We start from the raw sequence: 72,089 nt of genomic DNA on the forward strand, positions 1-72,089 counted from the left end.
GAGGAGTATAAGACAGAGACCGCGACCCCAGCTCTCTCTCTCTGCCAGCCTCTTCTTGACCAGCCAGCCCTCTCAGCAGAACACTGTTGCAGCAAATGAACCTTGTGGAGGAGAGGTCTGGACAGCAGCCGCCAACAAGTAAGTGTCACAACGCACACTGCGGGAATAGATACTCCTGACCCCTTTAGACCATAACTACTGGAAGCCTGCGGACCCAGGACAAAGCTAGAAGCCGTTGTTCCCTGATCCGGCAGTCCCCTTGTCCAGATAAGTATTTGGCCTATTAGTGGTAGGATTAGCCTAGTCTTATAGTTTTATATCCATGATTAGTAGATTACTGTAATATAATAAACGTGTCTTTTTTGAACTTACTAATTGGTGTATGGTTTTATTGCTTTGAACTTGACCTTGAAACTTGTGGCGGTATCTTAACGATACCTGGCGACTCCAAAGCTAAGTAACGAAACAGAGCCAAATTGAGTGTTAAGCACACTCACCCAGAACGAGCAACACCATCGAGTCTGCACCGGCTCTTGGAAAGAGCGCCCTACCCAAGGTCAACACCTCCACCCTATCCCAATAACCCAGTAACCCCACCCAACACTAAGGGCAATTTTGGACACTAAGGGCAATTTATCTATGAGATCATTAACTATGAGATCATTAATCAATACTGTCTCATTACACGGGACCAGTTCTAGGATCGCTTGTTCCCTCGTAGGTTCCGTTACATTCTGTTCTAGGAAACTATCGCAGATACATTCTAGAAACTCCTCAAGGCTGCCTTGACCAACCTGATTAAACCAATCGACATGTAGATTAAAATCTCCCATGATAACTGCTCTACCATTTCTACATGCATCAGTTATTTCTTTGTTTATTGCCACCCCACCATAATGTTACTATTTGGTGGCCTATAGACTACTCCTATCAGTGACTTTTTCGGCTTACTATTCCTGATTTCCACCCAAATGGATTCAACCTTATCCTCCATAGCACCGATGTCATCCCTCACTACTGCCCAGATGTCATCCTTAAATAACAGAGCCACACCACCTCCCTTACCATCCACTCTGTCCTTCCGAATAGTTTGATACTCTTGGATATTTAACTCCTAGCTGTGACCATCCTTTAACCATGTTTCAGTAATGGCCACTAAATCATAGTCATTTACGATGATTTACGCCATCAACTAATTTTAACTTATTCAGAATACTACGAGCATTCAGGTAAAGTACCCTTATGTTGGCTTTTATACCTGTTTTTCATCTTAACACCTCAATCAATAACCTCTCCCAAGTTATTTTTCCTTTCAACTTTTCTAATTTTCCTTCTCGTAATAACCTGCTGCTTCGCTTTCCATTTATGTTTTTGCTACCCGTTTTATTCCTTTTAGTATTACTGGGCCTATTCACTGAGCTCTCCTCAGTCACTGTACCTTGTACTGTCGCCCTTTTTGCTTTTTGACTATGGCCTTTCTGCCTTACACGTTCCCCCTTACTGCATTTTGTTTCTGTCCCCGTTATTCTTCCTTCTAACTTCCTGCATCGGTTCCCATCCCCCTGCCACATTAGTTTAAACCCTGCCCAACTAGCACCAGCAAACACCTCCCACTAGGACATTGATTCAGAAGATCATAAGACATAGAAGCAGAATTAGGCCACTCGGTCCATTGGGTCTGCTCCGCCATTCAATCACGGCTGATATTTCCCCATTCTCCTGCCTTCTCCCCATAACCCCTGATCCCCTTATTAATCAAGAACCTATCTATCTCTGTCTTAAAGACACTCAGTGATTTGGCCCTCACAGCCTTTTGCGGCAAATGTTGCACAGATTTGCTCCACCCTCTGGCTGAAGAAATTCCTCCTCATCTCTGTTTTAAAGGATCGTCCCATTAGTCTGAGATGGTGTCGTCTGGTTCTAGTTTTTCCAACAAGTGCAAAAATTCTCTCTATGTCCACTCTGTCCAGGCCTCGCAGTATCCTGTAGTTTCAATAAGATTCCACCCTCATCCTTCTAAACTCCAACGAGTACAGACTCGGAGTCCTCAACCGTTCCTCATACGACAAGCTCTTCAATCCAGGGATCATTCTTGTGAACCTCCTCTGACCCTTTCCAAGGCCAGCACATCCTTCCTTAGATATGGGGCATAAAACTGCTCACAATACTCCAAATGAGGTCTGACCAGAGCCTTATACAACCTCAGAAGTACATCCCTGGTCTTGTATTCTAGCTCTCTTGACATGAATGCTAACATTGCATTTGCCTTCTTAACTGCCGACTGAACCTGCACGTTAACCTTAAGAGAAGTGTGAACAAGGACTCTCTAAAGTAAAATGGGAAAACTGTCATTTGAAACTGAAGATCTGATAATCAACCCGAAAGAATATGAGAAAATGCAATCAGAAGACCCTTACAGGGTTAACAGCTACAAAACGTTTTTAGAATGCAGACAGACGCTATCACACTGGCTTTAAGATAACAGCTTGAAACAGCTCATGCTGTAACCTGATATCTTTCTTTCAAGTCAGATAAATGCTAGCAAATGAAGTTTTAAGTTACATAAAGAGAACAGTTTTCCACCCTTTGATAGAAGTTAATTATTTTAGCAAACAATTGATTAGAATTGCCTGAGTCTTAAGTTTGAATTACTTGAAATAATGTTTATTTGTGAATGATAGAAACTTAATGACACTAGTAAAAAGTGGAAATCTGGAGATAACGGTTTAGTTTACTGTGGTACAATTCACCACAGCTAACTGTTTCTCCTCAAGAAGCAGCCACCAGATGTATTAAAGTCTGACATACTGCGGTCATATTGAACACCAAAGCACCCTCATGTTAACACCACAGCAACCAGATGTAATCAGTAAGGTGGCTAGAAGGGTAATAAATATCCTGAATTGCTAGCAACCAGACAGTTAGCTCTCAGAGCTACTTCGGTGTATGGGGACTGCCGTACGGTGGAGCCGAACAGGGAATCAAAGCTACTGAGAACACCCACAGATAAAGAAGAGAGATTGTCAAGGGGGCCACGTAGGTCCGATCAACTGGAACGGAACTCCAGGAGCAAGACCTGTTACTTGTTGTAAAAACAGTGATTTTATCTTTTAAAGCAAAATAAAGTAAGTTTAAAAATGTATTCTAACCTGAAATAGTGGTTATTGCAAAATAGTCAAAGTCTACTGTACCTCAGCAAGGCGGGACCCAGGATCGAAGCTACTGAGGGATAAGTAGATAAAACCTTCTTTCTAGATAAAGGTTATACCGGGAATAACTTTAAATATTAGGTTGACCTGAATAGCACCTACTTAAGTCTGCAAAGGAGTCAAGGAGTGAAAATCCTTGTACACCATTTAGAGAATCCTTTTGACCTTTTTGGTTTAGGGGGAGATTTCTAAGAAAAGTGCTGATTAAAATTCAACTCCGAAGTCCCTTTGTGCTTCTGATTTCCAAAGTATTTCCCCACTTCAAAAATAATCTATGCCTAAATTCCTCCTTCCAAAGTGCATAACCTCACACTTTTCCACATTGTATTTCATTTGCCACTTCATTGCCCACTCTCCCTACTTGTCCAAATCATTCAGCAGCCCCCATGCTTCTTTAATACTACCTGTCCCTCTACAGATCTTTGTATTATCTGCAAACTTAGCAACAGTGCCTTCAGTTCCTTCTTCCAGATCATTGATGTAAAAAGTTATGGTCCCAGCACAGACCCCTGAGGCACACCACTAGTCACCGGCTGCCATCCTGAAAAAGACCCCTTTATCCCCACTCTCTGCCTTCTGCCAGTCAGCCAATCCTCTATCCATGTCGGGATCTTACCCTTCACACCATGGGCTCTTAACTTACTTAACAGTTTCCTATGCGGCACCTTGTCAAAGGCCTTCTGGAATCTAAATAAATCACATCCACTGGTTCTCTTTTGTCTTGTTACCTCCTCAAAGAACTCTAATAGATTTGTCAGACATTACCTCCCTTTGACAAAGCCATGCTGACTCAGTCCTATTTTACCATGTACTTCCAAGTACTTCCCAATCTAACACTCTAAAATCTTACCAATGACAGAAGTCAGTCTAACCAACCTATTATTTCCCGTCTTCTGCCTCCCTCCCTTCTTAAACAGTGATGTTACATTAGCCACTTTCCAGTCCTCTGGGACTCTTCCTGCCTCCAGTGATTCCTGAAAGATCGTCACCAATGCCTCCCACAATTTCCTCAGCTATCTCTTTTAGGACCCTGTGGGTATAGACCATCTGGTCCAGGTGACTTATCCTCCTTCAGACCTTTCAGTTTCCCCAGAACCTTCTCCTTAGTGATGACCACTGCACTCACCTCTGCTCCCTGATTCTCCTGGAGCTCTGGCATCCTACTGGTATCTTCCACCGTGAAGACTGATGCAAACTAACTATTCAGTTTGTCTGCTATTTCTTTGTGTTCTATTATTACTTCTCCAGCCATGTTTTCCAGTGGTCCAATGTCTATTTTTGCCTCTCTTACTTTTTATATATTGAAAGAAACTCTTCCTATCTTCTTTTATATTACTAGCTAACTTGCACTCATATTTTATCTTCTCTCCCCTTATTGCATTTTCAGTTGTCCACTGCTCACTTTTAAATGATTCCTTTTAAATCCTCTGGCTTCCAACTAATCCTTCCCACTTTGTATGCTTTTTCTTTTGCTTTCATGCTGTTCTTGACTTCCCTCGTCAACCATGGATGCCTTGTCCTGCCCTTAGCATGTTTCCTCCTCCTTGGGATGAATTTCTGCTGTGCCTCCCGAATAACCCCCCAAAAACACCTGCCGTTTCTGTTCCACTGTCTTCCCTGATAGTCTCCTTTTCCAATCAACTCTGGCCAGCTCCTCCCTCATTTCTTTGTAGTTACCCTTATTTAATTGTAATACCATTACATCCGACTCCAGCTTCTCCCTCTCAAACTGCAGGGTAAATTCCATCATATTGTGGTCACTGCTCCCTAAGGGTTCCTTCACATTAAGATCCCTAATCAAGTCTGCCTCATTGCACATCACTAAATCCAGAATTGCCTGTTCCCTAGTGGGCTTTACCACAAGCTGCTCCAAAACAAAATCTCTTAAACATTCCATAAATTGCTTTTCTTGGGATCCACTACCAACCTGGTTCCAGTCCTGCCCAGGTGCAGACCATCCGGTTTGTACTGGTCCCAGACCCGGTTCCAATGCCCCAGGAAATTTAATCCCTCTCTCTTGCACCATCTCTCGAGCCACACATTCATCTTATATATCCTGACATTCCTACTCTGACTAGCTCGGGGCACTGGTAGCAAACCTGAGATTACTATCATTGAGATCCTACTTTTTAGTTTAACTCCTAACTCCCTGAATTCAGTTTATTGGAACTCATCCCATTTTGTACCTATGTTGTTGGTGCCTATATGCACCACAACAGCTGGTTGTATGTCACCCCCCCCCCCCCCCCCCCCCCCCGCCGGCCCCACACCCCGCCATGTTAGTTTAGCTGAATTTGATTGCAGCTGGGGACAGGACACAGGGGCGTGAACATCTTTCAACTCTGCCAGAAGAGCCAGAGCTGCAAAGAGGCAGGCATCCTAAAGAACCAATTACTGTCCAGATGTGTGTTACTGAAACCATTGTATTTTAAGATATACTTTGTAGTCAGTGTTAATCTTAAAATCTATGTGTATTTGATAAGCTAAGGGGGTAGTAAGGGAGCATTGTAGCATAATCAAAACAACGTTGTTTTTCTTATTGGTAAAACTAATTAGCGTTCCTGTGTCTCTGACTTTAACTCTGACTGGTTTACAGAAAGTAACCAAAAGTCCGCTAACTAAATTGACAGATAAATTGGAGTTGGGGCTATCCACAGGGCAGTAACCAGGGGGCTGTCGGGAGGCTATGTTTCCCGTTTTAAAAACTTACCTTACAGGAGTAGCGGCTGATGCACAATCAATTACACAAAGACGAGAGTTGGATGCAATCGAGGCTTTATTACACTAAGGTGAGTGGCCTCCTACAGTAGCTGGCGAAATGGCTGCTGTACAGGGAGCACACATATTTATACTCCGCTTACTGGGTGGAGCCAGCAGGCAGGGAACTACCCCCATACCTGTAGTACAGGGCCTTACCATAAAGCATCTACATCGACATCCTCTATATACAATATATACAGCAGTGGTGACTACCACATTCATACCCTGTTAAAAAATTTAGTCCGGCAGGGGTGGCGGAGAACTATATACAGAAAGATGTTTTCTAAAAGTACAGATAACATTACAAATTCAGGAGGTCAGGAGCCTTGATCAGTCGTTGAGAGCGCCACAGTGCTGGCGGCGACTCCGGCATCGGTTTGGTCTTCAGGAGCATGTTGAAATCCCCTTCATCCCCGGGTGTGAGCAGGGGGAGGACAGACTGTGCTGGAACGGGGGCTGCGGTGGGGTGTGCCGGGGGAGGGGAGGGTGGCGACGGGTCGGAGAGGGGGTGTTGGGGAACCAGCTGGTGCTAGGTCCATGAGGGAGACTGTGTCGTGGTGGCCGTCGGGGTATGCTACGTAAGCATACTGCGGGTTGGCATGAAGTAGATGTACCTTCTCAACCAACTGGTCCGCCTTGTGGAGTCGAACGTGTCTACGGAGGAGAACGGGTCCTGGAGCTGCCAGCCACGTTGGTAACGATACCCCGGAGGTGGACTTCTGGGGAAGGCAAAGAGACGTTCATGGGGGGTTTCATTCGTCGCGGTGCACAGGAGTGACCGAATGGAGTGAAGTGCATCGGGGAGGACCTCCTGCCAGTGGGAGGCCGGGACATTTCTGGACTGCAGGGCCAGCAGGACGCCCCACCAGACTGTCCCGTTCTTCCTCTCTACCTGCCCGTTTCCCCTGGGGTTGTAACTGGTCATCCTGCTCGAGGCAATGCCCCTGTTGAGCAGGTACTGGCACAGCACATCGCTCATGTATGAGGATCCCCGGTCGCTGTGGAGGTAGGCGGGGAAACCAAACAGAGCGAAGGTCGTGTTGAGGGTTTTGATGACGGTGGCATGTCGGGGCATTGGACGGCAAAGGGGAATCGGGAATATTCATCGATCACACTGAGAAAGTACGTGTCGCGGTTGGTGGAGGGGAGGGGCCCTTTGAAGTCCACGCTGAGGCATTTAAAGGGGCAGGAGGACTTCACCAGGCATGCACGGTCTGGCCCGTAGAAGTGCAGTTTACACTCCGCGCAGACCTGGCAGTCTCTGGGGATAGCCCTGACTTCCTCGATGGAGTAGGGCAGGTTGAGGGCCTTGATGAAATGGTAAAAACGGGTGACTCCTGGTTGTCGTGCTGGGTGCGGAGTCGGTCCACTTGTGCGCTGGCACATGTACCTCGGGATAGGGCATCAGGAGGGTCGTTGAGCTTACCGGGGCAATACAAAATCTGATAGTTGTAGGTGGAGAGCTCGATCCTCCACCTCAAGATTTTATCGCTTTTGATCTTGCCCAGCTGTGCATTATTGAACATGAAGGCAACCGACCGTTGGTCAGTGAGGAGAGTGAATCTCCTGCCAGCCAGGTAATGCCACCAATGCCACACAGCTTCAACGATGGCTTGGGCCTCTTTTTCGATGGAGGAATGCCGAATTCGGAGGCATGTAGGGTGCGGGAAAAGAATGCCACGTGCCTACCTGCCTGGTTGATGGTGGCAGCCAGAGCGACGTCTGATGCATCACTCTCAACTTGGAATGGTCACGTCTCGTCGACCGCGTGCATCATGGCCTCGGCGATGTCGGCCTTGATACGGTCGAAGGCCTGCTGAGCCTCGGCTGTCAGGGGACAAACAGTGGATTGAATTAGTGGGCGGGCCTTGTCCGCATAGTTTGGGACCCACTGGGCGTAATAAGAAAAGAACCCCAGGCATCGTTTGAGGGCCTTGGAACAGTGGGGAAGGGGGAGTTCCATGAGGGGGCGCATGCGATCGGGGTCGGGCCCCAGAACTCCGTTCTGGACCACATAGCCGAGGATGGCTGAGCGGTTCATGCTGACCATGCACTTCTCCTTGTTGTAGGTCAGGTTGAGGAGAGTGGCGGTGTGGAGCAATTTGGCAAGATTGGCGTCATGGTCCTGCTGATCGTGGCCGCAGATGGTGACATTGTCCATGTACAGGAAAGTGGCCTGCAGTCCGTACCGGTCAAACATTCGGTCCATTTCCTGTTGGAAGACCGAGACCCCGTTGGTGACGCCAAAGGGAACCCGAAGAAAGTGGTAAAGGCGGCCATCTGCCTCGAAGGCAGTGTATGGGCAGTCCGCCTTGCCAATGGGGAGCTCGTGGTAGGCAGATTTCAGGTCCACAGTTGAGAAGACCCGGTACTGTGCAATCTGATTGACCATATCAGATATGCGCGGGAGGGGGTACGCGTCGAGCTGCGTGTACCGATTGATGGTCTGACTGTAGTCAACGACCATCCTGTGTTTCTCCTCAGTTTTCACAACTACCACTTTGGCTCTCCAGGGGCTGTTGCTGGCCTCGATGATGCCTTCCCGAAGCATCAGGACTTTGGACCTGATGAAGGTCCTGGCCTGGACGCTGTATCGTCTGCTCCTGGTGGCGACGGGTTTGCAATCCGGGGTTAGGTTTGCAAATAGGGAAGGTGGGTCGACCTTTAGGGTCACGAGGCCACACAGAGTAAGGGGTGGTAGGGGCCCGCCGAATTTCAGTGTTAGGCTCTGGAGGTTGCACTGGAAGTCCAGGCCGAGTAGCAGGGCAGCGCAGAGGTTGGGAAGGACGTAGAGGCGGAACCACTGACCTCCATGCCTTGGACAGCGAGAGTGGCGATGCAATACCCCCGGATCGCCACGGAGTGGGACCCGGAGGCCAGGGAGATTCTCTGGTTAGCAGGGTGTACCGCGAGAGAGCAGCGCCTTACCGTATTGGGGTGAATGAAGCTCTTGGTGCTCCCGGAGTCTAGCAGGCAGGAGATCTCGTGCCTATCGACCTTCACCTTGGTTGAAGCAGTTGCAAGGTTGTGTGGACGACACTGGTCAATCGTGACCGAGGCGAGACGCGGCTGGTCATCAACGGTTGCAGGCGACGAGCGGCCGGGTGAGGGGGGCATGGGTCCTGGGTTGGATAAGATGGCGGCGCCCACTGGCCGCACGTGTCGTGGGGAAAACAAGATGGCGGCTCCCGTTGGTCCTGGGGCGGAACAACATGGCGGCGCCCCGGGCCGCACGCGTTGCGAGTCGAGTAAGATGGCGGCACCCACAGGCCGCACGTGGTCTGAGGAGGGGAAGGTGGCAGCGCCCACGGGCCGCACGTGGTCCGAGGAGGGGAAGATGGCGGCGCCCACTGGCCGCACATGGGAGGTGCCGGAACAATAGCGATGACTGAGCGGGCCTGGCACACCGCAGCAAAGTGTCCCTTCTTGCCACAGGCCTTGCAGAGGGCACTCCGGGCCAGGCAGCACTGTCGGGGGTGTTTGGACTGCCCACAGAAGTAACATTTGGGTCCCCCGAGGTTGGTTGGCTGCCACGCGGCACAGGCGTGGGATTGGCTGAGGGCGGTCGCTGATGGGGTCCACGATGGAGCGGCCGTCTGTGAAGTCCACGATGCACAGGGGGGGTGGGCCGCGCGGTCGGGGGCGTAGGCCTGGATGTTGCGTGAAGCAACAGTGAAAGCGCTAACTTTTTGGTTTCCGCGAGGTCGAGCTTGGCCCCTTCCAGGAGGCGCTGGTGCATGTAATCGGACCCTATGCCCATAACAAATGCGTCTCTCATGAGCAGATTCAAGTGTTCCGTGGCCGAAATGGCCTGACAGTCACAGTCTCTAACTGCGGGAACCAGGGCATGCCAGAAATCTTCCACTGACTCACCAGGAAGTTAACGACGAGTGGAGAGGAGGTGCCTGACGTAGAGTCTGTTCGGCCGCTGAGTGTCGTTTTCTTTCAGTAGCGCCATGGCTTCTGCGTAGGTCGGCGCGTCCTGGATAAGTGGAAAGACGTTGGAGCTCGGCCGCGTGTAAAGGATCTGGATCTTCTATTCTTCTGGAATTGAGTCTGGCGCAGACCCGATGTATGCTTCGAAACAGGCTAGCCAATGTTCAAAGTCCTTTTTGGCGTTGTCTGCTTGCAGATGCAGCTGCAGGCGATCTAGCTTGATGCGGAGGTCCATCTTCTTAAAACGTAGTGTAATAAATTGATGCACGATCAATTACACAAAGACGAGAGTTGGATGCAATCAAGGCTTTATTACACTAAGATGAAATGAAAATGAAAATCGCTTATTGCCACAAGTAGGCTTCAAATGAAGTTACTGTGAAAAGCCCCTAGTCGCCACATTCCGGCGTCTGTTCGGGGAGGCTGATACGGGAATTGAACCGTGCTGCTGGCCTGCCTTGGTCTGCTTTAAAAGCCAGCGATTTAGCCCAGATGTGTGGCCTCCTACAGCAGCTGGCGAAATGGCTGCTGTATACGGAGCACACATATTTTTACGCCGTCTACTGGGCGGAGCCAGCAGGCAGGGAACTACCCCGTACCTGTAGTACAGGGCCTTACCATAAAGCACCTACATCGATATCCTCTATATACAATATATACAGCAGTGGTGACTACCACAGCGGCCTTCAGTTTTTCAGCGGTAGCAGCGAGAGCAGTAACCAGGGCCTGTCGGGAAGGTAAGTTTCCCATTTTAAAAACTTACCTTACAGGAGAAGCGGCCTTCAGTTCTTCAGCGGTAGCAGCGAGAGCAGTAACCAGGGGGCTGTCGGAAGGTAAGTTTCCCTTTTTAAAAACGTACCTTACAGGAGCGGTGAGAGTGAGGAGCTGAGTGGGAGTGGTCGAATTGCACTCTGGGATGATGAGTGAACTGATATATTTGGGCAGCGGCTGAACCCGAGACACTACATGTGTAGTGTCACCCACCCTCCCTCTTCCTCTAACCAAAAAAAAACTGTGGTGTGTTGATAAGGTAAGATTTTTCCATTTCTATTTCTTTTTATCGTGTGATTGGCCACAATTTTTTTTTTTTTCCTTTTTCATTTATCTATTATTTGATATTATAGTTGGACTAAGTTAAGCTTAAGACTAAAAATGGCAGGAAATCCCAGACCAGTGTTATGTTCCTCTTGCTCAATGTGGGAGCTCAGGGACGTGGCTGATGTCCTTGACTCCTTCACATGCGGGAAGTGTGTCCAGCTGCAGCTCTTGTTAGACCACATGATGGCTCTGGAGCTGCGGATAGACTCACTTTGGAGCAATAGCGATGCTGAGGAGGTTGTGAATAGCACATTTAGCGAATTGGTCACACCGCAGATTAGGATTGCTGAGGGAGAAAGGGAACGGGTGACCAAAAGGCAGAGAAAAAGCAGGAAGGCATTGCAGGTGTCCCCTGCAGTCATCTCCCTCCAAAACAGGTATACCGTTTTGGATACTGTTGGGTGATATGGCTCACCAGGGGAAGGCAGCAGTAGCCAGGTTCATGGCACCGTGGCTGGCTCTGCTGTGCAGAAGGGCAGGAAAAAGAGTGGAAGGGCTATAGTCATAGGGGATTCAATTGTAAGGGGAGTAGAGAGGCGGTTCAGTTGTCGAAAATGAGACTCCCGAATGGTATGTTGCCTCCCAGGTGCACGGGTCAGGGATGTCTCAGATAAGCTGCAGAACATTCTGAAGGGGGAAGGTAAACAACCAGTTGTCGTGGTGCATATAGGCGCCAATTATATAAGTAAAAAACGGGATGAGGTCCTACAAGCAAAATTTAGGGAGTTAGGAGTCAAGTTAAAAAGTCAGACCTCAGAGGTAGTAATCTCAGGATTACTACCTCTGACTACCAGTGCCACGTGGTAGTCAGAGTAGAAATGAAAGAATAGACAGGATGAATGCGTGGCTTGAGAGATGGTGCAGGAGGAAGGGGTTCAGATTTTTGGGACATTGGGACCGGTTCTGGGGGAGGTGGGACTACTACAAATTGGACGGTCTACACCTGGGCTGGACTGGAACCAATGTCCTTGAGGGTGGTTTTGCTAACGCTGTTGGGGAGGGTTTAAACAAATGTGGCAGGGAGATGGGAACCAAATGAGGAGGTTAGTGGACAGTAAGGAGGTAGTAACTAAAGCCTGTAAGGAACTAGATCATGAAGTCAGCATGACTAAGGGGAAGAGTAGGCAGGGAGCAGACGATAAACGCAAAGGGACTGGTGGTCTGAGGTGCATTTGTTTCAATGCAAGAAGTGTAGTAGGTAAGGCAGATGAACTTTGGTTTTGGATTAGTACCTGGGAGTATGATGTTATTGCTATTACTGAGACTTAGTTGAGGGAAGGGCATGATTGGCAACAAAATATCCCAGGATATCGATGCTTCAGGCGGGATGGAGAGGGAGGTAAAAGGGGCAGAGGAGTTGCATTACTGGTCAGAGAGGATATCACAGCTGTGCTGAAGGAGGGCTCGAGCAGTGAGGCGATATGGGCAGAGCTCAGAAATAGGAAGGGTGCAGTAACAATGTTGGGATTGTACTACAGACCTCCCAACAGCGAGCGTGAGATAGAGATACAAATATGTAAACAGATTATGGAAAGATGTAGGAGCAACAGGGTGGCGATGATAGCAGATTTTGGGCAAAATTCTCCCAAAGGGAGACAAAGTGCCGACTCCGGAGTGAAAACCGGAGTATTTCACTCCGGCGTCGGAGGCCGCTCCTCACCCCCTATTTCCACCCCCCCCCCCCCCCCCCCCCCCGGGAGGCTAGGAGCGGCGGCGCATCAATCTCGCGTGCCGTGCCTTGACGCTTGCGTCAAAGCAGCGCCGCCTGAATGACGCGGCCGGCGGCGCCTGAATGACGTCACTTTAAAGTTCATGGATACTCTGCAACCGTGCACAGATTGGCACGTGGATGCAGAGAGATCCCATATTGGCTATGCTTTGCTGCATTATACATACATACAAGTTACGGTGCAGAAGGAGGCCATTCGGCCCATTGAGTCTACACCAGCTCCTGGAAAGAGCACCCTACCAAAGCCAACACCTCCACCCTATCCCCATAACCCAGTAACCCCACCCAACACTAAGGGCAATTTTGGACACTAAGGGCAATTTATCATGACCAATCCACCTAACCTGCACATCTTTGGACTGTGGGAGGAAACCGGAGCACCCAGAGGAAACTCACGCACACACAGGGAGAACGTGCAGACTCCGCAGACAGTAACCCAAGCCGGGAATCGAACCTGGGACCTTGGAGCTGTGAAGCAATTGTGCTAACCACTATGCTACCGTGCTGCCCCTTGGTTTAAGGGTGTAGCTCCATCCCCTCATCTAGGGAGATCATACTCAGGTGATCATACTCCAATGTTGCAGACCCTGTGGCCTTCGGTTGGATTATGACATTGATCTGTGTAGACAACTTAAATACCGTTGCACCATTTGGGCTGCAGGGTAGCATGGTGGTTATCATAAATGCTTCACAGCTCCAGGGTCCCAGGTTCGATTCCCGGCTGGGTCACTGTCTGTGTGGAGTCTGCACGTCCTCCCCCTGTGTGCGTGGGTTTCCTCCGGGTGCTCCGGTTTCCTCCCACAGTCCAAAGATGTGCGGGTTAGGTGGATTGGCCATGCTAAATTGCCCGTAGTGTCCTAATAAAAGTAAGGTTAAGGGGGGGGGTTGTTGGGTTACGGGTATAGGGTGGATATGTGGGTTTGAGTAGGGTGACTAAGGCTCGGCACAACATTGAGGGCCGAAGGGCCTGTTCTGTGCTGTACTGTTCTATTCTATCTATCTATTTCTAATGACATTTATACTGCATGACGGATGGCAGGGGAACACCCTCTCCCCCGGCAGTCCTTCAGCCCTGTTATGAAACCGCAGGAGCTAAGCATTGAAGGCAGCATCCTACTATGGACAGCTCCTGTGGTCATCCGACAGCCAGGCCAGGCCAGAAATTGATCCTGCAGGTCTTGCATAGTTGTCACCCAGAGGCTTCAAAGATGAAGATGTTGATGAGGAGCTATGTCTGGTGGCAGGATATCAATGGTGACATTGAACGAGTAGTGAAAAGATGCCTGGCGTGTCAAGAGCATCAAAAACACCTTCCTTCCGTCTCTCTTCACCCCAGGGAATGGCCAGAGTTCCACTGGATGAGGTTGCATGCGGACTTCAGCAGACCTTTCATGGGGTCCATGTTGTTGGTCCTAGTGGATGCCCATTCTAAGTGGCTAGATGTATAGAATGACCTCCACCACCTCGGGAGCCACTGTGAAAAATTAAGATGCTCGTGTAGCACCCCGGGATTCCAGAGGTGCTGGTCACCAATAACTGGACCTCGTTTATGAGCAAGGTGTTCTCTACATTTGTCTGCACAAATGGGATAAGACACATCTGGAATGCCACATACATCTTGTCCTCAAATAGCTTGGCAGAGCAGGCAGTGCAGATGATCAAGCAGGGCATGTGGAAGCAGACCATGGGTTCCCTGGACACGTGACTGGTGAGGTTCCTTTTTCATTACAGGACCATGCCGCATGTCATAACAGGGGTAGCACTGGTGAAGTTGCTGATGGGCTGGTGCCACCAAACTCGTTTAAAGTCTGACTTTCCCAAGTCTGGGCAGAAACGTCAAGCTACAATAACATATACAAAGAAGTATCAAGGCCTCAGGATGTTGAGATGATGTTTTCAACCAGTGGATGCTATTTATGTCTTGAATTTCGGAGATTGTGCCCTTTTGGCCTCCGGGATTGTGTTAGAGAAAACAAACCTTACAAGGCCAAGACCCAAGTGAAGACCTTGTGTAAACACATCGACCATCTTATAGGACAAGAGCCCTCCTCAGAAATCGCCCAGCCAGGGACGTCCGTACCTCCACCACCTCATGAACCACTCCTGAGCTAAGGAGTGCAACGCGCCTTGGTCTAAAGCCCGGACCGTCAAGATGATGGCCACTGGGGCTGGTTTAGGGGCTGGTTAGGGGCTGGTTTAGCACAGTGGGCTAAACAGCTGGCTTGTAATGCGAAACAATGCCAGCAGCGCAGGTTCAATTCCCGTACTGGTCTCCCCGAACAGGCGCCGAAATGTGGCGACTAGGGGCTTTTCACATTAACTACATTGAAGCCTACTTGTGACCATAAACGATTATTAGTATTGTTATTACTCTGGCTTGGGGATGGATATCGAAGCGTTCACGCTCACAGACTATGTTATGTCCAGAGCCAAAGCCCCAACAGCATCCCTCCAGAGACATCTAAAAAAAAAAGATAGTCTACAAACCGCTCTATGCTACCTGACCCAGACCCGCTGCTAGCAGAAGCACAACTGCGTGCAAATCTGTGCAGAAAGGGGGAGAGTGAGGGGTATAATGACCCCCACACCCAGGGCTATACCCTGATTGATCTCCCCATGGGCCTCTTGGAATATGAGCTTTCCCGCTAATGGGCAGAGGCTCGTCCTGCTGGACTCATAGGAGATTAGTATAAAAGTCAGCCGAGACAGGGGCTGACATGTTGGTTGGCCAATGAGACTTCAGTTTGTATATTTATTTATTGACTGCCACAGGGGAGGTACCGGAACACCGCAACACCACGGACTCCCCTCCCTGCCCCCCTCGTGTCACTGGTGCATCTAGTGGGCAGTCGGCAGAACGGAGCGGCACCACGTCACCTGGAACGCAGGCCCATCCGGACCCGGTCGCCCCAGAAGATGACCCAAGTGGTAGGGCAGGAGTAAGAAGTCTTACAACACCAGGTTAAAGTCCAACAGGTTTGATTCAAACACGAGCTTTCGGAGCGCAGCTCCTTCCTCAGGTGAATGGCGAGGTATGTTCCAGAAACATTTATATAGACAAAGTCAGAGATGCTGGACAATGCTTGGAATGCAGGCATTTGCAGGTAATCAAATCATTACAGATCCAGGGAGAGGGATAATCATAGGTTAAAGAGGTGTGAATTGTCTCAAGCCAGATCAGTTGGTAGGATTTTGCAAGTCCAGGCCAGATGGTGGGGGGTGGATGTAATGCGACATGAATCCAAGGTCCCTGTTGAGGCCGCACTCATGCATGCGGAACTTAGCTATAAGTTTTTGCTCGGCAATTCTGCGTTGTCGCGTGTCCTGAAGACCGCCTTGGAGAACGCTTACCCGGAGATCAGAGGCTGAATGCCCTTGACTGCTGAAGTGTTCCCCAACTGGAAGGGAACATTCCTGCCTGGTGATTGTCGCACGATGCCCGTTCATTCGTTGTCGCAGTGTCTGCATGGTCTCGCCAATGTACCACGCTTCGGGACATTCTTTCCTGCAGCATAAGAGGTAGACTACATTGGTCGAGTCGCACGAGTATGTGCCGCGTACCTGGTGGGTGGTATTACCACGTGTAATGGTGGTATCCAAGTTGATGATCTGGCATGTCTTGCAGAGATTGCCCTGGCAGGGTTGTGTGGTATCGTGGTCGCTGTTCTGAAGGCTGGGTAAATTGCTGCAAACAATGGTTTGTTTGAGGTTGCGCGGTTGTTTGAAGGCCAGTAGTGGTGGTGTGGGGATGACCTTGGCAAGATGTTCATCTTCATTGATGATGTGTTGAAGGCTGCGAAGAAGATGTCGTAGTTTCTCCGCCCCAGGAAAGTACTGGACGACGAAGGGTACTCTGTCAGTGGTGTCCCGTGTTTGTCTTCTGAGGAGGTCGGTGCGGTTTTTTGCTGTGGCGCGTTGGAACTGTCGATCGATGAGACGAGCGCCATATCCCGTTCGTACGAGAGCATCTTTCAGCATCTGTAGGTGTCTGTTACGCTCCTCCTCGTCTGAGCAGATCCTGTGTATACGGAGGGCTTGTCCATAGGGGATGGCTTCTTTAATGTGTTTCAGGTGAAAGCTGGAGAAGTGGAGCATCGTGAGGTTGTCTGTGGGCTTGCGGTAAAGCGAAGTTCTAGGAGCAAAGTGCTAGCAAAGCGTAGGGCAGAAATCGCACCAGGCCGCCTCCACTTCTGCCGTATCATCTGGGGATTCTTCTAGATGTTGCATTGGGGCCCGTAAGGCCAGAAAGTTAGACACTTGCCAAGTTGGCAAGGGTGCAAGACACAGTTTAGTTGTAGGGACTAGGCCACAAATCTGTATATACATTCTCACATTAAAGACCTTATCCCACTGTTACAACGTACTTTTGTGCTCTGTCAGATTGGTGTGAGGGGTGACTGGCCTGGGCTGGCGGGGGGGGGGGGGGGGGGGGGGGGGGGAATGGGCGGACTATGGGGGCGGGGAATGGGTAGACATTGTGGGTGGCCTGGACGTTCTCCCTGTGTCTGCGTGGGTTTTCTCCGGGTGCTCTGGTTTCCTCCCACAAGACCCGGCATGCTGTTAGGTGAATTGGACATTCTGAATTCTCCCTCTTGTGTACCCGAGCAGGCGCCGGAATGTGGCGACTAGGGGCTTTTCACAGTAACTTCATTGCAGTTTTAATGTAAGCCTACTTGTGACAATAAAGATTATTAACATTAATGTTAGGATGAGTAATGTACGTTAAGTTGTGAGCAGCATAACTTGAGGTTCTGAGAAGTTCATGGCCTATCCACATCCTGACAGTTTAAAACTTGGTTTCATAGATAGGTGCAGGTACAAGTTGAAAATTTCAATTGTCTCACTTCTTTTCCCCTCTGCAATCCATCATTTAATACTGACACTAAGGCAACTAAAAGGATGAATGGCAGCATAATGGTAATATCACTGAACTATTAATCCAGAAATCCAAGTTAATGCTCTGGGGACAATCCCACCATAGCAGCTGGTGGAATTTAAATTCAATTAATTAATAATTCTGGAATGGAAAGTTAATCCCCGTAATGGTGACCAAGAAACTATCATCAATTGACATAAGAACCCATTGGTCCTCAAACGCTCTTCAGGGAAGGAACTCTCCCATCCTTACCTGGCCTGTCCTACTTGTGACTCCAGACCTACAGCAAGGTGATTAACTTTTAACTGCCTTCAAGGGCAATTTGGGATGGACACAAATGCTGGTCTTGCCAGTGGTGTCCACATCACAAGCCAGAATTTAAGAAAATCTTTTACCTTTACTTATATTTTAATGCCTGGCTGAACCCTGATTTCCGAATTAGCTTCTGTTTCCTCAGCAAATGAAGGCACAAGTTCATTTCTCAGACGTCTGATGTCACAGACAGGAAAATCAATTAAGAAACTCCTCCCCCAGAAACCCAACATTGAGCTCTTGTTTCATGTAGAACAGACTTAAAATCAAGAACCTGATGTACTATCATTACCACAAAGGCGAGAATAGTGGAACAATCGAGGCTTTACTGAGCAAGATGTTGTGCCTCCTGTAGCTGGAACCAGAATGGCTGCAGCACAGGAGAGCACACACATTTATATGCCGCCTACTGGGCCGATCCAGCAGGCAGGGATTTACCCTTGTACCTCTAATGTACGGGTAGTGCTGTAATACATGTAATATACTACTAGTGGTGACTACCACATTCACCCCCTGTTAAAAACAAAGAGTCCGGCGGGGTGGTGGGAAATATTACAAGTTAAGTCTGTCGGGGGCTTTGACCTCCTCTGCGATTGCCTTAGTCCTGGTGGTGATGTGGGCGCCGACTTGGTCACCTGCGACTCCGGGAGCTTGGTGTCCTCGTCTTCGTCACCCGAGTGGAATCAGAGGGAGGATGGATCCTGCTGGGGTGGGGACTGCGGTGAGGTTCGCTGGAGGGAGGGTGAGTGGCACAGGGGTGAAAGAGGCAACCGGGGGAGGGGGGGTGCCGTGTCAGGTCGGGGGTCGTGGATGGGGATCCAGCGGGTGCCAGTTCCCGGAGGGAGACTGTGTCCTGGCGCCTGTCAGGGTGTGCCACGTAGGCATACTGCAGGTTAGCATGTAAGAGGTGGACTTTTTCGACCAAGGGGTTCGACTTATGGGTCCGCACATGCTTCCCAAGGACAGGCCCAGGAACTGTCAGCCATGTTGGGAGCGAGACCCCAGAGGTGGACTTCCTGGGGAAGGCAAACACACGTGTGGTGAATGTGATTCACACTATATATAGTTGCCAATATCACTCCATGTATATAGGTTCGTTATCTACCCATTGTAAGTGCAGTTGCACTATCCGACCACCAGGGGGAGTCACTCTGGGAGTACGCGAGAGTTTGTACTGGGCTCCTCCCTTGGCTCCGCCCAGGACTCCTCCCCCTGGGACCGATGTATAAAGATCAGTTCCTTAGAGCCAGCCTGCCAGTTCACCGAAGTTCAACGACGAATAGGCTGGCTCTATTGTAAGTGTATTAAAGCCTCTGTTCAGATCCAACTACACGTGTTCGCTGAATTGATGGTTCCATCAACACGTTCGTGAGGGGTCTCGTTAGTCGCAGTGCAGTGGAGCGATCGGATGGAGTGGAGCGCATCGGGGAGGACCTCCTTCCAGCGGGAGACGGGGAGGTTTTTAGATCGCAGGGCCAGCTGGCCGGCCTTCCAGACTGTCCAATTCTCCCGCTCCACCTGCCCGTTTCCCCGGGGGTTGTAGCTGGTCATCCTGCTCGAGGCGATGCACTTGCTGAGCAGGAACTGACGCAGCCCATCGCTCATAAAAGAGGATCCCGGATCTCTGTGGGAAACCGAACAGTGTGAAGATGCTGTGCAGGGCTTTAATTACCGTGGCAGAAGTCATATCGGGGCATTGGATGGCAAAAGGGAACCGGGAGTACTCACCAATCACGTTCAGAAAGTATGTGTTGCGGTCGGTGGAGGGGAGGGGCCCTTTGAAGCCCACACTGAGGTGTTCAAAAGGGGGGGGGGAGGCCTTCACCAGGTGCGCTCGATCCGGCCGGTAGAAGTGCGGCTTGCACTCTGTGCAGACTTGGCAGTCTCTGGTGACGGTCCTGACCTCCTCAATGGAGTAGGGCAGGTTGCGGGCCTTGATGAAATGGAAGAACCGGGTGACCCCCGAGTGGCAGAGGTCATTGTGGAGAGCCCAGAGTCGGTCCACGTGTGCACTGGCATATGTACCGCGGGATAGGGCACTAGAGTGCTTGTTGAGCTTCCTCGGGCGATGCAAAATCTCGTAATTATAGGTGGAGAGCTCGATCCTCCTCCTCAAGATCTTGTCATTTTTTATCTTGCACTGCTGTGTATTATTGAAAATGAAGCAACTGACTGTTGGTTAGTGAGGAGAGTGAATCTTCTGCCGGCCAGGTAATGCCTCCAATGTCGCACAGCTTCCACAATGGCTTGGGCCTCCTTTTCGACAGAGGAGTGCCAAATTTTGGAGGCATGGAGGGAGCAGGGAAAAAAGGTGACGGGCCTGTCCACCTGGTTGAGGGTGGCGGCCAGAGCTACGTCCGATGCATCGCTCTCCACCTGGAAGGGGAGGGACTTGTCGACCGCGTGCATCGTGGCCTTAGCAATGTCTGCCATGATGCGGTTGAAGGCCTGGCGGATCTCAGCCGCCAGGGGGAAAACTGTGGACTGAATGGATGGGCGAGCCTTGTCCGCATAATTAGGGACCCACTGAGCGTAACAGGAGAAAAACCCCAGGCATCGTTTCAGGGCCTTGGGGCAGTGGGGGAGAGTTCCAGGAGGGGGCACATGCAGTTGGCCCCTAGGGTCCTAGGGCTCCATTTTCCACGACATAGCCAAGGATGGCGAAGCGGTTGGATCGGAACACGCATTTCTCCTTATTATGAAAATGAAATGAAAATCGCTTATTGTCACGAGTAGGCTTCAATGAAGTTACTGTGAAAAGCCCCTAGTCGCCACATTCCGGCACCTGTCCGGGGAGGCTGGTACGGGAATTGAACCGTGCTGCTGGCCTGCTTTAAAAGCCAGCGATTTAGCCTGGTGAGCTAAACCAGCCCCTGGTATTATAGGTGAGATTAAGAATTTTGGCGGTCTGGAGGAATTTTTGGAGGTTCGCGTCATGGTCCTGCTAATCGTGGCCGCAGATGGTGACGTTATCTAGGTACGGGAAAGTGGCCCGCAGTCCGTACCGGTCAACCATTCGGTCCATCTCTCGCTGGAAGACCGAGACCCCATTAGTGACGCCAAAGGGAACCCTAAGGAAGTGATAGAGGCGGCCATCTGCTTCGAACACAGTATATTGGCGGTTCCGGGAGGGATTTACCCTTGTACCTCTAATATACGGGCAGTGCCATAATACATCTAATATACTACTAGTGGTGACTACCACAGAACCTTTCTTAGAAGCAACAATGCTCAAGTGCAAAGCTACAGATGAAGGGATCAAAGTTGTGAAGTCACTGGTACATGAAGCCCGGTAGTACAGAATTTGAGCTGAAAAAATGTTGTTGAAGCTTTACATTCTGCAGCAATCAGGAAAAATTCACGAGTACTAATTGTAAATGAAACAACAATTTATATTGCATGAAAAAAGAATGCTGATTCATTGGCAAGTGAACTTTGATTGGTTAGAGACGTCTCGTTGCCATGGAGGATGCACGAGAGAACTACCAAACATTTGTTTAAATTCAAACCAGACAGGTCAACTTTGGTCAAGGCACTGGCATGGGGAAAACATAGAACATACAGTGCAGAAGGAAGCCATTCGGCCCATCGAGTCTGCACCAACCCACTTAAGCCCTCACTTCCACCCTATCCCAGTAACCCAATGACCCCTCCTAACCTTTTTGGATACTAAGGGTAATTTAGCATGGCCAATTCACCAAACCTGCACGTCTTTGGACTGGGGGAGGAAACCGGAGCACCCGGAGGAAAGCCACGTAGACACGGGGAGAACGTGCAGACTCCGCATAGTGACCCAGCGGGGAATTGAACCTGGGAATCTGGTGCTGTGAAGCCACAGTGCTAGCCACTTGTGCTACCGTGCTGCTGAAAACGGGCAAAACTGCCCAAAAATTATCCAGAGAATGGCAGTACCCCAAGCTTTTGTGTAGAGAATGTCCAGTTGCTTCACCAAAGCATTGGGCAAGAAAAGCATGAAAGTATGTAATGAGTGAGTTAAGAATCACACCACGTGCCATGATTACCATATGCTGTGGTAAATGTGAGAGCTTAAGGATCTTACTGTCATGCCATGGGAATACGTCCGTCAAAATTAAATCATTATGCAAGTTTGCAAAGTTCTATTTCTACCATTCCATGCAGCAATCTGCTATTCCAGCAATCAGAATAATTTTCCACATCTTACCTGCTATGAAAAAAGGTCTATGAACTTTGGGGAAGAAAATCCCTGTGACAAATTACCAGCCAATAGACTTAACTATGATGCCTTGATGTAATTTTGATGTTAGAAACTTACCAGTCTATAAAGGCTTGATCGAAATTACAGTCTATAAAGGCTTCATCGAAATTATAATTTTAATGTCAAGATTTATACTTTTGAAACTTCCGTCATGTTCTAATTTCCTATAAGAAGCAGATGGATGTTAACATTTATTGGCAAGAGATATAATTTGAAAAGAAAACTCAATGAAATAAAATTAAACAACTTCAGTTATATAATTTGTGAAATGATATTTGTTATAATGCATTACGAGCAGTGTTGACAAGATGCATGAAGGGCCTAACATTGCTATGCTTTCACTGAAGTAAGCAGAAATAATGAAATTAGACTCTAATTCCTGTTTAAATGAAAAAAATCATATCACTAGCTCTACAATAAAACTAAGATTGTCACTGAGTTATGCAAATTATATTAATGTCAAATATCAAAACGGCAGTCAGTGTGGTTACTTTTGCATTTAACAATAGTTAATGTGTGAAGTGTCATTTTAAAAATAATCCACACAGCTGAAGGGAGATCTTGTGGTGCAGTGGGTAGCAGCTCAGTCTCTGAGCCAGACGTTCCAGTTTTGAGTCTCACCCCAGCACCAAATGGCCCTGAAAGGTGCATTCATGACACAGCCAACAACAGGCTGAATATCAACCTGCAAAATCCTTTCAAAACATGCCAGTGGCAGGTGACAAGGGCTGGGTGGGAGACTCCTTGTCAGCTATGATTTGATGTGGAGTGATGCCCCTCAAGCTATAAGCCGCCAGCTGTCTCAAAGGGGGTGGGGTGGGGGGAGAACCACACTATGGGACCTGATGAAAGTCTGCCTCGTGAAGCAAGAGAAACAAAAAAGACTGCGGGATTCTCTGTCGACGGGATGCTCCACTTCGTCGGCAGCACACCCACGCGTGCAGGTTTCCCGACAGCGTGGGATGGCCACAATGGGAAACCCTATTGGCTGACTGTGGGAATGGAGAATCCCGCTGCCGGCAGGGGCGCTGGAAAACATGGCTGAGGGGATGGAGATTCCCGCTGCCGGCGTGGACGCTGGAAAACATGGCTGAGGGGATGGAGAATCCCGCTGCCAGCAGGGGCGCTGGAAAACATGGCTGAGGAGATGGAAAATCCCGCTGCCGGCGGGGGCGCTGGAAAACATGGCCGAGGGGACGGAGAATCCCGCTGCTGGCGGGGGCGCTGGAAAACATGGCTGAGGAGATGGAAAATCCCGCTGCCGGCGGGGGCGCTGGAAAACATGGCTGAGGGGACGGAGAATCCCGCTGCTGGCGGGGGTGCTGGAAAACATGACTGAGGAGATGGAGAATCCCGCTGCCAGCGCTGGAAAACATGGCTGAGGGGGTGGAGAATCCCGCTGCCGGAGGGGGCGCTGGAAAACATGGCCGAGGGGACGGAGAATCCCGCTGCCGGCGCTGGAAAACATGGCTGAGGAGACGGAGAATCCCGCTGCCGGCGGGGGTGCTGGAAAACATGGCAGAGGGGACGGAGAATCCCGCTGCCGGCGTGGACGCTGGAAAACATGGCCGAGGGAGTGGAGAATCCCGCTGCCGGCAGGGGCGCTGGAAAACATGGCCGAGGGGGTGGAGAATCCCGCTGCCGGCGCTGGAAAACATGGCCGAGGGGATGGAGAATCCCGCTGCCGGCATTGGAAAACATGGCCGAGGGGGTGGAGAATCCCGCTGCCGGCGGGGGCGCTGGAAAACATGGCCGAGAGGGTGGAGAATCCCTCTGCTCCTCTCTGTCACGCCCTCCTCCCCTCCCACAATCAGCGCGGCCCCGCCCTCCTCGGGAACGCACCAATCGCGGGACGGGGAGACAAAGGCAGTTTCGCGACAGCAATCTGGTGTACGGCAAAGTCCGGAGTCGACGTTGTAACGTGCAGTCCTCACCGAGAATACCGAGAGGGAGGCGGAAAGGATGTCAATGCTGGAATGTAATTACATATATATATGTTAAAGGTAACCTGCCTTTCGGTTTAAGAGAAATGGTAAGTGGTTGAATTCCTTTGACCTTGCTTTTTACTCTGGTAATTTGTCTCTGATTAAAGATTGCACAAGGTCCTCACGCTCCAACTGCAGAGAACTGAGTGATGTCTGCATTAAAACAGTTTCCAGATTTGTACTGTTATTGAAGCCCTTGCTTTCACGGCTTTTGGACGAGAACAGTTGATGTGTTTTGTTTCATTCACTGCTCTTGATTATGTGTGTGATCAAGCTCTTGGACAGAGCAATATTTTGAAAACCTGATGTTAGAACAGAGGTAATGTCAGCAGTCAGCAATCGAGATTAATTTTTGAAATGCTTGTTTGTGATTTCCAAAAGTAGGTGTTTTTTTTTGTTAGTGAGTTAGTGACCAAACTTCTATTTGGAAAGCAAATTGACATTAATGGTTCCCAACCTGTGATACTGCAGGTGGTCTGTGTGTCTTTTGTGAATGGTGATATTGATCCCAATCAATGCAGTCGAAACAGTAGTTAACAAGAACTGTGGTTTTAATCAGCCAGAATGTGCCCACCAATAGCTTCTCCCGCACTGAGGCTGTCCCGGATCGATGGGTTATATACTTTCTCAGAGAGGCAGAGCCACAGGCGGAGCCAACAACATCAACACAACAACAGTAACAGAGAGTAAATACAATAATATATACAACAGTCATACATGGCTCACCACATTCACCCCCTTTTTTAAAAAAAAAGTCTGGCGGGGGTGAAGTGGGCTCACAGGTTCAGTCTCACATGATGGTGTATTGTCCGCTATGAACGTTGCAGCATAGGTGGTGGCGTCGAGACCTTCGACTCCGGCATCACGTTGTCCTCACAACAGGGTCCTGGACAAGGTGATGGCGCAGGGGAGGTGCTAATGGACTCTGGATGAGTTGATGGGGTAGATGGGGAGATAGAAGGAAGCGGTGAGGTGATGGTGGGCTCACGGGTACCAGTTGATTGGGTAGATGAAAATGAAAATCGCTTATTGTCACGAGTAGGCTTCAATGAAGTTACTGTGAAAAGCCCCTAGTCGCCACATTCCGGCACCTGTTTGGGGAGGCTGGTACGGGAATTGAACCGTGCTGCTGGCCTGCCTTGGTCTGCTTTAAAAACCAGCGATTTAGCCCAGTGTGCTGGGGAGGTAAAAGGAAGGGGTGAGGTGATGATGGGCGTAGGGGTACCTGCGGGGGCCAGATCCCTGAGGGACATTGTGTCTTGCTGCCCGTCGCGGTATGTCACGTATGCGTACTGAGGGTTAGAATGGAGGAGGTGAACCCTCTCAACCAAGTGGTCGGCCTTATGGCTCCTCACATGCTTCCGGAGGAGTACCGGCCCAGGAGTCGTGAGCCAGGTAGGAAGCGAGACCCCGGAGATTGACGTCCTGGGAAAGACAAAGAGACGGTCGTGAGGGGGCTTGTTAGTGGCAGTACACAACAGTGACCGGATAGAGTGGAGCGCGCCAGGAAAGACCTCCTGCCAGCGGGCGACTGGGAGACTTCTAGAGCGTAGGGCCAGAAGGATCGCCTTCCAGACCGTAGCGTTCTCCATCTCCACCTGCCCGTTCCTCCGGAGTTGTAGCTGGTAGTCCTGCTCGAGGCAATGCCCTTACTGAGCAGGTACTGACGCAGCTCATCGCTCATGAATGAGGATCCCCAATCGCTGTGAATATAAGCTACGTAGGGTCTTGATGACTGTGGCAGAGGACATGTCAGGGCATGGGATGGCGAAAGGAAAATGTGAGTACTCATCAACAACGCTGAGAAAGTACGCGTTACGATCAATGGAGGGGAGTGGCCCTTTGAAATCCATACTGCGGCGTTCAAAAGGGCGGTAGGCCTTCACCAGGTGGGCCTTGTCTGGCCGATAGAAGTGCGGCTTGCACTCCGCACAGAATTGGCAGTCCCTCGTCATGGCCTTGACCTCCTCTGTGGAGTAGGGCAGGTTGCGGGCCTTGGGGCAGGTTGCGGCCCTTGACAAAGTGGAGAAACCGGGTGACCCCCGGGTGGCATAGGTCATTGTGGATAGCCTGTAACCAGTCTACCTGCGCGTTGCCACAGGTGCCACGGGACAAGCATCTGGGGGCTCATTGAGCTTCCCAGGACGATACAAGATGTCGTAGTTATAGATGGAGAGCGCGATCCTCCAACGCAAAATCTTGTCGTTCTTAATTTTACCCTGCTGCGTGTTGTTGAACATGAAGGCAACTGAACTGTTGGTCTGTGAGGAGAGTGAATCTCCTGCTGGCCAGGTAATGCCTTCAGTGCCGCACAGCATCCACAATGGCTTGCGCCTCCTTTTCAACAGAGGAGTGTCGAATTTCGGAGGCATGGAGGATACGGGAAATAAAGGCCACAGGCCTCCCTGCCTGGTTAAGAGTGGCTGCCAGGGCAAAGTCAGACTCATCGCTTTCCACCTGAAACGGGATGGATTCATCCGCAGCGTGCATCGTGGCCTTGGCAATTTTGGATCTGATGCTGTTGAAAGCCAGGTGGGCCTCAGCTGTCAGAGGAAAAGTGGTGGACTTATTGAGTGGGCGGGACCCACTGGGGATAGTAGGAGAAGAACCCCAAGCACCATTTCAGGGCCTTGGGGGAGGGGGAGTTGAAGGAGGGGGCGCATGTGTTCGGGGTCAGGCCCTAGGACTCCGTTTTTCACAACATAGCCGAGGATAGCTAGCCGGGTTGTGCGGAAAACGCATTTCTCCTTATGTGTCAAATTAAGGAGACGGGTGGTGCGGAGGAATTTTTGAAAGTTGGCGTCGTGATCCTGCAGGTCATGGCCGCAGATGGTAACATTATCCAAATACGGGAGCGTGGCCCGCAGCCCGTACTGGTCGACCATTCGGTCCATGGTTCATTGAAAGACCGAAACCCGTTGGTGACGCCGAAGGGGACCCTGAGGAAATGGAAGAGACGGCCATCTGCCTCAAAGGCAGTATATTCACGGTCCTCCCGCCGGATAGGGAGCTGGTGGTACATGGACTTCAAGTCCTCCGTAGAGAAGACTCGATACTGCGCAATCTGATTGACCATGTCAGATATGCGCGGAAGGGGGTACGCATCGAGCTGCATGTACCGGTTGATTGTCTGACTGTAGTCGATGACCATCCAGTGTTTTTCCCCGGTCCTGACGACCACCACTTGTGCTCTCCAGGGGCTATTACTGGCCTCAATGATCCCTTTCCTCAGGAGTCGCTGGACCTCTGACCTGATGAAGGCCTTGTCATGAGCACTGTACCATCTCCTCTGAGTGGCGATCGCCTTACAGTCTGGGGCGAGGTTCACGAAGAGCGAGGGAGGGGCGACCTTCAGGGCGAGGCTACAGACGGTGAGAGGGGGCAGGGTCCCCCGAATTTCAGGGTTAGACTACGGAGATTGCACTGAAAGTCTAAACCCAGTAGGAGAGGGGCGCAGAGATGAGGGAGGACATAGAGTTTGAAATTGGCGTATTGCCAGGTTGGCGGTGCAGCACCCCCGGATCTGCACAGAGTGTAATCCGGAAGCTAGGGATATGACTTGTGAGACGGGGAAGACCCTGAGGGAACAGCGCCTTACCATGTCTGGGTGGACAAAGCTATCCGTGCTCCCAGAGTTGAAGAAGCAGGACGTCTCCTGCCCGTTGAGGCTGAAAAGCCATCATCGAGCTTTGAAGATGGCATGGCCGGGTCTGGTCAAGTTGAATGGAGCTAAGTTAATGGCGATGAGTGTTGTGCTGGTCGCAAAATGGTGGCATCGACGAAGTCGGACAAAATGGCGGCCCCCATGGATCGCACGCAGCGTTCGGCGTCGATGACATGAGACAAGATGGCGGCCTCCATGGATTGCATGCAGTGAGTGACACGTCAGCAGAGGGTGCTCCGGGCAGGCACGATGCCACGCTGCGTGTCTGTGAGTCTCAGACTGGGCTTGACAAGCTTTTGCTTTTTGATTTTTAGGCTTAGATAGGCATACTTTAGCGTAGTGCCCCTTCTTGCCACACTCGTTACACATGGCATTGCGAGCCGGGCAACGCTGCCTGGGGTTGGACCTGACCACAGAAGAAACAGCATGGTCCTCCGGAGCTGGACGGCTGCCGCGCGGCGCAGGACTGAGGCACGCCTGGGTCGGGTGATGGCTGTGCCTCTGACATCCCCGAGGATGCCACGTGGCTGGATAGGAAGGCATTCAGACTCTGGAAGTCCACTTCCAGTGAGGTAGCCAGCTTCACAGTCTCCTCGAGGTCGAGGGCCCCCTTTTTCTAGAAGCCGCTGCCGGATGTAGCTGGACCAGACACCTGCCACATAGGTGTCCCGGACCATCAGGCTCTATATGCTCGACTGCTGTGTCAGCCCTGCAGTTACAACTGCGAACGAGTACTCTCAGCTCACGCAGATATTCAGCCAGTGACTCACCCTGGTGCTGACGCCGCGTGGTCAGGAGGTGACGAGCGAGTACCTCATTCACCGGCCTCATGAACTATCGTTTGAGCAGTTCTACTGTCTCCGTGTATGAGGCCGTGTCGCTGATGAGCTGGAAAATCCTGTGGTTCTCACGGGCGTTGAGGAGACGCTGTTTAATTTCCTGGGAGACCTCGGTGACTAAGGAGCAATTGAGCCAATGCTCAAATATTGCCGTAGCCTCTGGCGCCTGCTGGTCAAGATCGAGGTGTTCTGGTCTTAAAACGGCTTCCATCGTAAAAAGAATCTCTCTGATTAAATTGATACCAATCAATCCAGTCGAAACGGTAGTTAACAAGAACTGTGGTTTTAATCAGCTAGAATGTGCCCACCAGTAGCTCCTCCCGCACTGAGAGACTGTCCCGGATCGATGGGTTATATACCTTCTCAGAGGGGCGGAGCCACAGGCGGAGCCAACAACAACATCAACACAACAACAGCAACAGTGAGTAAATACAATAATATATACAACAGCCATACGTGGCTCACCACAGATACTGTCTGGGATATAGTCATACTCTCAGAATAATACCTTGCAGACAATGACAGGATGTTGCTTAACTAGTTCATGTGGATTGGGAGGAGCTGTTTAAGGGTAAATCCACATTTGAAATGTGGAAGTCTTTTAAGGAAAGGTTGATTAGAATGCAGGACAGACATGTTCCTATGAAAATGAAAGATAGAAATGGCAAGATTAGGGAACCATGGATGACGGGTGAAATTGTGAGACTAACTAAGATGAAAAAGGAAGCATACATAGGATCGAGGCAACTCAAAACTGATGAAGCTTTGGAGGAATATCGGGAAAGTAGGACGAATCTCAAACGCGCAATAAAGAGGGCTAAAAGGGGTCATGAAATATCTTTGGCTAACAGGGTTAAGGAAAATCCCAAAGCATTTTATTTGTATGTAAGGAGCAAGAGGGTAACTAGAGAAAGGATTGTGCCACTTAAAGAAAAAAGAGGGAATTTATGCGTGGACTCAGAGGAAATGGGTGATATTCTTAATGAGTACTTTGCATCGGTATTCACAAAGGAGAGGGACAAGACGGATGTTGAGGCTAGGGATGGATGTTTAAATACTCTCGGTCAAGTTGTCATACGGAAGGGGGAAGTTTTGGGTGGTTCTAAAAGACATTGAGGTGGACAAGTCCCCAGGACCGGATGGGATCTATCCCAGGTTCTTGAGGGAAGCGAGGGTCGAAATAGCTGGGGCCTTAACAGATATCTTTGTAGCATCCTTGAGCACGGGTGAGGTCCCGGAGGACTGGAGAATTGCTAATGTTGTCCCTTTGTTTAAGAAGGGTAGCAGGGATAATCCAGGGAATTATAGACCTGTGAGTTTGACGTCAGTGGTAGGCAAACTGTTGGAGAAGATACTGAGGGATAGGATCTATTCACATCTGGAAGAAAATAGACTTATCAGTGATAGGCAGCATGGTTTTGTGCAGGGAAGGTCATGTCTTACAAACCTAATAGAATTCTTTGAGGAAGTGACAAAGTTAATTGATGAGGGAAGGGCTGTAGATGTCATATACATGGACTTTAGTAAGGCGTTTGATAAGGTTTCCCATGGCAGGTTGATGGAAAAAGTGAAGTCGTATGGGGTTCAGGGTGTACTAGCTAGATGGATAAGAACTGGCTGGGCAACAGGAGACAGAGAGTAGTGGTGGAAGGGAGTGTCTCAAAATGGAGAAGGGTGACTAGTGGTGTTCCGCAGGGATCCGTGCTCGGACCACTGTTGTTTGTGATCTACATAAATGACCTGGAGGAAGGTATAGGTGGTCTGATTAGCAAGTTTGCAGATGATACTAAGATTGGTGGAGTTGCAGATAGCGAGGAGGACTGTCAGAGAATACAACAAAATATAGATAGATTGGAGAGTTGGGCAGAGAAATGGCAGATGGAGTTCAATCCAGGCAAATGCGAGGTGATGCATTTTGGAAGATCAAATTCAAGAGCGGACTATATGGTCAATGGAAGGGTCTTGGGGAAAATTGATGTGCAGAGAGATCTGGGAGTTCAGGTCCATTGTACCCTGAAGGTGGCAACGCAGGTCGATAGAGTGGTCAAGAAGGCATACAGCATGCTTGCCTTCATCGGACGGGGTATTGAGTACAAGAGTTGGCAGGTCATGTTACAGTTGTATAGGACTTTGGTTCGGCCACATTTGGAATACTGCGTGCAGTTCTGGTCGCCACATTACCAGAAGGATGTGGATGCTTTAGAGAGGGTGCAGAGGAGGTTCACCAGGATGTTGCCTGGTATGGAGGTGCTAGGTATGAAGAAAGGTTGAGTAGATTAGGATTGTTTTCGTTGGAAAGACGGAGGTTGAGGGGGGACCTGATTGAGGTCTACAAAATTATGAGAGGTATGGACAGGGTGGACAGCAACAAGCTTTTCCCAAGAGTGGGGATGTCAGTTACAAGGGGTCACGATTTCAAGGTGAGAGGGGGAAAGTTTAAGGGAGATGTGCGTGGAAAGTTTTTTACGCAGAGGGTGGTGGGTGCCTGGAACGCTTTGCCAGCGGAGGTGATAGAGGCGGGCACGATAGCATCATTTAAGAAGCATCTAGACAGGTATATGAATGGGCGGGAACAGAGGGAAGTAGACCTTGGAAAATAGGAGACCGGTTTAGATAAAGGATCTGGATCGGCAGGCTGGGAGGGCCGAAGGGCCTGTTCCTGTGCTGTAATTTTCTTTGTTCTAGTCTGTGCAATAGCTTCCCCAGATGTCAGTAAGGAGGACTTTGCAGGATCGACAGGGCAGGATTTGCCATTGTCGCTTCTGGTGCCTGGTTCGATGCCGGGTGGTCTGTCTGGTTTCATTCCTTTTTTCATAAAGGTTAAATACAACTGAATGGCTTACTAGGGCATTTAAGAGTCAACCACATTGCTGTGGTTTGGAGCCATATGTAGGCCAGACCAGATAAGATTGGCAGATTTCCTTCTCTAAAGGACATTAGTGAACCAGATGGGTTTTTACGGCGATCAACAATGGTTTCATGATCATCATCAGACTTTTAATTCCAGATATGTTATTGAGTTTAAATTCCATTACCTGCCATGGTGGGATTCAAACCTGGGCCCCCAGATCATTATCCTGAGTCTCTGGGTTATTAGTCCAGCGACAGTACCACTATGCCACTGCCTCCCCTGTTTGGTTAGGGGCACAGGTTTCCATGTCAATGATGCCTGATGCCTTGAGACTTCATAACATGGAATCAAATGAGGACTCCCTGGCCTACTACTGTGTCACCATCTCTGGTATATCTGAGCGGCCAATGGGAGAGGACATATCCAGGGAGTTGATGGAGCAGTCTGGGAAATTAGCTGAAGGTTGTGAATCCCAACTATGACTATGTCACACTGTTATTTCCTGTTAGTGAGAAAGACTTTGCAAGGCGTGTCTGAGTACAAGAGTGTGTCTAAGTTAATACCCAAGTCTGCAAAGCCATGTCAGAGGGAATAAGGGTCAACCACATTGCTGTGGATCTGGAGTTGCATATAGGTCAGGCCAATAGTGAACCAGATGGACGTTTTAAATGACAAATGGCCACTGTTACTGATACCAGCCTTTTTATCTGTGATTTATTTAATCAACTGAATTTAAATTCCTCAGCTGGTGTGGTGGGCTAATTTACAAAAGTGGCGATCCATTTACAGAGTTCATAAAAATATGAATAGGTACAGCAAATAATCTAAAAGGCAAACAGAATTGTGTCCTTTTAGAGGAGTAAAGGAATTAGAAGCCATACCTCAGTTATTCAAAGCCCTAGTTAGACCACACCTGGTTGGTTTAGGGGCTGGTTTAGCATGAGAGTGCTAAACAGCTGGCTTATAATGCAGAACAAGGCCAGCAGCACGGGTTCAATTCCTGTACCAGCCTCCCCGAACAGGAGCCGGAATGTGGCGACTAGAGGCTTTTCACAGTAACTTCATTGAAGCTTACTTGTGACACTAAGCGATTATTATTATTATTACCTAGATAGTATCAACAAATCTGGCCACCGCACACAAGGAAGGGTATATTGGATTTTGAAGGGGTGCAATGTAAATTTACCAGAATGATACCTGTAATCCCAACTATTAAGTTACATGGAGCAAGGGCACTGCTGCCTCACGACGCTGAGGACCCGTTCGTTCCCGGCCCCGGGTCAGCATCCTTGTGGAGTTTTAAATATAAAATGTGTCATAGAATCACAGAATCCCTACAATGCAGAAGGAGGCCATTCAGCCCATCGAGCCTGCACTGACCCTCTTGAAAAGTGTTCTCTCACCCAAACTCCCAATCCTGCCCTATCCCAATTAACCCCTTAACCTAAACTACGCATTTTGTTTGGACACCAAGGGCAATTTATCATGGCCAATCCACCTAACCTGGTCATCTTTGGACTGTGGGAGGAAACCAGAGCACCCGGAGGAAACCCCTGCAGGCATGGGGAGAAAGTACAACTCCATGCAGAGTCACCCAAGGCCGGAATTGAACCTAGGTCCTTGGTGCTGTGAGGCAGCAGTGCTAACTACTCTGCCACCCAATGTGTAATAATATATGCTCTCTTTCCATTTCAAGGCGAGCACGATGATAGCAGTCGGTCTGACAGTTGCTGCTGCAGCATTTGCAGGTTTGTACTGAAAGACAACTAGACATAATATTGAGGTACCTGAACATCTGCTTTCTCAGTTCTATACGTGTAACTGACTTTTGCAAATATGCACATTTTATCCCAAGGCTATGTTGTCAGCTTATTATGAGTAGAAATAGTTATTTATGGATATGGATTTTGCACACTTCACTCCTTTATTAATAGAGTTCATACCAAGTCCGGCTGCTTATACGTACCACATAGTTCACTTCATCTTCTATACTCTGAAATGCAACATACTCCAATCTGGTACCGTTTTCTGAGTCAAACAAAGGCACAGTCGTTTACATTTTAATGCTTCCTGCACCAGCCTTCTTATGATATTTAAAATTAAAATTGCTTAGTTTTATGCATCCAGTGAATTGACACAGCCCGATTTGTAGAATCTTACACAGGATGTTTTTCAGCCAAGAACAGTCTGGGTCAGAATAAAACCCACAATCCAATAACAGATTTTTATTACAAGTAACAAACGGTAATGATGATTCCCAGCATTCAAAAACCTTTCATTTTTAGGTTCAGTTATAAAGATCACTTGAATGAGGTACCAGTAGGCAATTGCCATTGGTAAAATTAGACAGTAATACAAGTCAATATTTTCATGGGGTGGTATTAGAAAAATTTTAATAATTTAATTAATTTAAATGGTTTACTTTGGATAAAATATAAGAACTTGGAACAGGAGTAGGCAATTGAGCCCCTCGGAGCCTGCTCAGCTGATCTGGATCTCAACTCCACTTTCCTGCCCGTTCTTCATAACCCTTCAACCCATTGCCAATTTTAAAATGTATCTATCTCCTCAAATTTACTCACTGTTCCAGTATTCACTGTTCCAGTGCCTCTTTATTTTTCTGACCAAAATGGATAACTTCACGTTTATCCATGTTAAGGGCTGGTTTAGCACAGTGGGCTAAACAATGGCTTGTAATGCAGAACAATGCCAGCAGCGGGGGTTCAATTCCTGTACCGGCCTCCCCGAACAGGCGCCAGAATGTGGCGACTAAGGGCTTTTCACAGTAACGTCATTGAAGCCTACTTGTGACAATAAGTGATTTTAAAAAAATTATTATTATTACTAAACTTCATCTGCCAAATTTTGGCCCTGTAACCTAACCTAACCATATTCATTTGTAAGTGTCTTATTTCTTTATTGCAACTTACTATTCCACCTATTTTAGGTTAATATGCAACTTTGGCTGCAGTACCTTCTATCCCTACATCCAAGTCATTAATATAGATTGTAATAGTTGGGGCCCAAGGGCTGAACCCTGTGGCATCTCACTAATTACATCTTGCCAACCAGAAAAAGACCCATTTAACCTGACTATGCTGCCTGTCTGTTAGACAGTCTTCTGTCCAAAGTAATAAAATACCCCGAACCCCATGTGATCCTACCTTGTGTATATTAACCTTTTGTGTGGCACCTTATTAAATGCCTTCTGAAAGTCCAAATACACTGTAGCTAATGGATCCCCATTATCCACTTTGCTTGTTATACATCTTCGAAGAATTCTAGCAAATTAGTAAAACATGATTTACCCTTCATAAAACTATGCTGACTCTGATGGATTGCATTTAGACTTTCCAAATTTCCTGATTTTTTTCCTTAATAATGGATTCTAACAATTTCCCAATGACAGATGTTAAACTAACTGGTCTTCAGTTTCCTACTTTCTGTCTCCTTTTTTGAATAAGGGCATTTATAGTAGCATTTTTCCAATCCACTGGAACCTTTCCCGCATCCAAGGAATTTTTGAATATAACGAATGGATCCACCATTTCTGCTGCTATTTCCTTTAAGACCCTAGAATGTAGGCCATCAGGCCCTGGAGACCTGTCGTCTTTCAATCCCAATAGTTTGCTCAGTACTTTTTCCATTTTCCTCCGTCTATTGTCACTGCATTACCTGTTACTATTGAGGTGGAACTAGTATCCTCCACAGTGCAAACTGAGGCAAAATAAGACCATAAGATATAGGAGCAGAATTAGGCCATTCTGCCCATCGTGTCTGCTCTGCCATTCGATTATGCCAAATCTGTTCCTCATCCCCATTTTCCTGCCTTGTCCGCATGACCCCTGATCCCCCTTATTAATCAAGAACACCAGATTTGTGCTTGTGGTGCTTTTACCTACAGGGCTATAGCCCAAGAGCTGGAAGTTGGAAATAGATAGAACATAAGAACTAGGAGCAGGAGTAGGTAGTTTAGCCTCTTGTGCCTGCTCCACCGTTCAGTACAATCATGGCTGATCTCATCGTGGCCCCATTTCCACTGTCTTCCCCATTCTCCGTAACCGTTCAGCCCATTACTAAATACAAATCTTGTCTAACTTCTCAAACGTACTCCACTGTCCTAGCATCCACTGCACTCTGGGGATAGCGAATACTGATTTAGTGTCACCGCCATATCTGTGTTCTCCACAATTAGCTCCCCAGTCTCATCCTCCAAGGGATCAACATAGCTATCCTCTTCCCTTTTATATACTGAGAGAAGCTTTTGCTCTTCCGTTTTGTATACTTAGAGAAGCTTTTGCTATCTATCCCTTTTTATATTTTGTGCTAATTTTCTTTTCTTTCATAAGTTACCTTTGCTCTTTTTATTACTAAATTAGTACCCTAAGTCTCTAGCCTGCCATTGCCCATTGCAATACAGTATGCCTTAGTGTTTGTCTTTGTTATCTTTAACTTTCTTGCTTCGCCCTGGATATTTTTCCCCCTCTTACTTATCTTTTTTTTGTTTAGAACATACAGTGCAGAAGGAGGACATTCGGCCCATCGAGTCTGCATTGCCCCACATTAAGCCCTCACTTCCACCCTATCCCCATAACCCAATACCCCTCCTAACCTTTTTGGACACCAAGGGCAATTTAGCATGGCCAATCCACCTAACCTGCACGTCTTTGAACTGTGGGAGGAAACCGGAGCACCCGGAGGAAACCCATGCATACACGGGGGAAACGTGCAGACTCCTTACAGACAGTGACCCAGCGGGAAATCGAACCTGGGACCCTGGCGCTGTGAAGCCACAGTGCTATCCACTTGTGCTACCATGCTGTCCAAATTCTTCTATGGAGTATATTTTAGTTGGGAGGAATTGAATATCCCCTTAAACATCTGCCATTGCTCATCAACTGTCTGACCTTTTAGTCTTCCTGCCCTGTCCACTAGGGCCAAATCTGTTCTCATGCCTGTGTAATTATCTTTGTTTAACTCCAGAACATGAGTGTTGGACTCCAGTTTCTCGCACTCAAACTCAATTTCAATTTCTAGCATGCTATGATCACTCTTCCCTAGAGGATCCTTAACTATGAGATCATTAATTAATCCCTCCTCTTGTACAATACCAAATCCAGAATAGCCAGCTTCCTGGTTGGTTCCACAACATATTGCTTCAAGAAGAAATCTCTAAATACCTTCAACAAGCTCTCCTCGAGGCTACCCTCGCCAATTTGATTAATCCAGTCTATATGCATATTAAAATCATCCATGATTATTGCCATATCTCTCTTACAAGCCTACAGTATAAACTGTGCCCCACTGCGGAACTATTGTTTGGGGACCTATAGATTACTCCCAACAGGGACTTCTTTCTCTTGTTGTTTCTTATTTCTACCAAGACTGTTTCCACGTCTTGATCTCCAGTGCTGATATAATTTCTCACTACAGCACTGATCTCTTCCTTGACTAACAAAACTCACCACATCCTTTTCCTTCCTCTCTATCCTTCTGAAATACTGAGTACCCTTGGATATTAAACCCCCTGATTGGTCTACTTGTAACCATTTCTCTTATTGCCAACAAATCATCCCCCTTTGTCTCTATTTGCACTGTTAACTTGTTAATTTTATTCCAAATGCCTCATGCATTCAGATACAAAGCCTTTAAGTTTGTTCTATTATCTAATTTTACGACTTGTATAATTCACTGGTGCAATATGACGTTCGGTCCTTCCTTTATTTTCTGGTAACAATCGGCTTCATCATTAACTTGCACCCCTACGTTTTCCTTTCAACTTTAATTTTCGAAAATGTTTTACATTTCCGTGCAAATAACCCACTCCCTCTCCCCACTATTTAGTTTAAAGCCCCATCTACTTCCCTAGTTATGCGGTTCGCCAGGACTCTGGTCCCAGCATGATTCAGTTGGAGCCCGTTCCATTGGAACAACTCCCTCCTTCCCCAGTACTGGTTCCAATGTCCACGAATTCAAACAATTTCTCCCACACCAATCTATGAGTCACACATTGACCTCTTTAATCTTAATTAACTCATGACTCGGGTAGTAATCCAGAGATTATTACCTTTTTTGGTTCTGCTTTTTAATTTAGCCCCTTGCTGTTCATTTTCCCTCAGCAGAACTTCTATCCTCGTTCTACCTCTATTGGTGGTACCTAAGTGGACCATAACAACTGGATCTTCCCCTCCCACTCACAAATTCCTCTGCAGCCCAGATGAGGTATGTAAATTCCTGGCAACAGTCTTTGGGACTCTTGATCCTTGCCACAGAGAACAGTGTCTATGCCCCTAACCATACCAGCACCAATTTAAACCATAAGCCACAGGAGCAGAATTCGGCCTTTCAGCCCATCGAGTCTGCTCCGCCATTCAATCATGTCTGATATTTTCTCATCTCCATTCTCCCCATAACCCCTGATTCCCTTATTAATCTAGAACCTATCTATCTGTATCCTAAAGACACTCAGTGACTTGAACCCACAGCCTTCTGCGGCAAAGAGTTCCACAGATTCACCATCCTCTGGCTGAAGAAATTCCTTTTCATCACCGTTTAAAGGATCGTCCCTTCAGGCTGAGGCTGTGTCCTCGAGTTCTAGTTTTTCCTATTAGTAGAAACATCCTCTCCACTCTATCTACGCCTCTTAGCATCTTGTAAGTTTAAATAAGATCTCCCCTCATCCTTCTAAACTCCTCAACAAGTACAGACCCAGAGTCTTCAGCTGTTCCTCGTATGACAAGCTTTTTATTCCAGGGATCATTCTTGTGAACCTCTTCTGGACCCTTTCAAAGCCTGCACATCCTCCCTTAGATACGGGGCCCAAAACTGCTCACAATACTCCAAATGGGGTCTGACCAGAGCCGTATACAGCCTCAGAAGTACATACCCTGTCGACACGAATGCTAACATTGCCTTCCTAACTGCCGACTAAACCTGCACGTTAACCTTAGAGAATCTTGAATTAGGACTCCTAAGTCCTTTCGTGCTTCTGATTTCCTAAGCCTTTCCCATTTAGAAAATAGTCTCTGCCTTCATTTCTCCTTCCAAAGTGCATAGCCTCACACTTGTCCACATTGTATCCCATCTGCCTCTTCTTCGCCCACTCTCCTAGCCTGTCCAAGTCCTTCTGCGGCCTCCTTGCTTCCTCAATACTACTTGTCTCTCTGCCTGTTTAGTGGTTAGCATGGTTGCTTCACAGCGCCTGGGTCCCAGGTTCGATTCTCTACTTGGGCGTTTTTTGTGGGGAGTCTGCATGTTCTTCCTGTTTGACATCTATTTTTAAACTCCTGGACTGTTATCAGTGCATCTGTGGTAATACAGTAGACATGTAGTGCCCTTGATCGCCTAATAATACCTCCTGAGAGGCTACCTCTTTATTTCTAGCATATTTCAGTTGAGGTGACTAGTCTATATTCTCATCGGAACATTGATGCCTCTGATATCCTGTTCTATGCTTATTCCTGTTCTTTTAATTTAATTAGCTGTATTACTCCATTATTCTCTTTTAATTGCCCTGTTTTCCAACAATTATCTCGATCTCCAAGTCTTAATTTCTTGTGTATTTTATTTCACATTTGGTGTTACCTATGTACATAGATATTCTAGGATTACAGGGTAGCCATATTCTAACAGGTAATATTTCCAATTAAACATTTTTCCTAATAAGCAACTAGTGATTATACTGGCAGGCTATTTGTTCATTGTTTTTGTTCTTCCCTTTTAGGCCGCTATGTTGTTCAAGCTATGAAGCATATGGAGCCAGCTTTGAAACAAACCATTCAAAACCTGCCCAAGTCGGTTAGTTTCTGCCTTGCTGTTCAATTTATAACTTACTTAAAAACTATTTTTATTCATCTAGATATCTCCCTTGGCTTTGTATCTTCCATACTTGCCAAATTCTTGAAGGTCATACAATTTCCAAATTAATCTTTGGACTTAATAGGCTCAATTCAGCGGACTTAAAACCAAGTCCGCTATAGGACACATTCAGCACTCACGGACACATTCAGCGCTCACGGACACATTCAGCAAGGTGTTTCGCGATGGCTGCGGTGCCGAGAAACACCCCGCTCTTCACTTGCCTTTTTTTTGGCCTCTTGGAAACCAAGGCCGCACTTAGTGAGTTAGCCGGCACGAACGGTGTCTGCACCTCGGGGCGTTATTTTGATCAGCAGCCCCAATCTTTCCTCCTCCCCACTTCAGTAACCCCCCTTTCAACCCCACCAACCTTCTCCAGGACTTAGAATCCCCCCCTTTCCCTCTTTTCCTACACCCCTAACCCAACCCCCGGCAGTGCCAACCTGGCACCCGGGGGCCACCAGCCTGCTACCCTGGCAGTACCACTTCGGTACCCTGGTGGAGGACAAGGCTGGCAGTGCTTAGCTGCAGGGCACTCCAGGATATCACCCTTCCCTGTCTCCAATATCTGGGGGTCTCCAATAGCCTAGGATTCCCCCCTCCCGGTGTTTGTGTGGACCAGTACTAAACGACAGCCTGGCGCGGTCTCCCAGGCATGACTGTTGATCACCAAGCGCCGGGTGAATTCAGCGTCCGGGTATTTAAATGAGCCATGAGGCTCTCGCTCAGCGAGATTGAAATCCTGATTGCGCAGACGGAGAGAGTCAGGTGACTTGGAATTAGCCTGGCACAGGTCTCGATTTGGAGCTCTCACGCGATTCACCGTTACGCCCGGCTCTGCGCTGTGCACAAGAGGTCGCTGAATCGCACCCTATGGGCGCGATTCTCCGCAAATGCGGAGATTCGTAAAGGCTGCCATGAAACCGGCCGTGTTTCACGACAGCCTCCGCGCCCCCTCCCGGGACCCGATTCACCCCCCCCCGGTCGGGGCTAGCATCATGGCCCCGTGAAGAACGGCATCGCGGACTTAGCAAACGTTCGCTAAGCCCGGCCGCCAAGACTCACAGCGGCTGACGCGCACGATGACGTCAGCCGCGCATGCGCGGATTGGACGGGTCCAACCCGCGCATGCGCGGATGACGTCATCGCGCATATGCGTCAAACCCGCGCATGCGCGGTCCGTCATGCCCCTCAGCCGCCCCACGGACTGATCCTGCGGGGGGGCGGAGGGACAAAGAGTGCGCGGGTATCGGACCCGCTGCCCGCGATCGGTGCCCACCGATTGCGGGCCCGTGCCAATCGATGCCATGGTTGTGCAGAACGGCACTTTGCGGCCGTTTTCACAAATGGTGAGAGCAGGTGTGTTTAAATTCGTGAAAATGGCCGGAAAGGCCGGGGAACTTGGCCCATCGGATAGGGGAGAATCGCTGTTCGCCGTAAAAAAACGGCGAACAGTGATTCGTGTCGGGGGGCGGCTGAGGGGGGAGAATAGCGGGAGGTCGGGAAAAATGTCGGGAAGGCCCTCCCGCTATTCTCCGACCCGTCGTGGGGGGCGGAGAATCGCGCACTATGGGCGCGATTCTCCCATATGGGGAGAAATCGTAAGGCTGGCGTCAAATCCGGGCGGGTTTGACGCCAGCCCCCCCCCCTTCCCGACCGGGAACCAATTCTGGTCCCCGGTCGGGGCTAGCATCCCGACGCCGTAAACTCCGGCATCGCGGGCTTAACGAATTTCCCGCTTGCCAGAGTTAGCGCCGGCTGACGCGTCATACGACGCGGATGACGTCATCGCACATTTGCGCGAAACCCACGCATGCGCGAATGGATACTACGGGGCGGCGGAAGGACAAAGAGTGCGCGGGCATCTGGCCCGCTGCCCGTGATCGGTGCCCACCGATCGCGGGCCCATGGCACCCTTGGCACGGCCGTGGTACTGCCGTGCCAATCGGTGCCATGGTTTTAAAAATCGACAGTTTACGGCTGTTTTTACGAACGGCCAGACCAGGTGTGTTTGCCGTTCGTAAAAACAGCCGTAAAGGGCTGGGAACTCGGCCCATCCATCAGCTGAGAATCGCTGCCGGCCGTAAAAAAACGGCGGCAGCGATTCGTATCGGGAGTCGGGCGTGGGGGAGGGGGAGAATAGCGGGAGGGCGTCGGAACAGCGTGGCCGTAAAATTTTACGAGCCACGCTATTCTCCGCACCGTCGGGAGTGCGGAGAATCTCGCCCTATATGTCTCAAAATGATCTCTCTGCCCGTACGTGGAAAAGAACAGATTTTTGGGAAGATACCATGATTTAGACCAATTAAAATCAATGGATTCTCATTTCCTCATGGGGCAGCGCGGTAGCACAGTGGTTAGCACAGTTGCTTCACAGCTCCAGGATCCCAGATTCGAATCCCGGCTTGGGTCACTGTCTGCGGAGTCTGCACGTTCTCCTCTTGTCTGCGTGGGTTTTCTCCGGGTGCTTCAGTCTCCTCCCAAAGTCCAAAGATGTGCAGGTTAGGTGGATTGGCCATGATAAATTGCCCTTGGTGTCCAAAAAGGTTGCGTGGGGTTGATTGGTTATGGGGATAGGGTGCAGGCGTGGGCTTAAGTGGGTGCTCTTTCCAAGGGCCGGTGCAGAATCGATGGGCCGAATGGCCTCCTGCACTGTAAATTCTATGATTCACCATCTGAATTAAAATCGTTTGGCCGTTTTAAAGTTTTCTTTAAAAATGCAACCAAGTTTAATTGTACCCTTTACGCAGTCTTTTCTGGTGACTACAACAAGTAGTGTGTAGGTCAGCATCTTGAGCAAGGTAATTAGAGTTCAAACATTCACAAAAGCACAAGTGCAGATTCAGAATTTTCAGTGACAAAACGTCTACACTCAAACTTGAAGTTCACAAATTTTTACATAAATGTAAATACTGTACATGAATTGAAGTTCACTATGATTGCAGATCTGTAGGTATACTGAAAAGCATGGCTCAAAAGGGAACAAGAAAATGTATTAGGATTGTATATATTCATGAACAGGAACAACTGAACAAAATCTGCATTTATAAATTTATACTAAATTATGGTCTTGTTCAGAGAAAATGAGCCAACAAAATCAAAACCTTGAATTCAAGAGCAGGGCAGAGAGTAGATACTCTGCAACAAGTGGCTCATCCCCTGAAACCCTTAAAGCTTTTCTATCACCTATTCAGCTCAAGCTGGAAGAATGATGGAACACTCACCACTACTCTGCTATGCCATCGGGTCAGTACCGTTTAGAAAGTGAATTTGCTTGATGACATCTGACACTGGACTTAATATTCACCTTCCTGCCAGCTTTAGATACACTGCAGCAACTCACTAAGATTATTTCATCTCCCCGCAACTTCTTCAAATGCAGCAGTATATGAGAAATATTATCACCTCTAATTCTCATGCACCGTCCAAATGTTTTCATTATTATTGGTTTAAGTTCCTCCTACTTCACACAATCAGAAAGAAGATAATAAATGGTATCTTGACGGGCATAAGTTTAGACTTGCCAGTTTTGCCAACATTCAAAGAACAAATCTAATTATTTAAAAGATTAGATTTGAAGCATTTCCTTATAGAAGCTAATCCATGTCTTCTGCTGAAAAGGTGATTTATTATATTTGGAGTCTATTCCGCATTGCAAATTGAGATTAAGATATTTTTAGTATGTTGAAACTGATTTGCAGGAGCATAAAATCTAATGCCTACTATTGATCATTCCACAAGTGCATTGTTGAACTACTTCAGATGCTATTAGTTATTATAGATTTTGGATAATTGTACTTTTTGGCTTCCTGCATTCACTTGCATATAACAGTGACAATATTGCAGAACATTGATTGTCATTTCAGGCTTTCAGTGGATACTACAGGGGTGGATTTGAGGCTAAAATGACCAAGAGAGAGGCAGCTCTTGTTTTGGGAGTGAGGTAAAACATATTAATTTACAATAAAATAACCTTAATGACACAGCTACTAATGTAATGAATATCTTTTTAGTTTATTACATCCTTAAATAATCTGCAAGATATTTAAATGAGCTTATGCTGCTCTTGGAACTATTTCACGTATCCCTGAGTTGTTATTATGTAATTCATGCTGCACACTGTAATTCTATTCCTGAAAATAATACTACTGCTGTAGCAATTCTTGGTTATTCTCAGAGGTCCCAAACTAACTTGGAACCTTCATACGTGTAATGAACTTCAATTGGCTTTATTGGTTGGCCAATTGGAGTATGAGCTCCCTCAATGATAGCTCATTGAGGGGGGCCCATATAATCACCTGTGTAGGCTTTGTGAGCAGTCTTATGTTGACTGGACTGCTCGCAGCACTGTTTGTAGCTGCTCCTGTAATATCGTTATTGTAAATAAATATTGGGGTGGTGACGGAACTCCTGCCTCCCGTGGATTACTACAATATGGTGTGCACAGATCCAAGTATGCCCAAATGAAGTAATGCAAAAGAAGTGTGGCGTGTGTGCACACTTTTCCAAACCAGCCGGGCCCACCTTGGAAGATATCCTAACACATGCATTGTTCACTTGAACCATTTTTATAGTAGCAAGTAGACTGTTCTAACTGTCTGATTAATAAGTCACAGGGTAACTATCAGATACTCAGATGTGTATGTTATCAAATTTCACAATTTAACAATACTTTTATTTCAACATTCTGTCAATAGTCCCACAGCTAATAAGATTAAGGTCCGAGAAGCGCACAGGAGGATCATGGTGCTTAACCACCCAGACAAAGGTGAGATCATCTGGTCAAAATTGGGTTTGCCTAATAAATGTGTTGGATTGTAGTTTTCGCTTTTAACATATTGAAGAAAATTGGTTGTTTGGCAGGTGGATCGCCGTACCTTGCATCTAAAATCAATGAAGCTAAAGATTTCCTGGATTCTCAGAACAAAAAGTGATCTTGCAGGAAGACAAGTTGAACCACCATTTCTTCTATGAGGATGTATTATCTTTTTATGGCATTCTATTATGCTCATTTAATCATGTAACCCAGATCTATTTTAAATAAATCACCAGATGTTCAAAGATTTTTTTTTGTCCATTAAAAAATTGTTTTTAGAATTGTGGTTCGTGAAAATGAGCAGATCATAAGCAACATTCCCTCTAAGCTGCACAAGTGGCTTTCTCTTCGAGGCTACGCAATGCAACAAATTGGCCAGTCACAGCAATGAAAAATTAGTGGGTACATGGACATAGGGCAGAAAAGACTCTCAACTGGATGTGCTCTTTCAAAATAATTTCCTGTTTAAAATAGCAAATCTACCAAATATGATGTAAAATACGATGCAAATCCTCGGTACATATAACCTCGAAGAACAATTGACTTGATAAAATGAAAAGATAAAAATGAATCACATTGGTGTAGTCCATCATGAGAGGAAAGGCAGCATATTGAAATTGCAATAAGCAGCTCTTGCAGATCCTTTTAGCCACCATCTTCACCACCAGTTTTCCCCATTAGGCTGAGGGCCTTCACTACATGCAAAGTTTGTAACAATTGCACTGAATAAGAGGATTGTAACATTTTTTAAAAAAGTTATCTTAAATTCACCTGTACTATTTCCTGCATTTAGAATGTCTCCTTTAAATTTTTACCAGAGATCTTTGTCTTGAGATGACAGGAAGGTTGTGGGGTGTGATGGTGGGGGGGGGGGGGGGGTCTACTTTCGAGTTTTGCCACTCAATTCAATATACTCAATTGGTGGTTGACTTTATTGAGAGAGAGAGAAAGAGAGTTAGCGTTTCGGGTTCATTACAGAACCCACGTTTGGTCGATGGCCTGTATTGAGTTAATTGATCTCAGTTGGGACACTACAATTGACCTCCGCACCTCTGAGTTGGGAAGGGATGATCAACCAGGGTTCCCTCACTTGATTACCTTTCAATTATGGCACAATGGCCCAGTGATTAGCACTGCTGCCTACGGTGCTGAGGACCCGGGTTTGATCCCGGACCCGGGTCACTGTCCGTGTAGAGTTTGCCCATTCTCCTGTGTCTGCGTGGGTTTTACCTACACAACCCAAAGACGTGCAGGTTAGGTGGCTTGGCTGCATTAAATTGTCCCTTAATTGGAAAAAAGATAATTGGGTACACTAATTTTTTTTTAAATTACACATGCTGGAAGTGTCCGATGAAGTGAGGATGGGGTTTTCTTGGGCTGTGTTATTTCCCATGGACAAATAGTCTGTTGGCACTCACTGTTGAGGTGAACGTGTGAACAATGACGGCTTGGCCAAGGTGCTGAAACTTAAACAAAAAAATCCAAACAGCTGAGTAGCAAAATGGCAGAATAATCTTTGAAGCAGGTACATTTAAGCAATGGCTTTACCATGGGAGCTGTAAGGAAGAAAAACCTTTTCTGTAGCAAAGTCATAAACTTTGATTATTTAGGATTGAATTGCCAGTTCAGAAAAACTGAAACCTTTTCTCTTTGTTTGTACTCCAGTGTATGAAATTCAGTAATGCTCTGAAATGAGAAATGGCTGTGTTTGCTTCTGTTGAAAGGCAGAAATTATGCAAGTTGGATTTTTCAAGGACAAACTAGAAGGGGCAGGAATGTATTGAGAAATCTTATGAAAATATCCCATGTTTGAAACAGCACAAGTCTGGCAACTATTTGTATCAAACTAGTTTTCATGAGGAAATTTTAAAAAAGCAAGTTGTCATTTTTTTGACGCGGGTTTCCAGTTGTCTGAAATTTCTTGAAGTTTCAGAAGCTGCATATAAAGTGAGATTTGGAGTTGACTGAAAAGGTTTCCTTTGGAAAAAGAGCAAGTTTGGCCTAGATTATTTGCAGTATCTTTACCAATGGTGTCCACCGGGATGATGGTGGTTTCGCGCTGAATCGGAATTCTCCGGAAACCGCCCCCCACCCAACTCGACCAAATCGCAACGCCCGCCGCGCGGCCTGGAAGTACAGTACACATCTCATCATCCGCCCTGACGACCGATTTTCCGGGGCCTCAGCAATTCTGCGCACCCGATGGGCCGATTTCCCGATGGTGTGCCTCTAACCACCTTTTAAAAATAGTGAAGCTGGCATGCTGGTTCAGACGGCTGTGAGAGGAGGTGATGTGGGGAGACTGCGGGCTCCCGTATGTGACACCGGCCATGCTTTCTGCGGGGGGGAGTGGGGAAGGAGGAGGACAGGCCGGGGAGCCATGACAGGGCCATGCCCACGCACCGAGCCCCATTACGGCAGCCATCTTGCTGGCCACCCACCCAGGCCCCTGGGTGGACGCCGAAAAATAGCCGTATGGGGGATGTTCCCCCCCCCACGGCCACCCCACTCAACCAGCGACACCCACCGAGGGATCACCCAGGGCCACACCGACAACAGTCCCAGTGAGTGCAGTGCCATCAAATGGTGGCCCTGGCAGCAACGGGGCCCAATGGTCTGAACTTCTATGTGGCGGGGTCTTTCCAGTCGCCGAGTGGGGACTTGTCTGGAATTTCACAGGCATCGACGCACAGGTGTATCCGCGCCGTTACAGACGCCCTTTATGTCCTTGCAGACCGGTAATTACAGTACCCTATGGACCGCATCCACGAGGTTGCAGGGGGCTTCACCACCATCGCTGGGATGCCCGGGGTTCAGGGGGTAATCAATGGGGTGCACGTCTCCCTGTGACCACTCCATGAATGTTCAGCTCGGCCGCCCCCACCATCTGCGCGGCTGGTGACAGGTTACCTGCTGCATTCATGGCTGATGACGCCGATTCGGAGGCCCCGGAGAATTGCTACAATGATGCCCAGGGGTGTGGTGGAGAGGTGCTTCGGGTGCCTGGACCGCTCTGGAGTGGCCCTCCAGTAGGAGGCCTGGAGGGTCGGTCACATTGTTGTGAACTGCTGTGTCCTCCACAATATAGTCCAGCAGAGAGGTGGTGTGCTGAAGGAGGAGGAGTAGGAAGGGCAAGCCTCGTCGGACGAGGAGAATGAGGGGGACAATGAGCGGGACTTGTTGGCTGGCCAGGCATGGGAGGCCGCACTACGCTATCAGCAGGGCCAGCGAGCACGGGACACATTAGTTGACACACATTTCACCAACTCGGGAGGGGGGGCACAGACCCACAAAACACACCCCTTCACCACCGACCACCCTCAACCCCCACACCACCAAATCACCCGCATGCACACCCCCTCTGTTATACATATCTGCGGCACTACGAGCTGGGGCATTGGGTTGCCAGTGACAGCAGGTCTGGTCCAGGGGATGGAGGATGATGACAGCCCGCTCTGCGATGAGCTCCATGCTCCACATTATTGGACAATGTCTGACATGCCCACAGCAGCACCCTTCACCTGGGTGATCACTGCATGCGAGCTAGCCAGTCCATCACTCAGCCCTGTCAACTCGCTAGGGACGGTCAGGGGAGGGGGGGCTGCATGGTCCACCCACTAGGCCACATTCATCCACCACCCCTCACTCCCAGTGGCCATCATTGACTGCCCCACCCCCATACCCATCAGACAGAGCATAGAGGCAGGTTCAAACGGGTGTTAACAGGTATATATATTCAGCCAGCGACCACACAGAACTTTTAATCCGGGAACATTCGTTGCAGGTTTGCTGTCCTCCCAAATCCGCCAGCGGTGAAAGAGACACTAGGCCTCAAGGAGGCACGGGCTCTTGCTAGCCCCCTGGATGTGGCCTCCCGAAACAACCACGCGTACGTCCCCAACCGCGCGGCAGCCCCTTGGGCAGCATGGAACCCCCCCCCGCGGCCGACCCCGATGCATCCCCATCCCTCCACAAGCCTGTGCTGCGCGGCTACTGGGGGGCCCCGTTGTTATTTTTGCGGGCAAGCCAAGCACCCCCGCAGCGCTGCCCGGCCCGCTCCTCCAACTGCAAAGGGTGTGGCAAAAAGGGCCATTTCACGGCAGTATGCCAGGCCCGGGCAGTTGCCGCGGTCTCTGGGGGCGAACCGGAACCGCCATCTCAACTCCTTCCATGAGCCACGTGCGGCTAGCGGGTGCCGCCATCTTCCTTTTCCCGAGCCACGTGTGGGCCCCAGGTGCCGCCATCTTGTTCCCCGGAGACCACGTTCGATGGATGGGCGCCGCCATCTTGCACCCCCCAGCCCTGTGCGACCAGGGGGCGCCACCACCTTGGCTGGAGTCTCAGGACCCCGATTCGGATGACCACACACCGCCTGAGGAAAATCTCCAACTTTTACCAGGACTCGCCTCGGTGACCCTGGACCAGTCTCAGCCCCGAACGCTCTCGACTGCGACGACGACCGTGTTCATCAATGGGCGCAAAACATCCTGCCTGATCGACTCCGGTAGCACAGAGAGCTTCATACACCCCAACAGTCCAAAGATGTGCGGGTTAGGTGGATTGGCCAAGCTAAATTGCCCGTAGTGTCCTAATAAAAGTAAGGTTAAGGGGGGGGGATTGTTGGGTTACGGGTATAGGGTGGATGAGTAGGGTGATCATTGTTCGGCACAACATTGAGGGCCGAAGGGCCTGTTCTGTGCTGTACTGTTCTATGTTCTAACACGGTAATGCGATGTTCTCTTGCCATCCACCCAGTTAACCAAAGAATCTCCCTGGCCTCCGGGTCTCACTCTGTAGAGATCAAAGGGTTCTGCGTAGCGAACCTCATGGTCCAGGGAAGGCAATTAAAACATTTCCGGTTCTACGTCCTCCCACACCTCTGCACTGCCACGCTCCTAGGTTTAGACTTCCAATGTAACCTCCAGAGTTTATCTTTTAAATTCGACGGCCCTATACCCCCCCTCACTGTCTGCAGCCTCGCGACCCTCAAGGTCGATCCGCCTTCCCTTTTTGCGAACCTCACCCCAGATTGCAAACCCATCGCCAGCAGGAGCAGACGGTACAGTGCCCAGGACCGGACCTTCATTAGGTCGGAAGTCCAGCAACAGTCCCTGGAGAGCTCAAGTAGTGGTTGTAAAGACCGGGGAGAAGCACAGGATGGTCATCGATTATAGTCAGACCATCAACAGGTATACAGAGCTCGACACGTACCCTCTCCCCCTCATATCTGATTTGGTCAATCAGGTTGCACAATACAAGGTCTTTTCCACGGTGGATCTAAAATCCGCCTACCACCAGCTCCCCATCCGCCCTAGCGACCGCAAATACACTGCATTCGAAGCAGATGGGCAGCTCTACCACTTCCTAAGGGTTCCCTTCGGTGTCACAAATGGAGTCTCGGTCTTCCAACGGGAGATGGACCGAATAGTTGACCGGTACGGTTTGCGGGCCACGTTTCCGTACCTCGATAACATCACCATCTACGGCCACGACCAGCAGGACCACGACACCAACCTCCGAAAATTCCTCCATACCCCAAAAATCCTTAACCTAACTGAAACAAGTACAAATGCGTCTTCAGCACCGACCATCTAGCCATCCTCGGCTAGGTAGTGCATGATGGAGTTATAGGCCCAGACCCCGAACGCATGTGCCCTCTCATGGAGTTTCCCCTCCCCCACTGCTCCAAGGCCCTGAAACGCTGCCTGGAATTGTTTTCATATTATGCCCAGTGGGTCCCCAACTATGTGGACAAGGCCCGCCAACACCCCGCCCACTAATTCAATCCACGGTTTTCCCCCTGTCAGCAGAGGCCCGCCAGGCCTTCAGCCACATCAAAGCGGACATCGCAAAGGCCACGATGCACGCAATCGATGAATCCCTTCCATTCCAAGTCGAGAGCGACGCGTCCGACGTAGCTCTGGCGGCCACCCTCAACCAAGCCGGCAGACGCGTGGCCTTCTTCTCACGCACCCTCCACGCTTCGAAATCCGCCATTCCTCCATTGAAAAGGAGGCCCAGGCCATCGTAGAAGCTGTGCGGCACTGGAGGCATTACCTGGCCGGCAGGAGACTCACTCTCCTCACTGACCAACGGTCGGTTGCTTTCATGTTCGATAATGCAGAGCGGGGCAAGATAAAGAACGATAAGATCTTACGGTGGAGGATCGAGCTCTCCACCTACAACTATGAGATCTTGTATCGTCCCGGGAAGCTAAACGAGCCTCCTGATGCCCTATCCCACGGCACATGCGCCAGCGCATAAGTGGACCGACTCCGCACCCTCCATGAGGACCTCTGCCACCCGGGCGGGTCACTCGATTCTTCCATTTCATCAAGACCCGCAATCTGCCCTACTCCATCAGGAGGTCAGGACCACCACCAGGAACTGCCAAATCTACAGGCCAGAGAAAGCGTACCTGATAAAGGCTTCCCGTCCCTTTGAATGCCTCAGTATGAACTTCAAAGGGCCCCTCCCGTCCACCGACCGCAACACGTATTTCCAGTACGTGATTGAGGAGTATTCCCGGTTCCCATTCACCATCCCCTGACCCGACATGACCACAGCCACCGTCATAAAAGCCCTCCACAGTATCTTTACACTGTTTGGTTTCCCCACCTACATACACAGCGATAGGGAATCCATCCTTTATGAGCGACGAACTGCGTCAATTCCTGCTCAGCAACGGCATTGCCTCGAGCAGGATGACCAGCTATAACCCCTGGGGAAACGGACAGGTAGAAAGGGAGAACGAAACGGTCTGGAAGACCGTCCTACTGGCCCTTCAGCCCAGGAATCTCCCAGTTTCCCGCTGGCAGGATGTCCTTCCGGATGCTCTCCACTCCATCCGATCATTACTGTATACCACGACCAACGAAACACCTCACGAACGTCTCCTTGACTTCCCTAGGAAGTCCTCCTCCGGGACCTTGCTCCCAACCTGGCTGGCAGCTCCTGCTCCGCAAACACGTGCAGGCGCACGAGTCGAACCCATTGGTCGAGAGCGTCCACCTCCTTCACGCTAACCCTCAGTACGCCTACGTTGCGTACACCGATGGCCGACAGGATATGGGACCTGGCACCGCTGGATCCCCACCCATACCCCCAACACCAACCCCACCCTCTCTCCCACCGGCGCACCCCACAGCCGCCCCCTTCCCAGGTGGATCCGTCCTCCCACTGGTCCCATCTAGGGGTGATGAAGCTGCCGAAGAAGTCGAAGCCACACTCCCGGAGCCACAGATGCCCGAGCCGAATCACTGATCGAATCACCGAATGCCTGCATCACTGCTGAAACTGTAACGATCGCAGAGGACGACCAGGGCCCCCGATCGGCTAATTGCTTCATTTTGACACATGAATGTAAATAAATACTGTAAATAATTGTGACATATAACAAGGCAAAACACTGTACTAATGTATACCGGATACCACTATAACCTCAACCGCGACCACTGTATAACGCGAGACCACCACCCCCGCCATACTCTTTTTTTTTTTTTTTTTCTAAAATTTTTAGAATATCCAATTCATTTTTTCCAATTAAGGGGCAATTTAACGTGGCCAATCCACCTAACCTGCACATCTTTGGGTTGTGGGGGTGAAACCCACGCAGACACGGGGAGAATGTGCAAACTCCTCACAGACAGTGACCCAGGGCCGGGATTCGAACCCAGGTCCTCAGCGCCGTAGGCAGCAATGCTAACCACTGTGCCACCGTGCCGCCCTGACTCTTTTTTTTAAACAGGGGGTGAATGTGGTAGCCGGTATTAGGGGTATTACGGTACTCAGGTTGATGCTGTAAAACCATTGGTGTGGGAGGTACCTGAGACAGCAAGATCATTGGTGAAGCCTGCCTGCGGTTCTGCCCAGTAAGGCAGAGTATAAGAGCCTGTATCTCCCCAGCTGTTGCATTCTGTACCTGTGCTGCTGGGGGAAATATCTAGTCCAATAAAGCCTTCAATTGTCGTCCAATCTCGCTTCTGGAGTCATCGATTGAGCATCACACGGACGGCAGGATCGTAACACTGGACGAACTGACAGAGAAATTCCAGCTAGCCAGGGGAAATGAGCTAAGGTATCTGCAACTCAAAAACTTCCCACAAAAGGAGACAAGGACGTACCCACAACCGCCACGACAGACATTACTGGAAGAGTTACTGGATGCAAGCATCCTAGATAAAGGGAACTGTAGCGACATGTATGACCAACTGGTAGAAAGGGCCGATACCGTACTGGACGCAACAAGAAAGAAATGGGAGAAAGACCTGGGGATTGAAATAGGGTGGGGACACTGGAGCGAAGCACTGCATAGGGTCAACTCCACCTCCACGTGCGCAAGCTCAGCCTGACGCAGCTAAAAATGGTACATAGAGCCCACTACACAAGAACATGTATGAGTAGGTTCTTCCTGGAGGTGGAGGTTAGACGTGAACAGTGCCAAGGAGGTCTGGCCAACCACGCCCACATGTTCTGTTCTTGCCCCAGAGTCGCGGGGTACTGGATAGCCTTCTTTGAGGCAATGTCCAAAGTGGTGGTGATGAGGGTGGAGCCATTCCCGATAGTGGCGGTCTTCGGGGTTTCAGACCAGCCAGATCTATTCCTGGGAAGGAGGGCGGACGCTCTTGCCTTTGCCTCCCTGATCGCCCACCGTAGAATCCTGTTAGGCTGGCGGTCAGCAGCACCGCCCAGAGCTGCAGACTGGCTGTCCGACCTCTTGGACTCTCTCCAAATGGAGAAAATCAAATTCGCCATCCGAGGGTCGGACGACGGCTTCCACAGAACGTGGGAGCCATTCACCCAATTGTTCCGGGACCTGTTTGTGACCAATGAACAAGCAGAAGAATAGCCAGGAACCAGGGGAAAGTAGCCGAGGCGGGGAGGGAGGAATATAGACTGGAGGGAGGGGGGGATAGCAGCTAAACCTAAGAGAAAAGAAAGGTGAACCACAGGAGGGGAGCGGGGGAAGGGGTGGAAGAGGGAGGAGACAGGGAACAATAGAGGGGAACCAGTGAGGTTGGGGGGGGGGGGGGAGGGGGGAGAGGCAACGGATTGACAGCCGGAAGGAGGGCACGGGAAACAAAAACAAACGGCATCTACAGGAGCAGAGAACAAGGAAAATCCTGGCGAAAGACAGGACGAATGGCTGAATCGGAGGTGATCGTGAGACGACAACGGCAGTGAATACCATCCGGGAGAAGCAAACGACAACACCAACACCAGATCCATTCGCGTATTGCCCTTTGTAATTGTTCTGTAATTGTTTCCCCGGCGCCCAAATGTATATGTACCATCCCACCCACCCCCCGGTTTCCCCCCCCTCCCACAAATAGATGCCTACTTATGTGCTAAAAACAAAACTGCCAATTGTACAGAGCTGCTGTTGTTGCGCGAGCACATAATACCCTACCAGTTATTTTATTCTAATTTTTTTTTGTTGTTTGTTTTGTTTTTTGTGCATGTTCCCTTCTCTTTTATGTTTACATATATATATGTGTGTATTCTATTTTGTGTGCATAAAGGTAAATATACTTTATTCAAAAACCCAATAAAAAACATTTATATAAAAACGCATTGCCGCTGCCCTACAAGAGAGCCAAAGAGCAGGCAAAGGGAATCTGAGGGAAGGCAGTGGCAGCAGTTACACCTGGGATCAGCCCAGGAAACATGGAATTGGATTCAGCATCAAGAAGGAATTCATCAACTGACTCTCGGAGTTCCCTATCGGCATCAACGAATACCTCACGACTCTACATCTACAACTTGCCAAGAACCAGCAAGGAATGGTCACGAGTGCCTGTGCCCTGACCCTTGATGCCAACGATGAGTCCAAAGAAGGCTTTTACTCCATCCTGGAAACCATACTCTCCAACATTCCTAAAGAAGATAAGATCATTCTCCCTGGAGACGTCAATGCCAGAGTTGGAAACTACTCCCAACTCTGGAAAGGAACTATTGGGAATGAAGGAGTTGGGAATTGCAGATGAGCCTGCTCACCAGATATGCGGAACACCAGCTCGTCATCACTAACACACTCTTCTGCCAAAAACACCAAATTCAAGACTTCTCGGAGACATCAACGATCAAAGCACCCGCCTACGGTTGACTATGTTATCATCTGATCCAGAGACCAAAAAGATGCCCTCATCGCCAAGTAATGACCAGTGAAGAAGACGGCTGAGCAGACCATTAGCTCATGAACACTTTTAAGTCCATCAAACTCCGCCAGAAGCAGCAGAAGACGAAGAAATAACTAGACATTGAGCAGCTTTTGAGTGAACTTCCAAAAGTGTCTTCATCAAAATCTCCAAAGCGTTCATTCTAATTGAGTGAAGGACAACTGGAAAGAGCTGAAGACAGCCAACATCACAAGCTGTGGAGAAACCAGCAGCTACCAGGAAATAATAAGACTGGTTCAACAAGAATGACCACACTAGAACGAGAGAAATCAAGAACCAATGGTGAACTTATCAACACGAAGAGGAAATATCTGCACCTGGCAAAACAAGCAGGGTGATAAAGAGAACTCATGGGGCAGCGCCTCACGGCACTGAGGTCCCAGGTTCGATCCCGGCTCTGGGTCACTGTCCGTACGGAGTTTGCACATTCTCCCTGTGTCTGTGTGGGTTTCGCCCTCACAACCCAAAGATGTGCAGGCTAGGTGGATTGGCCACGCTAAATTGCCCCTTAATTGGAAAAAATGAATGGGTACTCTAAAAAAAATTTTAAAGAAAAAAAAAGGAAAAAAAGAAGAAAAAGGAAAAACAAGAAAAAGAGAACTCATCAAAGTTCAAAGACTGAGGTACAAATAAGAACTAGAGAAATCAAGAACCAATGGTGAACTGAGAAAGTGAAAGTGCTTCAACTCCTCGCCGACAAGGATGATACCCAGGGCTTCTTCAGTGCCACCAAGGTAATATATGGACCCAACATGCGAGGCCTCTAACCGATGCGGAGTAAGGACGGAACCCTTTTGAGAGACCGAGAAAACATCAGCCTTCAATGGAGAGCACACTCCAAGAATGTCTCAGCCTTGATACAATCAGAGACAAGGGAATCCTCCAAACGCCCATCAAAGAGGATCTTAGACTCCCACCAATCATGGATGAAGTTGAAGCTGCCTTTAAAAACACGAAGAATGCCAAAGCTGCAAGAGTGGACAGGTTTGTAGCAGAGATTTTCAAACTTGGAGAAGAAAATATCACTTGTCACCTCCATCCGCTGGAAGGACAGGCATGCTAACATCAGCGTCCTTGAAGGAGCCAAGAGCACCAGCATCAAGGCCATGATCATCCGAAACCAACCCCACTGGTCTGGTCATGTGCTTAAAATGTCAAAGTGCCAAAGTAAATCTTCACCCAGCTCAAGGAAGGCTCCCAAACAAGAGGAGGACAAAGGAAGTGCTTCAAAGACACCCTGAAGGCTTACCTCAAGAAATGCAACATAGGCATCAATGCCTGGGAGACGCTTGATCAGAAGAGACCTACTTGGAGGAACCTCCTGAAAGAAGGAACACAATTTTCGAGGACACCTGACAGCAAGAGGAGGTCCAAAAAAGGTGTTCTGAGATAGGGATATCAGCAATCTCAATTCCAGGGACCAATCTCACCTGAAAAACCTGACAAGTGTGCAGTTGAAGAAGCAGCTCTAGGACTGGGCTTATCAGCCATGCAAGGACCCACAGAACCCATGACCAATGACATGGAGTTTCTCAGGTGAAAAATTATACTCATCAGCGAGTGATTGCCAAAGAAAAGAAAAAGAGTAGAGTTGACGAGGGGGAGCCAGTGGATGTAGTTTATTTGGATTTTCAGTGGGCTTTCGACAAAGTCCCAGATGAGTATTAGCATGTAAAATTAAAGCGCATGGGATTAGGGGTAGTGCATTGAGATGGATAAAAAATGGATTGGCAGTCAGGAAGTAAAGTATAGGAATACATTTCAAAATGGCAGGCATTGACTCGTAGGGTACCACAGGCATCAGTGCTGATTTGGACAAGATGAGTGAGTGGGCAAATGCATGTCAGATGCAGTATAATGTGGATAAATGTAAGAGTTAAACACTTTGGTTAGAAAAACAGGAAGGCAGATTATTATCTGAATGGCTATACATTGAGAGAGGGAAATGTGCAACGAGACCTGTGTGTCCTCGTACACCAGTCACTGAAAGAAAGCATGCAGGTGCAGCAGGCAGTAAAGGCGACAAATGGGATGTTGGCCATAGTGAAAGGATTCTGGTACAGAGGCAGGGATGACTTGCTGCAATTACACAGGTCCTTAGTAAGACCACACCTGGAATATTGTGGGCAGTTTTGATCTCCTTATCTGAGGAAAGATATTCTTGCTACAGAAAGATTTACCAGACTGATTCCTGGGATGAAAGGACTGATCTTTAAGGCGATAGAGTCAGTTGGGATTATATTGGCTGGACCTCAGAAGACTGGGGATCTTATATAAACCTATCAAATTCTAACAGGACCAGACAGGGTGGATGCAGAAAGGATGTTCCCGATGGGAGACAAGTTCAAAAATTGGGTCACAGTTTAAGGTTGTGGGGTAAACCATTTAGGACTGAAATGGGAAGAAATTTCTTCACCCAGCGAGTGGTTGGTCTGTGGAATTCACGACCACAGGAAGCAGTTGCGGCCAAAACAAGGTATGTTTTCAAGGAGTGAGATATAGCACTTGGAGCTAAAGGGATCAAAGGATGTGGGGAGAAAGCGGGATCAGATTATTGAGTTGGATTATCAGTCATTATCATAATGAATGGCAGAGCAGGCTCAAAGGGCCAACCTGCCTACTCCTGTTGCTATTTTCTAGTCTCTAAAACAAGTAAACAAATTATTTTTTGTGATACAAGGAAAGATCAATCATTGATGGTGGCTGATGTTACAATTTGCATTCCAGATAGTTGGATGAAGGAAAAACTATTAATGGGATCTATGAATGCTTGTGTGAGACCAACTTACAAAGTGACTTTGTAGAGAATTTTTAATGTTAGGATTTTTCCAAGGTCACCTATGGAAAGGTTAGATTTTTTGGGTAATGATTTGGCTAGGGAATGACTGTACTGCAGCAGGCACCTGATCAAGTTGATCTTATCAAACTCTTAAAATGACTGTGATCAAGCACGAGAAGCTTATTGCTGATGACAAGCAATTGAAGGAAAATCTGATCAGTGTAGAGAGCAAACGTTTGGGCAGCATGGTAGCACACGTAGCTAGCACTGAGGTTTCACAGCGCCAGGGTCCCAGGTTCGATTCCCCGCTGGGTCACTGTGCGGAGTCTGCATGTTCCCCCCGTGTCTGCGTGGGTTTTCTCCGGGTGCTCCGGTTTCCTCCCACAGGTTAGGTGGATTGGCCATGCTAAATTGCCCATAGTGTCCAAAAATGTTAGGAGGGGTTATTGGGTTACGGGGATAGGGTGGAAGTGAGGCCTTAAGTGGGTCGGTGCAGACTCGATGAGCCGAATGGCCTCCTGCACTTTATGTTCTATGTTTCCACATGGAAGATTAGTTTGCGAATAAAAAGCTAGATGATGACAGAAAGTAAAGCACTTGGATGAGGACTGGAAATGTCTAAATGATTAATTGCCTATTTACTTGTGAGTTTATCTTTGACAACAAGAAACAAATCATGCAGGTGTGCACTCACTATCCTGGCAAATGTGCGCCATTTGTTTGTGCCAAGGCCACACATGAAGCGTAGATCCAGATGACAAGGCTACCCTCTCTGCATATGACTGATGATACTGGTCAGAAGAGAGGTTTTAATGCCAGTCACAGTTTTCTCAATGATGGTCCTTGTTGCACTACCAGTTTGCTGAAGAAGCACTTCCACTACCTAGATTGTGTGACCCAGTAAAGGTAGGTGTCACAGAAAGTTGTCTGCTGAACACTTCATAATATTGCCATACAGAACGATGACATCATCAGGTGGTGACAGAAGGCACATTTGACAAGGGCAATGGGGAAGTACTGTTACGTGGAAGGGGATCCATATCAGGCTGATGAGCATGCTATGAAAGCTGGCATGGGAGGCAAGCAACCATTTCATACTGACCCGCTTCCAACTATCAAATTGTAACTAAGTGACATAAAATCAACAACTGTACCCATTTTCCATGGATGACACATTAGTGCATTCAAGAACTCACAATGTTCTTCCATCGTCATCATACAGAGACTTGCATCTCTTAAACCCATGATATTAATAAACACCATAGCTCTGAAAGATAAACATCATGAGGCCCTCTTAACAAAAGAACACACACTAAAGTACCCAATGATGTTTTTCCAATTAAGGGGCAATTTAGTGTGGCCAATCCACCTACCCTGCACATAGATCATAGAATTTACAGTGCAGAAGGAGGCCATTCGGCCCATCGAGTCTGCACCAGCTCTTGGAAAGAGCACCCTACCCAAGGTCAACACCTCCACCCTATCCCTATAACCCAGTAACCCCATCCAACACTAAGGGCAATTTTGGACACTATGGGCAATTTATCATGGCCAATCCACCTAACCTGCACATCTTTGGACTGTGGGAGGAAACCGGAGCACCCGGAGGAAACCCACGCACACACGGGGAGGATGTGCAGACTCCGCACAGACAGTGACCCAAGCCGGAATCGAACCTGGGACCCTGGATCTGTGAAGCAATTGTGCTATGCACAATGCTACCGTGCTGCCCGGTTGTGGATGGTGAGATCCACACAGACACGGGGAGAATGTGCAAACTCCACAGTGACCCAGAGGAACACACACTGAATAACGCAGAGCAATATTTGATGTTGTTACGACACACTGAGCTAGTGTGCGGTCAATTCCAGCCTCGCCTGACCCAGAACACAGGCAAAATTAGATTTTATATTAATGCCCATGACTTTGGTTGAATTAAGTTGACTGGAATCACCAGATTTGTAAAATGTAATCACAAATAACCTTTTATTAAATATAAGAGGCAAAAATGCAACAGGCTATCTACTATCTGTGGGTCGGTGCAGACTCGATGAGCCGAATGGCCTCCTGCACTTTATGTTCTATGTTTCCACATGGAAGATTAGTTTGCGAATAAAAAGCTAGATGATGACAGAAAGTAAAGCACTTGGATGAGGACTGGAAATGTCTAAATGATTAATTGCCTATTTACTTGTGAGTTTATCTTTGACAACAAGAAACAAATCATGCAGGTGTGCACTCACTATCCTGGCAAATGTGCGCCATTTGTTTGTGCCAAGGCCACACATGAAGGCCACAATTCCAGCCTCGCCTGACCCAGAAACAGGCAAAATTAGATTTTATATTAATGCCCATGACTTTGGTTGAATTAAGTTGACTGGAATCACCAGATTTGTAAAATGTAATAACAAATAACCTTTTATTAAATATAAGAGGCAAAAATGCAACAGGCTGTCTACTATCTGATTCCCCCCCCCCCCCCCCCCCCCCAACTACACACACATACACACACAAGGGAAAAGGGTGGGTAAAGAAAATATTAATAAAAGGATAAAAAGATCTTTGATTCAGATGAATGTCTTTCACTCCTTTCTCAAGGTTAGGCCTTCAGTTGGATACTTTCTTTCCCTTCAACTTGTAATAGCCTTCACTGCACTCACAAAGACATCAGGAACCGGCAGCAGAGAGAGGCAGAAAGACAGCTCCTCTTTCTTGGAGCGTCTAGAGGCTTCTTCCCGAAAGAAAACACTTGGCAAGGACCAATAGGGGCTGGTTTAGCACACTGGGCTAAATCGCTGGCTTTTAAAGCAGACCCAGGCAGGCCAGCAGCACGGTTCAATTCCCGTACCAGCCTCCCCGAACAGGCGCCGGAATGTGGTGACTAGGGGCTTTTCACAGTAACTTCATTGAAGCCTACAATAAGTGATTTTCATTTCATTTTTCATTTTCAATTGCTGATTGTTGTCAGGCTATATTGAATACTGTCCCTGGCCAACACACCAGTCGCCAGTTAGCCAATTGAAGCAACTTCCTCCAAAACCAGTTCCTAAGATTCACGCAGCACCAATGAGTCTGATTTCTCCTACCAAGCCTAGGACTATAGTGTCCTGGCAAGCACTCTTCTGTTTAAAGGCACATTCTGATTATAGATCCATGAACCAAAAATAATAAAATAAAATAAATGGGAACAAAGGAAATAAACAGGAAGGACTCTTGTAAAGTGACGCTAACACATCTTGCTTAATATAAAGATAAAAGCAAATTACTGCAGATGCTGGACTCTAAAAACAAAAACAAATTACAGGGTAATCTCAGCAGGTCTGACAGCATCAGTGGAAAGAGAAGGGAGTTAACATTTTGAGTCTGGATGACTCTTCGTCAAATACCTGCATGGATCCGTTTTGCCTGTCTCTTTTCGGGTATGCTGAAGATTCCTTGTTCAAGTCCCACTCCGGCCCCATCCCAGAATTCTTAATACATCTGGTAACTGTTTCAGTGTTGTTTCATGTTCCAGTCTGGCCCTAGAAAAATTCATTAATTTCACTTCCAATTTCAACACCCACACAAGGTCCATCTACGATACTTCCCTTCCTTGACCTTTCTATTTCAATTTCTGGGGATAGACTATCCATGGTATCCATTACAAACCCACCGACTCCCACAGCTATCTCGACTACAGCTTTTTGAAAACTAAATTTAGAGTACCCAATTCATTTTTTCCAATTAAGGGACAATTTAGCATGGCCAATTCACCGACCCTGCACATCTTTTTATTTAGAAAATATTTTATTGAAGCATTTGTAATTTTCACAATTTAACATGTTGACAATTCTAAAACAACCGTGTTGGTCGACGCACAAAATACCCCCCTAAAAGAACAACAAACAATAACCCACGTCCCCCACTTCTCCTACCCGTCCCCAATTACCTGTATACTAAGTTCCCTGCCCTCATTTAACATCATTATGCCTCCTGTTTTCCTCCCCCCCCCCTGCCCTTTTCCGTTCCCCCCCCTCACTGCTGACGTTCAATTTTTGTTAAAGAAATCAATGAATGGCTGCCAACTCCGGGCGAATCCCTGTATTGATCCTCTCAGAGCGAACTTGATTTTCTCCAGACTGAGAAACTCTACTATATCGCTGACCCACACTCCTGACTTCGGGGGCTCCAAGTCCCTCCATCTCAGCAAGATCCGTGTCCAGGCCACCAGGGAGGAGAAGGCCAGGGTATCGGCCTCCCTCCCCCCCCCCCCCCCCCCCCCCCACCTTTGCCTCCGGATCCTCCAAAACCCCAAATATTGCCAAATCTGGACTCGGAGTTACCCTTCCTTCCAGGACATCTGACATAACGTCCGCAAATCCCTGCCAGAATCCCCTCAATTTCGGACACGCCCAGAACATATGAACATGATTGGCCGGGCTACCCCCACACCGCCCACATCTGTCCTCCACCTCCTCAAAGAACCTACTCTGGCTACCGTTATGTGGGTCCCGTGGACTACCTTGAACTGAATCAAGCTAAGTCTAGCACAGGACGAGGCTGCATTTACCCTTATCAAGGCCTTTTCCCACAGTTCAATTTCCTGCTCCCCTCGCAGCACCTCTTCCCATTTCCTCTTCACCTCTCTGATAGGGGCCCCTTCCCACTCTAACAATTCCCTGTATATCTCCGAAACCTTCCCGCCTCCAACCCCCGATTTTGACAGCACTTTATCCTGCAGTCCCCTCAGGGGGAAGTGAGGAAAGCTTGGGACCTGCTTCAGTACAAAGTCCCACATTGAAGGTACCGAAACCCGTTCCGACCCGGCAAATCAAACTCCTCCTTTAATGTCTCCAAGGTTGGAAAGCCCTCCTGGATGAATAGATCCCCAAACCCCTCAATCCCTGCCTGCTGTCATACCTTAAATCCACCCCCCCCCCCCCCCCCCCCCCACCCCCTCCCCGGACAAACCGGTGACTGTCACAGATCGGTGACCATACTGACACCCCTTTCAGTTTCATATGCTGCCTCCATTGCCCCTACACCCTTAGGGCTGCCACCACCACCGGACTTTGAGAGTACCGAGCCGGCGAGAACGGCAGGGGCACCGTCAGTAAACCCTCCGAACCTGTACCATTACAGGATGCTGCCTCCATCCGCTCCCAAACTGACCCCTCCCCCACTACCCACTTCCTGACCATCGATATGTTGGCAGCCCAGTAATAGTTAATAAAGTTCGGGAGAGCCAAGCCCCCTTCTCCGTGAGTCCGTTCCAGGAGTGCCCCCTTTACTCTCGGGATTTTACCCACCCATATAAACCTCGATATCGCCGCATTCATACTTTTGAAAAAGCCTTTGGGACAAAAATGGGGAGAAATTGAAAAAAGAAAAGAAGTCTTGGAAGGACCGTCATCTTCACCATCTGAACCCTCCCCACCAGTGTCATCTACGGAAATCCCTTCTCATTTGATCCACTGCTTTGCCCAAATTTAACTTGTGAAGCTGCCCTCAATCCTTGGCCACTTGAATATCCAGATACCTAAATCTCCCCCCAACCACTTTAAAAGGTATGTCCTTCAGTCTCCTTTCCTGCCCCCGTGCCTGGATCACGAACATCTCGCTCTTTCCCAAATTTAACCTAATATCTCCATGATTTCGGTCATCCCCCCCCACCGGGTCCGTGACATAATGCGGCAAATCCTCCGCATAGAGAGAGACGCTGTGTTCCAACCCCCCTCACTATACCCTGCCAGGCATTCGCTGCTCTCAGGGCCATTGCTAAGGGTTCTGTGGCCAGGGCAAACTGTAATGGGGAGAGCGGGCATCCCTGACTTGTCTCCCGACATACGCTAAAGGATTCTTACCGAACTCAGTTAGTTCTTATATTTGCCACCAGGGCCTGGTACAGTAACCGGACCCACTCCACAAATCCCTGCCCAAACCCAAACCTGCCTAAAATATCCCATAGATACTTGCACTCCACGCGGTCAAAAGCCTTCTCCGCGTCCATGGCGACTACCACCTCAACCTCGCGCCCCTCCATTAGCATCAAATTACATTAAGAAACCGTCTAATGTTGGATGTCAGGTGCCTGCCCTTTACAAATCCCGTCTGATCCTCCCCAATTATCTCCGGGACACAATCTTCTATTCGAGTGGCCAGGATTTTCCCCAATAATTTGGCATCTACATTCAAGAGGGAGATTGGCCTGTACGATCCACAGCTTTCCGGATCCTTGTCACTTATCAGGATGAGATAAATTGATGCCTGTGATAACGTTGGGGGGAGTACTCCCAGCTCCTTGGACTCGTTAAAAGCCTTAACCAGGAGCGGCCCCAGTAACCCAGAGAACCTCTTATAAAATTCCACTGTGAATCCGTCAGGTCGTGGGGCTTTACCCAATTGCATTGCCCCCAGTCCATCTATCACTTTCCCAAGCCCAATCGGGCCCCCCAGGGCCTCCATCAGCTCCTCATTTACCTTCGGGAACTCTAGCTTCCCCAGGAATTGATTCATGCCCTCCAGCCCCAACCAGGGGTTCCGATTCGTATAGTTGGCTATAAAATTCCCGGAACACTTCATTCACCGCCCCCAGGCCCGTCACCATCTTTCCCCTCATATCCTTTATTTTCCCTATTTCTCTCGCCGCCTCCTGTTTCCTCAGCTGATGCGCCAGCATCCTGCTAGCTTTCTCCCCATGTTCATATATTGCCCCTTTTACCCTCCTCAGCTGACCCTCTGCCTTACCTGTAGAAAGGAGCCCAAATTCCATTTGAAGTCTCTGACGCTCCTTCAGGGGCTCCTCATTTGGAGACTCCGAATATCTCCTGTCCACCTGTAAGATTTCTCCTACCAATCTGTCCAGCTCCAACCGCTCAGTTTTATCCCTGTGGGCTCGAATCGAAATACATTCCCCTCTAATGACCGCTTTCAGTGCCTCCCAGAGCACCCCTGCCGCAATCTCTCCTGTGTCATTGATCTTTATGTACCCCCGAATGGCCTCTCTCACTTGCTCACAAATTTCCTCATCCGCTAACAGCCCTGTAACTAGTGTCCACTGTGGGTGCTGGGGCATTCCTGTGCCTGCCCGTAGGTCCATCCTGTGTGGTGCGTGATCTGAAACCACAATTGCTGAGTACTCAGTTTCCTCAACCTCTGCTAGCAGTGTTTTATCTAGCATGAAGAAATCTATCCTGGTGTACGCCTTATGTACATGGGAGTAGAATGAATATTCCCTGCGCCTTGGTCTCTCAAATCTCCATGGATCCACCCCTCCGATGTGCTCCATGAACCCCCGCAGTTCCTTTGCCATTGCTGATTGTTTCCCCGACCTAGCACTCGACCAGTCCAATCTTGGGTCCAGGACCGTATTAAAGTCATCACCCATGATCAGCCGGTGCAAGACAAGTTCTGGGATCTTTCCCAGCAGCTTCCTGACAAATGAGACATCATCCCAGTCTGGGGCATATATATTCACCAGCACACTGCCATTTCCTCCAGCTTCCCGCGAATCATAACAAATCTGCCTCCCGGGTCTGCCTCTATCCTCCCCACCTCGAATGTCACCCTTTTGTTAATCAGGATAGCCACCCCCCTTGTTTTAAAGTCCAGTCCTGAGTGAAACACTTGCCCAACCCATCCCTTCTTTAATCTAATTTGGTCTCCCAGCTTCAGGTGTGTCTCATGTAACATGGCCACATCTGCTTTTAACTGTCTCAGGTATGCGAACACACGGGCTCTCTTAACCAGCCCGTTCAGTCCACGAACATTCCACGTAACCAGTCTGGTTGGGGGGGGGGGGGCTTGCCCCCCTCCCCTGTCAATCAATCAGCCATGACCTTTCCTAGGCCAGCTCCTAGCCCATGTTCCGCACCTCACTTGATCCGCCCCTTGACGGCGACCGCCATCTGATCTCCATCTTCAGTCTCCTAGCTGTCCCTTACCCGTCAGCAGTACACCCCCTCCCACCTGCCCCCACCCCCTCCCACCCGCCCCCACCCCCTCCCACCCACCCCTCTCCCCATTCCATCTTTCCTCAGCTCTCCCCCACTTTGCTCCTGTGAGCTAGCTGTCCAGCTAGCCCATCAGCTCTCACCCTCTAGCGTCAAAAAACTTGCCATCTACCAGATTCTATCTCTCGTAAACATAGCACAGGCACTCAACACAGTTACAACAATCTCCAAAAGCAAACACACCATCCTCCAACGCGAAGGCAACAGGGCCCACCCCTCCCCTTTAACCAATTCTTATCAGTCCAATCACCTATAAACAGAATCAAACACAATAGAAGAAGCTTCAAGCAGCTTAAGCAAAATTATGCATGGAAGAATCAACTATATTCTTACAGAAAAGAACCCCCCCCGTCGCAACTTAAAAGTTCTATCCTCTGCAATCCAGTACATAAAGCAATAAATCAAAATCAAATTACACAAGAAAAAAAAACCTTTTCTTCCCGAACATCGTGACTTAACTCACAGAATTAGAAAGACTGAAATTTTAAACAAGATAAAACAAAACATAGAACTATTTTTCTCTCTTCCCCCCCCCCCCCCCCCCCCCCCCCACACTTTATCCCTTTATCCTTAAGACAGGTTATTGTCCTTCATAAATGTAGCCACCTCTTCCGGAGAGTTGAAGTACAGTTCCAGGTTCTAGTAGGTCACCCAAAGGCAAGCCAGGTATAGCTGCCCAAATTTAATGTCCTTCGCAAACAGGGCCGCCTTAACTTTGTTGAAACTTGCTCTCCTCTTTGCAAATTTTGGTCCCCAATCTTGGTACACTCGGACCTCTGATTCTTCCCACATGTAAAGTTTTGTCTGCCTGGCCCACTTCATGATAGGCTCCTTGTCGAGGAATCAATGTAGCCTCACCACAATGGCCCTCGGGGGCTCACGACCCTGGGGCTTACATACGAGCACCCTATGTGCCCGGTCCATCTAGAGCAGCTTTTCATACACATCGGCCCCAATCATCTTCTGCAACATCTTCCCCACATACGTACCCTCATCTGATCCCTACTTTCCCTCTGGCAGCCCAACTATCGGATATTTTGCCTGCGAGACCGGTTCTCAAAGTCTTCTACCTCATCCAGCAGTCATTTCTGGCTGTCCTGCAGTACACTAATTTCCAAAGCCATTGCAGTGGACTCCTCCTCTCGTTCAGTCACCGGCTCCTGCAACTTTTGAATTGCCAGTCCCTAGGTCGTCATTTTCTCCTCCACCCTGTCAACCACCTCCTTAATCGAGGCTACCGCGTGGATCACGTCTTCTGCACACTCTTTACAATACCGGGCAAACTTCTCATTCAGGTACTCGACCCATTGCTCTATCGACCAGTGAGCTGGCGTGAACACGCTTTGTCTCGTTACCATTGAGCTCGATGGCCTCTGAGCCTTGCTTTCATTCATCTTTTCCGACTCTTATTTAGACATTGTTCCATAAATTGAGGGTCACCTTTTCCTCTCCCTTCGATCAACTTATGTTGAGAAATTTCCAGAAAAATCCGGCTTAAAAACCATTAAAAAAAACACTAAGGGCGAGAGCTGCTGAATGTGCGACCGTTCACTCCATGGTCGCCACCGGAGGTCACCCTGCACATTGTAAGGTTGTGGGGGCGAAACCGACACAAACATGGGGAGCATGTGCAAACTCCACACGGATGGTGACCAGAGCCGAGATCGAACCTGGGACATAGGCGCCATGAGGCAACAGTGCTATCCACTGCGCCATCGTGCTGCCCAGACTACAGCTTCTCACATCGCACATCCTGAAAGGACTACAGCCCGTTCTCCTAGTTCCTTCACCTCTGTCACATCTGTTCTAATTATGCCATTTTCCAAAACTGCTGCTGACATTTCTTCATCCTCCCTTAATGGTAGTTTCCCACCCACTTGTGGTCAACAGGGCTCTCAACCTTGTCAGACCCATCTCCCGCACCTCTGCTCTCACCCCTTTTCCTTCCTCCCAGAACCAGGAAAGGGTACCCCACGTCCTCACTTTGAACCCTACCAGCCTCCGCATTCAAAGTATCATCCACCGCCAGTTCTGCCAACTCCGGCATGATACCACCACCAAACACATCTTCCCCTCACTCCCCATTTCGCAGGGACCATTCCCTCTAGGTTATCCTTGGCCACTCTTCCATCACCCTCATCCCATGCAATCGCAGAAGGTGTAACACCTGCCCCTTTACCTCCTCACTGCTCATCACCCAAGGGCCTAAACATTAGGCAGTGAGGCAGCACTTCATTGAACCTCCTTCAATCGGTCTATTGCATTTGCTGCTCCCAATGCGGTCTACTCTATATTGGAGAGACTAAATGCAGACTGGGTGACTGCTTTGCAGAACACCTTCGTCCCACCTGGGGGCAGCACGGTAGTATAGTGGTTAGTACTGTGACATCACAGCGCCAGGGTCCCAGGTTCAATTCCCTGCAGGGTCAGTGCCTGCGGAGTCTGCACGTTTTCCCTGTGTCTGCACGAGTTTCCTCTGGGTTCTCCGGTTTCCTCCCACAGTCCAAAGACATGCAGCTTAGGTGGATTGGCCATGCTAAATTTCCCTTAGTGTCCAAAAAGGTTAGGAACGGTTATTGGGTTAAGGGGTGATGGAACCATCAATTCACCAGACACGTGTTTCCGATGTGAATCTAGGCTTTAATCGACTTACTTCAGAGCCAGCCTGTTACCTGTCGATGAACTCGTAGTGAACTCAGGCTGACTCTGGACAAGGGTATTTATACAGCTGCACTAGGGGGAGGAGTCGTGGGTGGAGCCAAGGGTGGAGTCCAGTACAAGTTCCCGAGTGCTCTCAGCGCTACTCCCCCTGGTGGTAGGATAGCACTACTGTGCTTACAAAGACAGTGTGAATTAACATATATACATCTATATTACATTCACCACATTCACCCCCTGCAAAAAAATCAAGTCCGGCGGGGGTGGTGGTCTAGTCTATAAAGTCAGTCTGTCCGGTGGTCGAATCGTCCGCTGAGATCTGCGGAGCACCGGGGTTGCAGCCTCTTGCGGTGGCTGGATGGGTGTAGTGTGCTGGGGTACGATGGCGGACTCCAGGGAGGGTTGTATCCGAGCTTCATACTCTCCTGGTTCGACCGGGGGGCGCTGGGGGCCGGCCGGCGCGGAACTGGTGGAGCGAGCTCGTGGGCTCGGGAGCGCAAGAGGGCAGCAGCATGGGCTGTAGAGTGAGAGGTCCTTCTGTGGGGGTAGAGGGGGCGTTGGATCCGGCGGGTGCCAGATCCCGGAGGGATACTGTGTCTTGAAGGCCGTCAGGGAACTCGACGAATGCGTACTGGGGGTTGGAGTGGAGCAGGCGCACCTTCTCAACAAGGGGGTCGGTTTTGTGCACCCTGACGTGTTTCCTCAGAAGTACAGGGCCTGGCGTCCTCAGCCATGCCGGAAGTGAGACCCCCGTGGTAGTGCCCCTGGAAAAAATGAAGAGCCTCTCGTGAGGCGCCTGGTTGGTCGCCGTACACCAAAGGGACCTAATAGCGTGGAGCGTGTCTGGAAGGACTTCCTGCCACTGGGAGACTTGGAGCTTTCTAGACCGGAGGGTCAGTAGGACGGTCTTCCAGACCGTCGCGTTCTCCCTTTCCACCTGCCCGTTCCCCCTGGGGTTGTAGCTGGTAGTCCTGCTCGAGGCAATGCCCTTGTCGAGCAGGTACTGACGCAGCTCGTCGCTCATGAAGGACGAACCCCGGTCGCTGTGTACGTAGCTGGGGAAACCAAACAGGGTGAAGATACTATGCAGGACCCGAATGACTGTGTGGGAGGTCATGTCGGGGCACGGGATAGCGAATGGGAAACAGGAGAACTCGTCTACGACGTTTAAGAAGTAAACGTTCTTGTTCGTTGAGGGGAGTGGCCCTTTGAAATCACTTGCAAGGCGTTCAAAGGGCCTAGAAGCCTTGACCAGGTGGGCCCTGTCTGGTCTATAGAAGTGCGGCTTGCACTCCGCACAGATCGGGCAGTCCCTGGTGACCGCTTTTACCTCCTCGTTGGAGAAAGGCAGGTTTCAGGCCCTGATGTAGTGGGCGAGCCGGGTGACCCCTGGGTGGCAGAGGTAATTGTGGATGATTTTTAATCGGTCGATCTGCGCGCTGGTGCATGTCCCGCGGGATAGGGCATCCGGAGGCTCGTTGAGCTTCCCGGGTCAATATTTGATATCGTAATTGTAGGTGGAGAGTTTGATCCTCCACCTCAGAATTTTGTCGTTTTTTATTTTGCCCCTTTGAGAGTTGTTGAACATGAAAGCAACCGATCTTTGGTCAGTGATGAGGGTGAACATCCTACCTGCGAGGTAGTGCCTCCAGTGACGGATTGCCTCCACAATGGCTTGTGCTTCTTTCTCGACAGAAGAGTGTCGGAGTTCTGAAGCGGAGAGAGTACGGGAGAAAAATGCAACTGATTTAACGTGGCTGCAAGAGCTACCTCTGAGGCATCGCTCTCTACCTGAAATGGGGTGGATTCATCCACCGCCCGCATGGCCACTTTGGTAATGTCCTCCTTGATGCCATCGAAGGCCTGGCGTGCCTCGGCTGACAGGGGAAATCGTGTGGTCCTAAAGAGTGGGCGGGCTTTGTCCACATATTGAGGGACCCACTGGGCGTAGTAGGAAAAAAATCCCAAGCACCGTTTGAGGGCCTTGGGACAATGAGGGGGAGGGAGTTCTACGATCCGGGTCGGGGCCCAGGACTCCGTTTTCCACGACATAGCCGAGGATGGCTAGTCTGGATGTGCGTAAAACGTATTTCTCCTTGTTGTACGTGAGGTTCAGTTTCTGTGCCGTCTCGAGAAAACGGTGGAGGTTGGCGTCGTGGTCGCCGCAGATGGTGACATTGTCCAAATACGGAAACATGGCCCGCAGCCCGTACTGGTCCACCATTCGGTCCATTGCTCGTTGGAACACCGAGACCCCATTAGTGACGCCGAAAGGGACCCGGAGGAAATGGAAGAGGCGGCCATCGGCCTCGAATGCCGTGTAGTGGCGGTCCTCCGGGCGGATTGGGAGCTGGTGGTACGCAGACTTCAAATCCACCGTGGAAAAGAGCCGGTACTGGGCGATCTGGTTTACCATGTCTGCAATCCTGGGGAGGGGATATGCGTCAAGGAGCGTAAATCTATTTATAGTCTGACTGTAGTTGACCACCATACGGAATTTTTCCCCGGTCTTAACGACCACCACCTGAGCTCTCCAGGGGTTATTGCTGGCCTCTATAACCCCCTCACTGAGTAGCCTTCGGACCTCTGCTCTGATAAATACCCTATCCTGCAGGCTATACCGCCTGCTACGAGTGGCTACGGGTTTACAGTCCTTTGTGAGATTGGCGAAGAGAGGAGGGGGGGAATTCGCAGCGTAGCGAGGCTGCAGATCGTGAGTGGGGGCAGGGGCCCTCCGAAGCTGAGGGTGAGGCTCTTGAGGTTGCATTGGAAGTCTAGGCCTAATAAGAGTGGCGCACAGAGTTCGGGCAAAACGTAGAGTTTGAATTTCGAGTAACTAGCGCCTCGGATTGTGAGTGTCGCGGCGGTGCGCCCCTGGATCTGGACCGAGTGGGAGCCTGAAGCGAGCGCGATAGTTTGCTGCACGGGGAAAACGGGGAGCAAACAGCGTCTTACCAGGTCTGGATGTATGAAGCTCTCTGTGCTCCCGGAGTCGAAGAGGCATGACGTTTTGTACCCGTTAATATGGACCTCTGCCATCGAGTTTCGTAGATTCTTTGGTCGTGATTGGTCCAGGGTGACCGCGCTGAGCTGCGGGTACTTGGCGGCTCGATCAGCTGTGCTGGAGTGGCCCCGTGATGACTGCCCTCTGAGTTCATAGTCTAATTCGAATTCCTCCGCTGAGTTGTCCGATCGCGGAGATGCCGATCGGGCCCGTGGATCGCACGTGGCGGGTGGCGAGGAAGATGGCGTCCAAGATGGTGGTCCCCATGGATCGCACGTGGCTGGAGGGGGCGGAGTCGGGGCATAGGCCGCAGCGTTCCGGGCCCCGCGGGGCTGCGAGTGAGGGGGGCGATTACTGCGAGTCGCTGGGGAGTTGGAAGCTGGGGCCCTTTTTGCGAGGCACACTCTTGCGTAATGCCCTTTTCGCCTGCAGCTGCTGCAGGTCGCGTTGCGGGCCGGGCCATGCTGCCGCAGGTGCTGATTCTGGCCGCAGAAATGGCAAGCTGGAGCATAGTGGCTGGCTGGGGCAGCATGGTGGCTGGGCGGCCGCGTAGCACAGGCCTGGGGGAGTCGCTGGTCGGGGGCCCATGATTGGGTCGCGGGGTCCGAGTTAAGGCTGCGGAAGGAGACCTCCATCGTGGTAGCAGCTGCCACAGTCGTTTTTAAGTCCTGAGCCCCCTTTTCCAGCAGTCGTTGGCGCACATAGTTAGACCTGAGGCCCGCTACAAAAACACCGCGTACTGCCAATTCCCTGTGTTCAGCCGTGGTAACCGCTTGGTAATTACAGTCATTGGACAAATTATTAAGTTCCCTTAGGAATTCGGCGAGTGATTCCGTAGGCCGCTGTCGGCGAGTCGGGAACACATGGCGAGCGTAAACTTCATTAATGGGCCTTACATACATTTTTTCGAGAACTGCTAGCGCCGCAGTATATGAACTGGCCGAGTTTAGTTGCGTAGAGATTCTGTGACTCACCCTCGCGCGCAGTAGACTTAGCTTCTGAACCTCTGTCGTTTCGGCTGTGCTCGCTTCGGCCAGGTAGGCCTTGAAGCACCGTATCCAGTGGGAGAAGATTTCTTTAGCCTCTGCATCCTGCGGGTTGAGTTCCAGGCGTCCAGGCTTGAGGGCCGATTCCATAATCGATCTTTACTGTTCTTAAGTCGATTAAATTGATGAAACCACCAATTCACCAGACACGTGTTTCCGATGTGAATCTAGGCTTTAATCGACTTACTTCAAAGCCAGCCTGTTACCTGTCGATGAACTCGTAGTGAACTCAGGCTGACTCTGGACACGGGTATTTATACAGCT

The 72,089-nt window shown here is 49.1% G+C and overlaps 1 protein-coding gene across 1 annotated transcript; it reads left to right on the forward strand.

Moving 5' to 3' along the window:
- The first annotated feature begins 24,006 nt into the window (after positions 1-24,006).
- Positions 24,007-44,418, forward strand: dnajc19 (DnaJ (Hsp40) homolog, subfamily C, member 19). The gene is made up of 6 exons (XM_038816721.1): positions 24,007-24,189; positions 33,193-33,244; positions 39,220-39,293; positions 43,220-43,296; positions 44,051-44,121; positions 44,217-44,418. The coding sequence occupies exons 1-6, from the start codon at positions 24,187-24,189 to the stop codon at positions 44,285-44,287; spliced, it is 348 nt and encodes a 115-aa protein (XP_038672649.1). The 5' UTR covers positions 24,007-24,186; the 3' UTR covers positions 44,288-44,418.
- Positions 44,419-72,089: the final 27,671 nt, after the last annotated feature.

Source organism: Scyliorhinus canicula, chromosome 13 (assembly GCF_902713615.1).
Source record: "Scyliorhinus canicula chromosome 13, sScyCan1.1, whole genome shotgun sequence".
In the NCBI taxonomy this organism is placed as follows: Eukaryota; Metazoa; Chordata; class Chondrichthyes; order Carcharhiniformes; family Scyliorhinidae; genus Scyliorhinus; species Scyliorhinus canicula.

Bases quoted from the DNA above. Each gene is read 5' to 3' on its own strand.
- dnajc19 (XM_038816721.1), top strand. The intron at 33,245-39,219 runs GTTTGTACTGAA...CTTCCCTTTTAG, and splicing joins TGCTGCTGCAGCATTTGCAG to GCCGCTATGTTGTTCAAGCT. The intron at 39,294-43,219 runs GTTAGTTTCTGC...TTGTCATTTCAG, and splicing joins TTCAAAACCTGCCCAAGTCG to GCTTTCAGTGGATACTACAG.